The 63,180-nt window shown below is 35.4% G+C and overlaps 7 protein-coding genes and 1 pseudogene across 17 annotated transcripts; 6 read left to right on the top strand and 2 right to left on the bottom strand.

The window, feature by feature from the left end:
* The first annotated feature begins 14,063 nt into the window (after nt 1-14,063).
* Nucleotides 14,064-16,285, top strand: LOC110773126 (uncharacterized). Its single transcript, XM_021977637.2, has 2 exons — nt 14,064-15,463; nt 16,106-16,285. Exons 1-2 carry the CDS (start codon nt 14,160-14,162, stop codon nt 16,107-16,109), a joined length of 1,308 nt encoding a protein of 435 aa, XP_021833329.1. The 5' UTR covers nt 14,064-14,159; the 3' UTR covers nt 16,110-16,285.
* Nucleotides 16,286-17,135: 850 nt separating this feature from the next.
* On the top strand, nt 17,136-19,230 carry LOC148296932 (uncharacterized). Its single transcript, XM_088248674.1, has 3 exons — nt 17,136-17,156; nt 17,407-17,756; nt 18,555-19,230. Exons 1-3 carry the CDS (start codon nt 17,136-17,138, stop codon nt 19,228-19,230), a joined length of 1,047 nt encoding a protein of 348 aa, XP_088104800.1.
* Nucleotides 19,231-22,110: 2,880 nt separating this feature from the next.
* On the top strand, nt 22,111-23,395 carry LOC148296931 (uncharacterized). Its single transcript, XM_088247725.1, has one exon. The coding sequence runs from the start codon at nt 22,168-22,170 to the stop codon at nt 23,188-23,190; it is 1,023 nt and encodes a 340-aa protein (XP_088103851.1). The 5' UTR covers nt 22,111-22,167; the 3' UTR covers nt 23,191-23,395.
* A 4,155-nt stretch (nt 23,396-27,550) lies between these two features.
* LOC110773121 (uncharacterized) lies at nt 27,551-36,914 on the top strand. 6 transcript variants are annotated; one of them, XM_088249094.1, is made up of 7 exons: nt 27,587-27,935; nt 28,783-28,845; nt 30,260-30,322; nt 30,586-30,648; nt 32,142-32,208; nt 33,440-33,502; nt 34,434-36,914. In XM_088249094.1, the coding sequence occupies exon 7, from the start codon at nt 35,149-35,151 to the stop codon at nt 36,514-36,516; it is 1,368 nt and encodes a 455-aa protein (XP_088105220.1). In that variant the 5' UTR covers nt 27,587-27,935; nt 28,783-28,845; nt 30,260-30,322; nt 30,586-30,648; nt 32,142-32,208; nt 33,440-33,502; nt 34,434-35,148; the 3' UTR covers nt 36,517-36,914. The 6 variants fall into 6 exon arrangements, with proteins under 6 accessions (XP_088105223.1, XP_088105222.1, XP_088105220.1 ...); XM_088249095.1 differs by lacking the exon at nt 33,440-33,502 and adding an exon at nt 29,489-29,593 and having other exon boundaries at nt 27,589-27,935; XM_088249092.1 differs by lacking the exon at nt 33,440-33,502 and having other exon boundaries at nt 27,641-27,935.
* A 3,162-nt stretch (nt 36,915-40,076) lies between these two features.
* Nucleotides 40,077-41,967, top strand: LOC110773120 (uncharacterized). The gene is made up of 3 exons (XM_021977629.2): nt 40,077-40,524; nt 41,136-41,264; nt 41,627-41,967. Exons 1-3 carry the CDS (start codon nt 40,096-40,098, stop codon nt 41,804-41,806), a joined length of 738 nt encoding a protein of 245 aa, XP_021833321.1. The 5' UTR covers nt 40,077-40,095; the 3' UTR covers nt 41,807-41,967.
* A 405-nt stretch (nt 41,968-42,372) lies between these two features.
* LOC110773122 (TMV resistance protein N-like) lies at nt 42,373-47,012 on the bottom strand (annotated as a pseudogene).
* A 9,373-nt stretch (nt 47,013-56,385) lies between these two features.
* Nucleotides 56,386-59,511, top strand: LOC110773123 (receptor-like protein EIX2). 2 transcript variants are annotated; one of them, XM_021977632.2, is made up of 2 exons: nt 56,386-59,099; nt 59,309-59,511. In XM_021977632.2, the coding sequence occupies exon 1, from the start codon at nt 56,571-56,573 to the stop codon at nt 59,094-59,096; it is 2,526 nt and encodes an 841-aa protein (XP_021833324.1). In that variant the 5' UTR covers nt 56,386-56,570; the 3' UTR covers nt 59,097-59,099; nt 59,309-59,511. The 2 variants fall into 2 exon arrangements, with proteins under 2 accessions (XP_021833324.1, XP_021833325.1); XM_021977633.2 differs by having other exon boundaries at nt 59,305-59,511.
* On the bottom strand, nt 57,904-62,799 carry LOC110773124 (ribosomal RNA small subunit methyltransferase G). 5 transcript variants are annotated; one of them, XM_021977634.2, is made up of 10 exons: nt 62,629-62,799; nt 62,460-62,540; nt 62,087-62,343; nt 61,722-61,791; nt 61,505-61,584; nt 61,328-61,390; nt 61,162-61,238; nt 60,957-61,040; nt 60,703-60,787; nt 57,904-59,048 (listed from the first exon to the last, which is right to left on the bottom strand). In XM_021977634.2, the coding sequence occupies exons 1-9, from the start codon at nt 62,704-62,706 to the stop codon at nt 60,732-60,734; spliced, it is 846 nt and encodes a 281-aa protein (XP_021833326.2). In that variant the 5' UTR covers nt 62,707-62,799; the 3' UTR covers nt 57,904-59,048; nt 60,703-60,731. The 5 variants fall into 5 exon arrangements, with proteins under 5 accessions (XP_021833326.2, XP_088105747.1, XP_088105749.1 ...); XM_088249621.1 differs by lacking the exon at nt 57,904-59,048 and adding an exon at nt 59,906-60,583; XM_088249623.1 differs by lacking the exon at nt 57,904-59,048 and adding an exon at nt 59,906-60,345.
* Nucleotides 62,800-63,180: the final 381 nt, after the last annotated feature.

Raw genomic sequence — 63,180 nt, 5'->3', positions numbered from 1 at the left:
AAGGGAGAAAAGAAAAAGAAAAATTGAATTACTATTTATTAAGTAATATAATTCATGACGTTAATTAACATATTTAATACTAATTATTCACTAAATAAATAATAAATAAAATATAATTACTAATTTAACTAATCAAATCAGTCAAATATACTATTTCATTACTAAAACTAAAATTTTAAAAAATTAATTAACCTAAACATCCTAAGTTTATATATATATTTTTCAAAAGACCTCTCCCAACGAAATTTCGTCGGTAGAGGTTTTTTTGTCGGGAGAAACCTAATCCGACGGATATTTGACGGCATAGACCTATGCCGACGAAATTTCGTCGGGAGAAGTGTTTATGTTATTTTTTTTTAATTTTTAATTTATAAAAATATAAAATTAGTTTCATTACTTTTGTTTTTTCCCCAACTTCTTTAATTTAAATAATATCTCATAGTCTTTTATACATATATGTATATATATATATATATATAATTATATATGTACATATGTATTTTTCAATAATACATTCGTATTCTATACATGTCTACTAGTTCTTAAAACGAAAACGTACAATAGTCGTATTGTACATGTACATACGCATTTCTAATGCTTAATACCCATATTTTTTACAAAATTTTCAATAATTCACACAAAGTTCACGTGTTATGCAAATAATTCTCGTATATTATTGAATACCAATAATATATGTTATAAAAGTTATACTAAAACATTATATAGTGGCTTATTAATATCTACTTTGGATATGTTGAAACTAGCAAATTAATATCAATAAAGTACAAACTAATGAAACTTGGAGGGTCCTCTTTTCTTCTTTTAATTTGTATATTAAATAGTATAGATTGACCTTCTAGAATATTATAGCCGTGCGGCTATACTACGATTTTTTTTTTTTCAAAAATAGTACAGTGACACGTGGCGTCTAATCGCTGGAGGGTCCTCTTTTGAAAAAAATTAAAAATGAGTACAGCCGCGCGGCTATACTCTTTGTTTTTCATTTTTTTTTATAAAAAGTAGAGTCGTCTTGACACGTGGCGCCTAATGACTGGGCTCCTCTTTTTTTACATGTAAAAATAGTATAGCCGCACGGCTATACTCAGTTTTTAAAATTTTTTACAAAAACAGTATAGCCGCGCGGCTGTACTATTTTACAAGCCCTTTAAGTAGCGTAATATGTATTTCTCTTTTTTAATTACTTTGATTAGTAATTATGTTTTAGTTATTATTTACTTAGTGAATATTAAAGGGAGAAAAGAAAAAGAAAAATTGAATTACTATTTATTAAGTAATATAATTCATGACGTTAATTAACATATTTAATACTAATTATTCACTAAATAAATAATAAATAAAATATAATTACTAATTTAACTAATCAAATCAGTCAAATATACTATTTCATTACTAAAACTAAAATTTTAAAAAATTAATTAACCTAAACATCCTAAGTTTATATATATATTTTTCAAAAGACCTCTCCCAACGAAATTTCGTCGGTAGAGGTTTTTTTGTCGGGAGAAACCTAATCCGACGGATATTTGACGGCATAGACCTATGCCGACGAAATTTCGTCGGGAGAAGTGTTTATGTTATTTTTTTTTAATTTTTAATTTATAAAAATATAAAATTAGTTTCATTACTTTTGTTTTTTCCCCAACTTCTTTAATTTAAATAATATCTCATAGTCTTTTATACATATATGTATATATATATATATATAATTATATATGTACATATGTATTTTTCAATAATACATTCGTATTCTATACATGTCTACTAGTTCTTAAAACGAAAACGTACAATAGTCGTATTGTACATGTACATACGCATTTCTAATGCTTAATACCCATATTTTTTACAAAATTTTCAATAATTCACACAAAGTTCACGTGTTATGCAAATAATTCTCGTATATTATTGAATACCAATAATATATGTTATAAAAGTAATACTAAAACATTATATAGTGGCTTATTAATATCTACTTTGGATATGTTGAAACTAGCAAATTAATATCAATAAAGTACAAACTAATGAAACTTGGAGGGTCCTCTTTTCTTCTTTTAATTTGTATATTAAATAGTATAGATTGACCTTCTAGAATATTATAGCCGTGCGGCTATACTACGATTTTTTTTTTTTCAAAAATAGTACAGTGACACGTGGCGTCTAATCGCTGGAGGGTCCTCTTTTGAAAAAAATTAAAAATGCGTACAGCCGCGCGGCTATACTCTTTGTTTTTCATTTTTTTTATAAAAAGTAGAGTCGTCTTGACACGTGGCGCCTAATGACTGGGCTCCTCTTTTTTTACATGTAAAAATAGTATAGCCGCACGGCTATACTCAGTTTTTAAAATTTTTTACAAAAACAGTATAGCCGCGCGGCTGTACTATTTTACAAGCCCTTTAAGTAGCGTAATATGTATTTCTCTTTTTTAATTACTTTGATTAGTAATTATGTTTTAGTTATTATTTACTTAGTGAATATTAAAGGGAGAAAAGAAAAAGAAAAATTGAATTACTATTTATTAAGTAATATAATTCATGACGTTAATTAACATATTTAATACTAATTATTCACTAAATAAATAATAAATAAAATATAATTACTAATTTAACTAATCAAATCAGTCAAATATACTATTTCATTACTAAAACTAAAATTTTAAAAAATTAATTAACCTAAACATCCTAAGTTTATATATATATTTTTCAAAAGACCTCTCCCAACGAAATTTCGTCGGCAGAGGTTTTTTTGTCGGGAGAAACCTAATCCGACGGATATTTGCCGGCATAGACCTATGCCGACGAAATTTCGTCGGGAGAAGTGTTTATGTTATTTTTTTTTAATTTTTTATTTATAAAAATATAAAATTAGTTTCATTACTTTTGTTTTTTCCCCAACTTCTTTAATTTAAATAATATCTCATAGTCTTTTATACATATATGTATATATATATATATATATAATTATATATGTACATATGTATTTTTCAATAATACATTCGTATTCTATACATGTCTACTAGTTCTTAAAACGAAAACGTACAATAGTCGTATTGTACATGTACATACGCATTTCTAATGCTTAATACCCATATTTTTTACAAAATTTTCAATAATTCACACAAAGTTCACGTGTTATGCAAATAATTCTCGTATATTATTGAATACCAATAATATATGTTATAAAAGTTATACTAAAACATTATATAGTGGCTTATTAATATCTACTTTGGATATGTTGAAACTAGCAAATTAATATCAATAAAGTACAAACTAATGAAACTTGGAGGGTCCTCTTTTCTTCTTTTAATTTGTATATTAAATAGTATAGATTGACCTTCTAGAATATTATAGCCGTGCGGCTATACTACGATTTTTTTTTTTTCAAAAATAGTACAGTGACACGTGGCGTCTAATCGCTGGAGGGTCCTCTTTTGAAAAAAATTAAAAATGAGTACAGCCGCGCGGCTATACTCTTTGTTTTTCATTTTTTTTTATAAAAAGTAGAGTCGTCTTGACACGTGGCGCCTAATGACTGGGCTCCTCTTTTTTTACATGTAAAAATAGTATAGCCGCACGGCTATACTCAGTTTTTAAAATTTTTTACAAAAACAGTATAGCCGCGCGGCTGTACTATTTTACAAGCCCTTTAAGTAGCGTAATATGTATTTCTCTTTTTTAATTACTTTGATTAGTAATTATGTTTTAGTTATTATTTACTTAGTGAATATTAAAGGGAGAAAAGAAAAAGAAAAATTGAATTACTATTTATTAAGTAATATAATTCATGACGTTAATTAACATATTTAATACTAATTATTCACTAAATAAATAATAAATAAAATATAATTACTAATTTAACTAATCAAATCAGTCAAATATACTATTTCATTACTAAAACTAAAATTTTAAAAAATTAATTAACCTAAACATCCTAAGTTTATATATATATTTTTCAAAAGACCTCTCCCAACGAAATTTCGTCGGCAGAGGTTTTTTTGTCGGGAGAAACCTAATCCGACGGATATTTGACGGCATAGACCTATGCCGACGAAATTTCGTCGGGAGAAGTGTTTATGTTATTTTTTTTTAATTTTTTATTTATAAAAATATAAAATTAGTTTCATTACTTTTGTTTTTTCCCCAACTTCTTTAATTTAAATAATATCTCATAGTCTTTTATACATATATGTATATATATATATATATATAATTATATATGTACATATGTATTTTTCAATAATACATTCGTATTCTATACATGTCTACTAGTTCTTAAAACGAAAACGTACAATAGTCGTATTGTACATGTACATACGCATTTCTAATGCTTAATACCCATATTTTTTACAAAATTTTCAATAATTCACACAAAGTTCACGTGTTATGCAAATAATTCTCGTATATTATTGAATACCAATAATATATGTTATAAAAGTTATACTAAAACATTATATAGTGGCTTATTAATATCTACTTTGGATATGTTGAAACTAGCAAATTAATATCAATAAAGTACAAACTAATGAAACTTGGAGGGTCCTCTTTTCTTCTTTTAATTTGTATATTAAATAGTATAGATTGACCTTCTAGAATATTATAGCCGTGCGGCTATACTACGATTTTTTTTTTTTCAAAAATAGTACAGTGACACGTGGCGTCTAATCGCTGGAGGGTCCTCTTTTGAAAAAAATTAAAAATGAGTACAGCCGCGCGGCTATACTCTTTGTTTTTCATTTTTTTTTATAAAAAGTAGAGTCGTCTTGACACGTGGCGCCTAATGACTGGGCTCCTCTTTTTTTACATGTAAAAATAGTATAGCGTGCGGCTATACTCAGTTTTTAAAATTTTTTACAAAAACAGTATAGCCGCGCGGCTGTACTATTTTACAAGCCCTTTAAGTAGCGTAATATGTATTTCTCTTTTTTAATTACTTTGATTAGTAATTATGTTTTAGTTATTATTTACTTAGTGAATATTAAAGGGAGAAAAGAAAAAGAAAAATTGAATTACTATTTATTAAGTAATATAATTCATGACGTTAATTAACATATTTAATACTAATTATTCACTAAATAAATAATAAATAAAATATAATTACTAATTTAACTAATCAAATCAGTCAAATATACTATTTCATTACTAAAACTAAAATTTTAAAAAATTAATTAACCTAAACATCCTAAGTTTATATATATATTTTTCAAAAGACCTCTCCCAACGAAATTTCGTCGGTAGAGGTTTTTTTGTCGGGAGAAACCTAATCCGACGGATATTTGACGGCATAGACCTATGCCGACGAAATTTCGTCGGGAGAAGTGTTTATGTTATTTTTTTTTAATTTTTTATTTATAAAAATATAAAATTAGTTTCATTACTTTTGTTTTTTCCCCAACTTCTTTAATTTAAATAATATCTCATAGTCTTTTATACATATATGTATATATATATATATATATAATTATATATGTACATATGTATTTTTCAATAATACATTCGTATTCTATACATGTCTACTAGTTCTTAAAACGAAAACGTACAATAGTCGTATTGTACATGTACATACGCATTTCTAATGCTTAATACCCATATTTTTTACAAAATTTTCAATAATTCACACAAAGTTCACGTGTTATGCAAATAATTCTCGTATATTATTGAATACCAATAATATATGTTATAAAAGTAATACTAAAACATTATATAGTGGCTTATTAATATCTACTTTGGATATGTTGAAACTAGCAAATTAATATCAATAAAGTACAAACTAATGAAACTTGGAGGGTCCTCTTTTCTTCTTTTAATTTGTATATTAAATAGTATAGATTGACCTTCTAGAATATTATAGCCGTGCGGCTATACTACGATTTTTTTTTTTTCAAAAATAGTACAGTGACACGTGGCGTCTAATCGCTGGAGGGTCCTCTTTTGAAAAAAATTAAAAATGCGTACAGCCGCGCGGCTATACTCTTTGTTTTTCATTTTTTTTATAAAAAGTAGAGTCGTCTTGACACGTGGCGCCTAATGACTGGGCTCCTCTTTTTTTACATGTAAAAATAGTATAGCCGCACGGCTATACTCAGTTTTTAAAATTTTTAACAAAAACAGTATAGCCGCGCGGCTGTACTATTTTACAAGCCCTTTAAGTAGCGTAATATGTATTTCTCTTTTTTAATTACTTTGATTAGTAATTATGTTTTAGTTATTATTTACTTAGTGAATATTAAAGGGAGAAAAGAAAAAGAAAAATTGAATTACTATTTATTAAGTAATATAATTCATGACGTTAATTAACATATTTAATACTAATTATTCACTAAATAAATAATAAATAAAATATAATTACTAATTTAACTAATCAAATCAGTCAAATATACTATTTCATTACTAAAACTAAAATTTTAAAAAATTAATTAACCTAAACATCCTAAGTTTATATATATATTTTTCAAAAGACCTCTCCCAACGAAATTTCGTCGGCAGAGGTTTTTTTGTCGGGAGAAACCTAATCCGACGGATATTTGCCGGCATAGACCTATGCCGACGAAATTTCGTCGGGAGAAGTGCTTATGTTATTTTTTTTTAATTTTTTATTTATAAAAATATAAAATTAGTTTCATTACTTTTGTTTTTTCCCCAACTTCTTTAATTTAAATAATATCTCATAGTCTTTTATACATATATGTATATATATATATATATATATATATATATATATATATATATATAATTATATATGTACATATGTATTTTTCAATAATACATTCGTATTCTATACATGTCTACTAGTTCTTAAAAAGAAAACGTACAATAGTCGTATTGTACATGTACATACGCATTTCTAATGCTTAATACCCATATTTTTTACAAAATTTTCAATAATTCACACAAAGTTCACGTGTTATGCAAATAATTCTCGTATATTGTTGAATACCAATAATATATGTTATAAAAGTTATACTAAAACATTATATAGTGGCTTATTAATATCTACTTTGGATATGTTGAAACTAGCAAATTAATATCAATAAAGTACAAACTAATGAAACTTGGAGGGTCCTCTTTTCTTCTTTTAATTTGTATATTAAATAGTATAGATTGACCTTCTAGAATATTATAGCCGTGCGGCTATACTACGTTTTTTTTTTTTTTCAAAAATAGTACAGTGACACGTGGCGTCTAATCGCTGGAGGGTCCTCTTTTGAAAAAAATTAAAAATGCGTACAGCCGCGCGGCTATACTCTTTGTTTTTCATTTTTTTTATAAAAAGTAGGGTCGTCTTGACACGTGGCGCCTAATGACTGGGCTCCTCTTTTTTTACATGTAAAAATAGTATAGCCGCACGGCTATACTCAGTTTTTAAAATTTTTTACAAAAACAGTATAGCCGCGCGGCTGTACTATTTTACATGCCCTTTAAGTAGCGTAATATGTATTTCTCTTTTTTAATTACTTTGATTAGTAATTATGTTTTAGTTATTATTTACTTAGTGAATATTAAAGGGAGAAAAGAAAAAGAAAAATTGAATTACTATTTATTAAGTAATATAATTCATGACGTTAATTAACATATTTAATACTAATTATTCACTAAATAAATAATAAATAAAATATAATTACTAATTTAACTAATCAAATCAGTCAAATATACTATTTCATTACTAAAACTAAAATTTTAAAAAATTAATTAACCTAAACATCCTAAGTTTATATATATATTTTTCAAAAGACCTCTCCCAACGAAATTTCGTCGGCAGAGGTTTTTTTGTCGGGAGAAACCTAATCCGACGGATATTTGCCGGCATAGACCTATGCCGACGAAATTTCGTCGGGAGAAGTGTTTATGTTATTTTTTTTTAATTTTTTATTTATAAAAATATAAAATTAGTTTCATTACTTTTGTTTTTTCCCCAACTTCTTTAATTTAAATAATATCTCATAGTCTTTTATACATATATGTATATATATATATATATAATATATATATATATAATTATATATGTACATATGTATTTTTCAATAATACATTCGTATTCTATACATGTCTACTAGTTCTTAAAAAGAAAACGTACAATAGTCGTATTGTACATGTACATACGCATTTCTAATGCTTAATACCCATATTTTTTACAAAATTTTCAATAATTCACACAAAGTTCACGTGTTATGCAAATAATTCTCGTATATTATTGAATACCAATAATATATGTTATAAAAGTTATACTAAAACATTATATAGTGGCTTATTAATATCTACTTTGGATATGTTGAAACTAGCAAATTAATATCAATAAAGTACAAACTAATGAAACTTGGAGGGTCTTCTTTTCTTCTTTTAATTTGTATATTAAATAGTATAGATTGACCTTCTAGAATATTATAGCCGTGCGGCTATACTACGATTTTTTTTTTTTCAAAAATAGTACAGTGACACGTGGCGTCTAATCGCTGGAGGGTCCTCTTTTGAAAAAAATTAAAAATGAGTACAGCCGCGCGGCTATACTCTTTGTTTTTCATTTTTTTTATAAAAAGTAGAGTCGTCTTGACACGTGGCGCCTAATGACTGGGCTCCTCTTTTTTTACATGTAAAAATAGTATAGCCGCACGGCTATACTCAGTTTTTAAAATTTTTTACAAAAACAGTATAGCCGCGCGGCTGTACTATTTTACAAGCCCTTTAAGTAGCGTAATATGTATTTCTCTTTTTTAATTACTTTGATTAGTAATTATGTTTTAGTTATTATTTACTTAGTGAATATTAAAGGGAGAAAAGAAAAAGAAAAATTGAATTACTATTTATTAAGTAATATAATTCATGACGTTAATTAACATATTTAATACTAATTATTCACTAAATAAATAATAAATAAAATATAATTACTAATTTAACTAATCAAATCAGTCAAATATACTATTTCATTACTAAAACTAAAATTTTAAAAAATTAATTAACCTAAACATCCTAAGTTTATATATATATTTTTCAAAAGACCTCTCCCAACGAAATTTCGTCGGCAGAGGTTTTTTTGTCGGGAGAAACCTAATCCGACGGATATTTGCCGGCATAGACCTATGCCGACGAAATTTCGTCGGGAGAAGTGTTTATGTTATTTTTTTTTAATTTTTTATTTATAAAAATATAAAATTAGTTTCATTACTTTTGTTTTTTCCCCAACTTCTTTAATTTAAATAATATCTCATAGTCTTTTATACATATATGTATATATATATATATATATATATATATATATAATTATATATGTACATATGTATTTTTCAATAATACATTCGTATTCTATACATGTCTACTAGTTCTTAAAAAGAAAACGTACAATAGTCGTATTGTACATGTACATACGCATTTCTAATGCTTAATACCCATATTTTTTACAAAATTTTCAATAATTCACATAAAGTTCACGTGTTATGCAAATAATTCTCGTATATTATTGAATACCAATAATATATGTTATAAAAGTTATACTAAAACATTATATAGTGGCTTATTAATATCTACTTTGGATATGTTGAAACTAGCAAATTAATATCAATAAAGTACAAACTAATGAAACTTGGAGGGTCCTCTTTTCTTCTTTTAATTTGTATATTAAATAGTATAGATTGACCTTCTAGAATATTATAGCCGTGCGGCTATACTACGATTTTTTTTTTTTCAAAAATAGTACAGTGACACGTGGCGTCTAATCGCTGGAGGGTCCTCTTTTGAAAAAAATTAAAAATGAGTACAGCCGCGCGGCTATACTCTTTGTTTTTCATTTTTTTTATAAAAAGTAGAGTCGTCTTGACACGTGGCGCCTAATGACTGGGCTCCTCTTTTTTTACATGTAAAAATAGTATAGCCGCACGGCTATACTCAGTTTATAAAATTTTTTACAAAAACAGTATAGCCGCGCGGCTGTACTATTTTACAAGCCCTTTAAGTAGCGTAATATGTATTTCTCTTTTTTAATTACTTTGATTAGTAATTATGTTTTAGTTATTATTTACTTAGTGAATATTAAAGGGAGAAAAGAAAAAGAAAAATTGAATTACTATTTATTAAGTAATATAATTCATGACGTTAATTAACATATTTAATACTAATTATTCACTAAATAAATAATAAATAAAATATAATTACTAATTTAACTAATCAAATCAGTCAAATATACTATTTCATTACTAAAAATAAAATTTTAAAAAATGAATTAACCTAAACATCCTAAGTTTATATATATATATTTTTTAAAAGACCTCTCCCAACGAAATTTCGTCGGCAGAGGTTTTTTTGTCGGGAGAAACCTAATCCGACGGATATTTGCCGGCATAGTCCTATGCCGACGAAATGTCGTCGGGAGAAGTGTTTATGTTATTTTTTTTTTATAAAAATATAAAATTAGTTTCATTACTTTTGTTTTTTTCCCAACTTCTTTAATTTAATTAATATCTTATAGTCTTTTATACATATATATATATATATAAGTATATATGTATGTATGTATTTTTCAATAATACATTCGCATTCTATACATGTCTGCTAATTTTTAAAAAGCAAACATACAATAGTCGTATTGTACATGTACATACGCATTTCTAATGCTTAATACCCACATTTTTTACAAAATTTTCAATAATTCACACAAAGTTCATGTGTTATGCAAATAATTCTCGTATATTATTGAATACCAATAATATATGTTATAAAAGTTATACTAAAACATTATATAGTGGCTTATTAATATCTACTTTGGATATGTTGAAACTAGCAAATTAATATCAATAAAGTACAAACTAATGAAACTTGGAGGGTCCTCTTTTCTTCTTTTAATTTGTATATTAAATAGTATAGATTGACCTTCTAGAATATTATAGCCGTTCGGCTATACTACGATTTTTTTTTTCAAAAATAGTACAGTGACACATGGCGTCTAATCGCTGGAGGATCATCTTTTGAACAAAAATAAAAATGAGTACAGCCGCGCGGCTATACTCTTTGTTTTTAATTTCTTTTTTAAAAAGTAGAGTCGTCTTGGCATGTGGCGCCTATTGACTGGGCTCCTCTTTGTTTACACGTAAAAATAGTATAGCCGCACGGCTATACTCAGTTTTTAAATTTTTAAAAAAAATAGTTTAGCCGCGCGGCTATACTTTTTTACAAGCCCTTTAAGTAGCGTAATATGTATTTCTCTTTTTTAATTACTTTGATTAGTAATTATGTTTTAGTTATTATTTACTTAGTGAATTTTAAAGGGAGAAAAGAAAAAGAAAAATTGAATTACTATTTATTAAGTAATATAATTCATGACGTTAATTAACATATTTAATACTAATTATTCACTAAATAAATAATAAATAAAATATAATTACTAATTTAACTAATCAAATCAGTCAAATATACTATTTAATTACTAATATATATATATATTTTAAAAGACCTATCCCAACGAAATTTCGTCGGCAGAGGTTTTGTTGTCGGGAGAAACCTAATCCGACGGATATTTGCCGGCATAGATGTATGCCGATGAAATTTCGTCGGGAGAAGTGTTTATGTTATTTTTTTTTATTTTTTTTTATAAAAATATAAAATTAGTTTCATTACTTTTGTTTTTTTCCCAACTTCTTTAATTTAATTAATATCTTATAGTCTTTTATACATATATATATATATATATAAGTATATATGTATGTATGTATTTTTCAATAATACATTCGTATTCTATACATGTCTACTAATTTTTAAAAAGCAAATGTACAATAGTCGTATTGTACATGTACATACGCATTTCTAATGCTTAATACCCATATTTTTTACAAAATTTTCAATAATTCACATAAAGTTCACGTGTTATACAAATAATTCTCGTATATTATTGAATACCAATAATATATGTTATAAAAGTTATACTAAAACATTATATAGTGGCTTATTAATATCTACTTTGGATATGTTAGCAAATTAATATCAATAAAGTACAAACTAATGAAACTTTGAGAGTCCTCTTTTCTTTTTTTTAATTTATATATTGAATAGTATAGATAGACCTTCTAGAATATTATAGCCGTTCGGCTATACTACGATTTTTTTTTTCAAAAATAGTATAGTGACACGTGGCATCTAACCGCTGGAGGGTCCTTTTTTTTTTTAAAAAATTTTAAAATGAGTACCGCCGCCCGGCTATACTCTGTTTTTAATTTTTTTTAAAAAGTAGAGTCGTCTTGACACGTGGCGCCTAATGACTGGGCTCCTCCTTTTTTACATGTAAAAATAGTACAGCCGCACGGCTATACTCAGCACCCAAATACCACCTACGCAACACAATCCTCTGGGGATGGTATAGCCCAGCTCCAGTTCAAGGACGACAACAAAGACCAAAGATTGAAAAAAGTACGTATTATTTACAACAACGACAACGACAGATCAAGGGGATTTGATTGTAGACGGCAGCGGTGGCGGCACGGAAGATCTGGCAGGACGAAAGAGCTCCTTGTATATATGTGCAGTGGAGTTGAAGGGGACAGTCGTCTCGTTTCTTACGTGATCCATGCCATTAAATTGAGCGATTTGCAGTCATCATCGTGCGTCTGCCTTTGTCCAATAATCCTAACTCTTTTTAGTTCGGAGAAAAACCATTTTTGCAAACTCTAGGACACACATATCGCGTAGTCCAGATAAGGAACTTTAGGAGCACCTAGAGAAGCAGCCCCACACGAGCCATTCCAATGAGTATTAACTGCTTTTTACTACTCTTCCATTCCATCTCCATCAATTTGACTACCAGTGGAAACAGATTCCTGAGTATGCGGGCTGTTTGATGCTCCTTGGAGTTTTCTTTTCTGGCAACAACTTAAGCAACAAATCTGGCATGTGAATCTGGAAGGAAGAGAAGTTGGTTAAGGACCATGTTGCCATGAGGACATAATTATTAATGCAGTTCTTATCCCGACTTCAAATTGAATATGCATGCACTAGCTATAAGTTGTAACATGTATCAGCAATGAAATAGTGCAATTACCATAATTTTCATAAGAGAACCAGCTGAGCTGCAGACAGAAACTTGTATTCGTGTGTTTCCTTCAAGCTATCAAATTAATGCATAACGTAAGCCACTTTGAAATGACTAGTTGGAATGGAACATTGACTCATTCATTGATGCTGCAATACATCACCTGTAAAGAATGTGATATATATCACCATCATCTTTACGGCCGGGAGATTCAGTTATGCCTTCTGCACCCATGCTTGGCTGTTAAAGCATACAAGATACAAGTGAAACAACTAAAATTCTCCAAACAAGAAGTATGCGACTAGGGTTTTATGATGAAAGGGCCCAAACGACAACCACAATGCAAAATGGACCCATTCTGTCACAATTAAGAAAACTAAACCCTTTTAGGTCCCTCCCCCTTCCCCCCCTTGTCACCTGTTCGAATCCCAGGGTAAGTGTCCACCTCCCCAATGTAATGTATCTATCGCTAATTCTCCAAAAAAAAAAAAAAAAAAAAAAAAAAAATCTAAACCCTTTTAGTTTGGAGAAAAACCATTTTTGCATTGGTACTCTTTGTATGTCAGGGATATTATTCCTTTTTATTTTATTTTATATATATAGAAAATGTGTGGGCTAAATATGGAATTATCTTCCAAGTTCCAACTAACTAAAATGAAGCAATATCTAGGGGTTAGAGAATCCACAATGGGGGGTGTATATGGGGGTGTATGTCACCGGAATCGTCTCCAATGGTGAGATGTAAATGGATGTAAATATACATCACCACCATGGGGATGTAAAATAAAATGTATATTTGCATCCATTTTTACATCCCTTGCAAGCGGGACCCACCCGAGAAAAGAGAAGAAAAATGAAGAAAAGTCAACATAAAAGGCTGGGACCCACGGTTACAACCCCGAATTTACACCCCCAACTGGAGCAAAAAACATATTTACACCCCCCGGAGGTGTAAAGGGGATGTAAAAGTGGCTTTACACCCTCGAATTTACACCCTCCCACTGTGGATGCTCTTAGGATTTTATTGTCGAATAACATAGCAAAAAGGCTGCGAGAAGCGTAAAACTTGAGAAATCGAAAACCTAGCCTAGGGCTTTTGGGTGGATATCCAATCCATTAGCTAGCATAGCAGCAAGTGGTGTATGGAGGCAACCGACAGCGGCGGCGGCGGCATGGAAGATCTGACGGGACCATTAAGGTCGAATGATGAGAGGTCCTTATATATATGTTCCATGGTTTTGAATAATGTGGGTGTTTCTTACGCTATCCATTCCATCAAATTGAGTGATTTGTTTTCGTCATCATGCTCCTGCAGCTTTGATCCCGATCTTCCTACCAATCCTAAACCTAATCCTAATCCTGCTGCTATTGGTTATCCCGATCTTCCTCTTAATCCTACTACTATTGGTGGTGATGGTGATAGAAGCAAATGCCCATGCCTGTCGTCCCTCAAAGCCCCCGATGAGGAGGATTGCTGTGAATTAAACCATCCGGATGATACACCGACCAGAACCGAATGCGCGGCTTGCTCCAAGGGCAATAGTGAATTATGCCATCGGGCTTCTCTCACCGGCGAGTTTCTTCCCGCCGAAATGGGTTGCGGTGTCTTTGGATCTCAAATTGTTTTCGCCGGAGGCTTTAAATCCCACATCACAAAATTGGTCGGTCCCCATAAGTGGCGATTCGGACCAGACGCGAGTAGAGCTACATATGGATTTGAGACTCGGGATCCGAATCCCACAATTGAAATGAGTGGCAGAGAGCGTATGTTTGGGAAAATGTTTGGAAAAGGGATCTGTGATCCCCTGCTGGTGGAGGTTTCGGGGAAACTCTATGCTCTCGCCCGTCAGACGGATTTCTTTCTTGATAGTACGCCTTCATACTTCCAGGTATTCGACCCCAACTTTAAGAAATGGTCTCCGCTTCCTGCACCTCCAATTCTTGAAAAGGGACGCATCATGCGCCCCTCTTTTGCAATCATGGGTAATTTTATCCTTATGTCGACTCCCAGCATCCCTGTGGTTCATGGTTTTGACACCGAGAATGACGCAGGATGGATAGAAATTGGTACCCCTAGGTTTTTCGATGGTCGTAGTCTCCCCTTTAAAGGAAAAGCTTTGGCCGTGGCGGATAACAATGGCTATTTCTTGTTCACATTTGGAAAAACGATTATTGTCCACTTCATCGGGGCTGATCATGGTCAAGTTATCAAAGAACTGCCGCTGCCGCAAGATATGCCTGTTGAATTTCGTAAATCAGAACTTCATCACAGTTTTATCCAAGTAGAAGGTCACAAAGTCTGCTTGGTTTTGACCTTATATACGACTGAGAAGTTCCGGGGTATGGTCTTAACCTTTGAATTCTCACCGCGGGACGTCAAACATGTGCATACTCGCTATTTTAGTTGCGATATCACATGGTCCACCATGATTGGTGCCTTTGTTCTGTAAGTTGTTTTATGCCTACATAACTCTGCATTATATATGGGTAATCTATTCTACGATACAGTTATATTGTGTGTTTGTATATTCATACATGTATATATTGCAGTGCTTTAGTCATATAACAATCTGATTGTAATACGAAATATGCACATAAATAGGTACAGATAGAGGGAAGCTAGTTATATCTGTCTTCTATGTTTTTGTTTTGGGCTCAATATGGAATTATCCAAGTTCCCGCAAAATATTGAACGTGGATGAAGTACTAAGGGTCTCCTGTTTTTCCTATGTTCGTAGTTTCTTTGAGTGTTTGTTAACTGGTTGTGAGGAAATCATGCTTACTTATTTCTAGTGGTCAAGAGTTTCCTTGTTGTAGCTTGGTGTCAAATCTCTGTGGGTTACAGTAACACATACAAGAATTTGCATTATGTTAGGGTGGCACAACTTTTGCCACATATCTGTCTTATATGTTTTTGTTACGTATGCAATGCCAGCTAGTATCCTGCCATTTCAAATGCTAGGTGTGGAATTATGATTACTTATAATAATCTTACTATTGTTTTTACTGGACTCTAGTCTTCTCTTTCGGTTTGTTCATTATGGAGGGTTTGCTCAAATTTTGTTATTTATGTAATTTTTTGGGACAGGTAAATTGTCAAGAGAAGATTCATGCTACGAGGAGAGGACCTTGCAAGCTAGTTATAAGTGTTGTCTTAGCTTATTTAAGATAAGATTTTTGTCTTTGGTAATGGCAAGAAAACGTAACTTATTTAGATATGATTTTTGATTGCAATCACAACTCAAGCATGGATTGTTTTTTGTAGAAACCTTTTCAGTTTCATTCTCTATGGCCTGGCCACCACTGCAATCAAATTATTACTCTTATAAAACTTAAGCAACCAACACAGTACAATTTTTGGATGATGATTGTTTGAAAAAGCAGAAATCAAAGTTGACGTACGCAAATCAGATTCATCAGTTGCAACTACCTGCTCATCAGCAGAAGAACCACCTGTGCTTAGCTATAAGAAACATCACCATTTGAATAATCAAATTTTTTGCAATCAATTTGTCCCAGACTCTCGTCTAGGAGGTTTTCTGTCTCCAACAAGTATATTTTGCACTCACCACTGAGCAGGGATATTGATGTCTTCTTTCCCATCTGGACTCCTGGTTAGGCTTCTGTTCGCTTTCTGAATGGTAGCATGTTCTCCTACGAGTTTATTTTCTGTTTCCTTCTCACTCGGTGCCCTTAGCTTCCTCGCCTTCCTTGATTTATTAGAAACCTTACTCATGAAATGAAACAACATGGGTTTACGAACTGATCAGTCTGGTCATAAAAAAACTTATACAGAAGTATAGATGCGGGCTGTTTGACGTACGTACGCTCCTTGGAGTTTTCTGGCAATAAATTATAAGCACCAAATCTAGCATGCGAATCTGGAAGGAAGCTTGAGAAGTTGATTAAAGAGCATATATGTTGCGAGGACATAATGATTAATGCACTTCTTATCCTGAGTAGTTCAAATTGAATTAATATACATGCACTAGAAAACATATATCAGTAATGAATTGGTTAAGGAGATTCAGTTGTGTCTGCTTCTTCACCCATGCTTGGCTGTTAAAGCATACAAGATACAAGTGAAACAATTAAAATTCTCCAAACAAGAAACGACAATGGATTGGGACGAGGCATCCGTAATGGTCTTTCTCCATGCAAAGTGCACGCCTTCTTTTTTTCAGAAATCAAAGTTCACGCCTTCTTTTTTATTTTTTTGGGCTAAATATGTAATTATCTTCCAAGTCCTACTAACTTAAATGAAGCAATATCCAGGGTTTGGGGTTTTAGGGTGGAATAACATAGGGAAAAGACTGCGAGAAGCGTGAAACTTGAGAAATTGAAAACCTAGCCTAGGGCTTTTGGGTGGATATCCAATCCATTAGCTAGCATAGCAGCAAGTGGTGTGTGGAGGCAACTGACAGCGGCGGCGGCGGCATGGAAGATCTGACGGCACCATTAAGGTCGAACGATGAGAGGTCCTTATATATATGTTCCATGGTTTTGAAGAGTGAGACTGTTTCTTACGTTATCCATTCCATCAAATTGAGGGATTTGTTTTCCTCATCATGCTCCTGCCTCTTTGATCCCGATCTTCCTACTAATCCTAATCCTGCTGCTACTGGTGATCCCGATCTTCCTACTAATCCTACTGCTATTGGTGGTGATGGTGATAGAAGCAAATGCCCGTGGTGCTCCAAATCCCTCAAAGCCCCCGACGACGACAAGGAGGATTGTAGGCCCCGTTTGGTAAGCTGGACTGGACTTGGGATCCAAGTCCCAAATAATTGGGGCTTAGAAACCCAACCCCAGACGTGGGTTTCGAAGCCAAGAGCACGCCTCCAACCATCTTTCTACTTCGATCTCTTCTCTGTCTTCTCTGTTCTCTCTCTTCTTCTTCCTTCTCTCCTCCCCTCTTCTCTTCTCTTCTCTCTTCTTCTTCTCTCTTTCTTCCCCTCTTCTCTTCTTTTCTCCTCTTCTCTCTTCTCTCAGATCCTCTCTCTCTTCCCCTTTGCCAAATCTTCTTCGTTGCCATATATAGACCTCAGATCTTGAATGAAAGGCATATGGTGGAAGGAAAAATTGGTGAAGGGCAGATTCATAACTTCTTCCTCTTTATTTATATATATAATTTTGCAATTTTTTGTTCTTTGAGATATGAGGGAGGTGGCTGAAAATTCAAGATCTGATGAAGAGTAGGTAAAAACTGGTATTTGGGGAGGAAGTGAAAGCTTGAGTGCTGGCGTCTACTTCTGGGAACTTGCTGCTGCCATCAAACTCCACCTCATGCCTTTCCTCTTCTAGCTTCCACCCATTATTTTATATTTGTATTTTTTTGTTGGATTGAAGATCTATTTTGTTGTAATTAATTTGGAAATGAGAATATAAAAATAAATAAAAGGCATACTAATCTCCAACTTTGGTGTTGTACTGCACCAAACGACTTCTTCAAATCCAGTCATATCCTAACCAGTCCAGTGTAATGTAGAAGGGTTAATCCAGTCCAGTCCAATCTAGCTTACCAAACGGGGCCGTAGTGAATTAAACCATTCGGATGATACGACAATCAGAACTGAATGCGCGGCTTGCTCCAAGGGCAGTAGTGAAGTATGCTATCGGGCTTCTATCACCGGCGAGTATCTTCCTGGCTATATGCCTTGCGGTGTTTTTGGATCTCAAATTGTTTTCGCCAGAGGCGAGAAATCCTGCATTAGAATGGTCGAGTGTTGGGATTGGCGATTCGGACCAGATACGAGTAGAGCTATATATGGATTTGAGACTCGGGATCTAAATCCCACGATCAAACTGGGGGGCCGAGAGTGTATGTTTGGGAAATTGCTTGGAGAAGGGATCTTTGAACCCCAGTTGGTGGAGGTTTCCGGGAAACTATATGCTCTCTCCGGTATAAAGCCTCCACATTTCCAGGTTTTTGACCCCAACTCTAAGAAATGGTCTACCCTTCCAGCACCTTCAACTCTCGAGTCTGGTGAAAGCTATGGAATCTTCTCTTGTGCAGTTATGGACAATTTTATCCTTTTGTTTAGTGGCAGTTTTATGGTATATGGCTTTGACACTAAGAAAGAGGAAGATCCAGAATGGATAGAAGTTGGTACTCCTTTTGTCGATTGTCCTCTTCCCTTTGAAGGAAAAGCTTTGGTTTTGCCCGATGACAATAGTTGTAAGATCCCACATCGACCAACGGAGAGGGGGTGATGTGCCTTATATGTATATGCCTACCTCCATCTGGCACGAGGCCTTTTCGGAGCTCACTAGCTTCGGAGTCATGGGAATTCCGAAGTTAAGCGAGTTAGGGCTAGAGCAATCCCAGGATGGGTGACCCACTGGAAAGTTGGTCATGAGCTCCTAGAAACAAAACCGTTAGGGCAGATCGGAGGGCCCAAAGCGTACAATATCGTGATACGGCGGAGCCGATCTGGGATGTGACAATTTGGTATCAGAGCTACTTTGCCGTGTGGTGCGAGTGTGCCGACGAGGACGTCGGGCCCCTTAAGGGGGGTGGATTGTAAGATCCCACATCGACCAACGGAGAGGGGGTGATGTGCCTTATATGTACATGCTTACCTCCATCTAGCACGAGGCCTTTTGGGAGCTCACTGGCTTCGAAGTCATGGGAACTCCAAAGTTAAGCGTGTTGGCGCTAGAGCAATCCCAAGATGGGTGACCCACTGGGAAGTTGCTCGTGAGCTCCCAGAAACAAAACCATGAGGGCAGATCGGAGGGCCCAAACCGTACAATATCGTGATACGGCGGAGCCGATTCGGGATGTGACAATTTGGTATCAGAGCCACTCTGCCGTGTGGTGTGAGTGTGCCGACGAGGATGTCGGGCCCCTAAGGGGGGTGAATTGTAAGATCCCACATCAACCAACGGAGAGGGGGTGATGTGCCTTATATGTACATGCCTACCTCCATCTAGCACGAGGCCTTTTGGGAGCTCACTGGAATTGACAATTTTCCTTGAATTGCTTTAAATTGAAACCACAGGGACAAAAGTGACGAAATTTAAACCACAAGGACCTTAGTAGTAAAAGTTATAAATCATTTCCCTCCTCTTTCTTCTTAGTCTCCTCTCTCTTTGAGCTCTCACCCCACCCACTACCGGTACGGCCGATTTCCTTCTTTTTAGGTGAGACCCAAGGGTATCCACCGCCGACAGTAGTGACTAATCCCTTTCGCCGTGGGAGCTCTCCCAATGGAGGTAAACGGCTGGCCACGAAATGCGCTCCATTCCCATGGGCGGGGATCGAACACCCAACCTCATGGTTAAGGAATGAGGTGAGCTACCACCACACCACATCTCATGGTTCGATTTCCTTCTTCATCTCCCTATCTTATTACTAAAAAAAAAATGACCAAAATAACCTTATTTCCGAGGCAAAATTGTAATTTCATAATTAATTAAATTAAACATATAATTAAAATTTGGCCGGGATGCCAGTTTGGCATTGCTGCGCTGTGAAAATAATTGCTGTTAGATTTACTGTGAGAGAAATCAGCTGTGAGAGAAAGCAGTTTGGCGTTTGGTAAACTTTTTGTTAAGAGTGTTGTTGGTACTAATTCCCGCGTAATCATAAAATGATTCTCACATAATCATTAAACCTAGCGCCTCTTCGAAATTGATTCTCGCATAATTAGAAAATGAAAGCACCTCATTAGCTACTTTCCCTTATAGCTTTCTCTCACAGCAATTTTTAACAATAAATGATTTTCTCATGGTTTACCAAACGGGCTGGGCTTCTCAAATTTTTTTTAAAATCACTTATTACCCCAAATAAGCAATGCCAAACTGGCACTTACTGAAAAGGGAAAACACAATATTTCATAACAGAAACTGTATCGCATACATTTAAGTTGGTCTTGGCCCGGCTTACTTGGGAGAGGAAACATAAGAAAAAGTGATTAGGATTTAGAGGCATATATACGAGCGAATAAGAAAGTAAAACGTTTAATTACTTTTATTGGGGGGGACTGGATTTGGCTAATTGGGAGGGCACCTATTAAAACATATGTTGATTAATTGAACAGGGAAGAAGGAACAATAATGTAACTAGAGTTTCAAAAGTTCAATATTTACATGAAATAGTAAATTTTAACTATTTCCCTTTTATGTGATGCCTACAATATTTGGGATTTATTTGTGATATTTGTGTAATAACATAAATACATTTTATTTTTAAACTGGTCTTTAAGAAAAAAAAAAAAAACTTTCTAATGAGTACAAACACTAAAAAAAAAGGCATCAAGTAGATATTTTTGTATTTATAAGAAAACTAGTCTCTTTGCACGTGCAACATGTTTTTTTAATCACTCGCGCTACAAGCGACTTACAAAGTTTCTTTTTCTATTTTTGTAATTGTATTTTTGTAGAAAATAAAATAAAGAAACTATTGAGACGAACATCTAGAAAACACGGGCAATAAAAAAAAACTTTTAAGAAGACCATCTAGAAAAATACAATTGCAAAAATAGAAAAAGAAACTTTGAAAGTCGAGTGTAGCGCGTGTGATTAAAAAAAGGGAGTTTCACTAAAATACCCAAAATGGGGGCTGAAATTATAAAAATACCCAACACCCAAAACACTTTATAAACATACTCAAAACTCATCATTACACACACTCAAAACCCAGTTATAAACATACCCAAAACCCATCATTACACACATACCCAAAACCCATTTTGGGTATGTTTCTATGTTTAAATAGTGCTTGGGTATTTTTATAAATACATGTCTAGAATTGGGTATTTTTATAAATATCTATTAAAAAAATCCTCTTGCATGCGCGAAATAGAGGCTAGTATTCTTTAAAAAATATGTTGCAATGCAAGGGATATGACAGGTTTGTGATCGGGTTTTTGTCAAAGATATATTCAGGGCCGAACTCTCATATTTGTATCAATGGGCTGTCTTGCGCTGTGGCTCAAATCTCTTTTTATTTTTTTGGGTTGAATAACATAGTAAAAAGGCTGCGGGAAGCGTGAAAGTTGAGAAATCGAAAACCTAGCCTAGGGCTTTTCGGTGGATATCCATTAGCATAGCAGCAAGTGGTTTATGGAGGCAGGCGGCGGCTGCATGGCAGATCTGACGGGACCATTAAGGTCGAATGATGAGAGGTCCTTATATATATGTTCCATGGTTTTGAAGACTGAGACTGTTTCTTACGTTATTAATTCCATAAAATTGAGCGATTTGTTTTCCTCATCATGCTCCTGCCACTTCGATCCCGATCTTCCTACTAATCCTAATCCTACTCCTCTTGGTGGTGATGGTGATAGAAGCAAATGCCCGTTGGATTGTAGTGAATTAAAGCATCCGGATGATACGACAACCAGAACCGAATGCGCGGCTTGCTCCAAGGGCAATAGTGAATTACGCTATCGGGCTTCTCTAACCGGCGAGTATCTTCCCGGCTATATGGGTTGCGGTGTCTTTGGATCTCAAATTGTTTTCGGCGGAGGTGTGAAATCCCACGTCTCAACCGTGGCCGAGCGCTGCCATAGGCGATTCGGACCAGAGGCGAGTAGAGCTATATATGGATTTGAGACTCGGGATCCGAATCCCACGATCAAACTGAGGGGCCGAGAGCGTATGTTTGGTAAATTGCTTGGAGAAGGGATCCCTAAACCCCTGCTGGTGGAGGTTTCGGGGAAACTCTATGCTCTCTCCGGTGAGACGCTCTTATGTCATAAGAAGCCTCCATATTTCCAGGTTTTTGACCCCAACTCTAAGAAATGGTCTCCCCTTCCCGCACCTTCAATTCTCGAGCCTGGTGGAAGCTATGGAGACTTCTCTTGTGCAATTGTGGATAGGTTTATCCTTCTGTCGACTGGGAGCAGTCTGGTATATGGCTTTGACACTTGTGAAGAGGAACATCCAGAATGGATAGAAATTGGGGCTCCGCTTTTTCCCATTGGTCCTCTTCCTTTTGAAGGAAAAGCTTTGCACCTGTTGGATGACAATGAGTCTTTCATATTCAGTTATAAGAGGAAAACGCGTGGATATGCCATTGTTGTCTACTCTGTTGAGCCTGATCATTTGTCTGTTATTAAAAAATTGCCACTGGAGCAAGTTCTAGCGGACGCGGATAAGTTCCCTGCTGAATTTTGTGATATATATTCAACATATGACCACTGCTTTGTTCATATAGAAGTCTGAAAGTCTGCCTAATTATGAGCTTATATATTTCTCCAGACAACAAGGCACCTAAAATGTCTGAAGCTGAGAAGTTGCGCATTATGTCGTTAACCTTTGAAATCTCACCACGAACCACAACAATGGGAAGGGACGTCAAACATATTCATACTCGCTTCTTTGACTGTGATACCAGTTACACACCTCACCCATGTGACGACACCCTGCATGCAAATGTGCTTGGTGCTTTTGTTCTGTAAGTAGTTTTACGCCTACTTACTTCTCTGCATTATATATGCTTAATCTATTATATAATACAGTTATATTGTGTGTTATATAGACATACATTACACATGCATAAAAATCTGATTGTAATATGAGATCTGCACATAAATAGGTAGCTAGTTATATCTGTATTATATGATTTTGTTTTGGGCTAAATATGTAATTATCCAAGTTCCTATTAACTTTGGAATATGTTAGAGTGGTGCAACTTTGCGACAAAGATTACAATGACAAAACCATTCTTTTTGTATATTTTTTTTATAAGGTGAATAAATGAACACTACCACATCCACATATCTGTCTTATATGTTTTTGTTACATATGCAATGCTGGCTGGTATCCTGCCATTTCAAATGGCAGGTGTAGATTTATGACTACTTATTTTAATCTTACTGTTGTTTTACTGGACTCTAGTCTAATGTTTTCTTCTCTTTCGGTTTGTTCATTCCGGAGGGTTTGCTCAAATTTTGTTACTTATGTATTTTTTGGGACAGGTAATTAAATTGTCGAGTGAAGAATCATGCTATGAGGAGAAGACCTTGCAAGCTAGTTAGTGTGTTGTCTTAGGGCTCGTTTGGGAGTGCTTTTGGAGAAGCGAAAAGTGCTTCTAAATGGGTGAAAGCGCTTCTATCTCTTAAAAATGGTGTTTGGCAAAAATTGCAAAAGCGCTTTGGGTGAGATCCAAAAGCACTTGGAGTGGTTTTGGAAGAAGCACTTGGAGTGGTTTTGGAAGAAGCACTTGGAGTGGTTTTGGAAGAAGCACTTGAGAGGTGCTTCTTCTTAAAAGCGCTGCAGGACAAAAACACGGGAAGCACTAGGCTCCCTTTAATGAAACTTTTAAAATGCCGAAAATACCCATATTTAATTTTTTAAAATGCCAAAATACCCTCTTTCTCTTTTTTTTTTTTCTCTATCTTTTTCTCTACCTTAAAGAGCCATCAACGCCACCTGCTAATACAAAGTTCGTATCAATTAGTCCCTGCCCTGTCTGTACATCCATGCGAATCCGCTCCAAAGCACCATTACCTAACTGATTTGTTCCCTAATGCTTCCAAACCTGCAATTCATAGAAGACTGAGATAAAAATAAAATTATAAATTTCCTGCAAAATATAAATTACAACCTGCAATATCGGATATGGGTCATAAACAATCAAGCAGAAAGTAAAACCTGAAAAAAATTTGTTGGAATCATAATGGGCTAAATTTGAACATAACTGGAAAACTTAACTTAAAATCCTAGAATGAAGCCTTATAGTAAATCAACATACCACAGGATGGGATACTTGCGCCTTTTGGAATTCCTCATAGAAGTTACACCTTGCTTTACTGGAAGCGATGAGATTACCACATTTCCCTGTCATGAAGCAGCTTAGAAGTTTTTACTCTGGTTCGCCTACATGGGCGTAAGATGGCTGACGAACGCGAGAGAATTGCAAATCTTCTTATGTCTAGTTAATTCCTTTTTTATTTTCAAAGAATGATTAAAAATTATACTTGGTGAAGTTTATACTTTTTTAAGTCGTGTTTTTATTTTGGGATCCTGTGAATTTTTATTTCCTATGTTTAGTATAATATTTTGGGATTCTTTAAATTTTTTTAAAGTACTTTTAAAAGCGTTTTTTCTATGTTAGCCAAACACTCAACAAAATATCAAAAGTGCTTTTATGTAGTGTAAAAGCACTTTTAAATGTGACATCCAAATGACAAATTGCTTTTTTGTAGAAGCGCTTATGTCATAAGCGCTTCGGGAAGAAGCACTCCCAAACGAGCCCTTAGCTTATTTAAGATTAGATATTTGTGGTTTGGTTGACTGTGCTTTTGTAATGGCATGAAAAATTGAGAACATAACTTATTTTGATATGCTTTTTTATTGTTCAATACTCAAGATCGGGCTGTATCGTCCTATTTTTGTAATCTATTTGTTCGATTATTGGTCTCTTTTGTTCATTCAAGTTTCTTCATTTGTTATGGTTAAACGGCTCACCTCACCTCACCTCACATGGTCAAAGTTACAGTCTCAAGTTGCAGCTAAGCACAACTCTATTCTGCTATACCCTGTTATCTTTCATGTTTGACCAAAAATAAAGAGTGCTGCTAAACAAGCCCTAAAATTAACTGAGTACACCATATAATCTAAATATACCCTAATATTTTAATCAAAATATAAAATTAACTAAGTACACCCTATTTAACTACCAAAAATACCCCCGGTACATCCTAACACATCACCCTAAACCAGGTTTCTCTTTTTACATGAATGTGTGCCCTCTTTTCAGATTTTGGGTTCGCATCAAAATCTTTAATTTCGTAAGCTGTTGTGGGAGTAGTTTTGCTAGCTCCTTCAATTCAAAACTTGATTCTTGTAAATCCTTGTGATTTTCTTCAAAATATGTGGAGGGGACTCAAACATCTCTATCAAATTACTAGTGAAATGCATTATCACCAATATGAAATCCTTGAGAATAATGGATCGATGCTTCTAAGTTAGAATAAAAGTTTAAACCCTGGGATTTTAATGTCATCCACTTCAACTTTATTGTATGGATGATGTTGAGCTAAGAAGTCAGATTGGAATGAACTTTTTCATTCGAATATGGCTGCCCATCTTTTGCATCAGGAAGAATCAAGTACATGGAGAAACACCGACACATGTCTTCGCCTTGTTTGTAAGGAAGCTCTAAGCCTTTGAAGCATCAAAGACCTTTAAAATTATATGAAAACTGCTCTACATTTGATTAGGGTTGAATATGGTGAATATGGTGTACTTATTAAAATTATATTTGTTTCACAATTTCATATATCCTTTTTGGTCATTTTATATTAGAGTAAATTAGTAATTCAATAAATACTTTGATAGTAGAGTGTACTCAGTTTTAAGGTTCATTTAGCAGCACTCTAAATAAAATATACCGTTGTGTTTCATGAAGTGCACTACGTTTGCACGTTTTGGACCTCCCCTAAAACCCTCCCAGAACAACAAATATAGAGGCTTGCCGGCCATATTTTCAGTCCATGCTATAACAAATTGATCTAAGCATGCACTAAACTGAACTTCGCGTGAGAAGAATCTGATCTAGAAAATTGAAATAACAGATCTATTGTTAGATCCATATAGGCTGGCCTAACGGATCTACAAAATTGAAATAAGAATTTGATGTAGAAAACACATACCTCACCAAATGAAAAACAGAGCTTCGCATGAGAAAGAAGGAAGATGAGAGAGAGGGTGTCATTGTGGATGGAGCAAATAAGGAAGAGGAGAGAGAGCGGGTGTCATCGTCGTCGATGGAGAGAAGAGGGAAGATGAGAGAGAGGGCGTCGTCATCGATGGAGTGAATAAGGAAGAGGATAGAGAGAGAGAGGCCGAGATCTGGTTTTAAACAAAAGCGTAAATTTGTATTTTACCTTTATAATTTAGACATGCCCAACGAATCTAGGCCTCCTTTTTGGCCTAATTCAAAATAACAATTCTTTCCTAGGTATTAAAATCCAAACAAAAATGTTCAATGTCTCAAATACTAATTAGTAAAGTTAATTATGTCTAAAACCTAATTTTTCTTGATAAAGGGAGTGTCAATAAGGTCTTAATATAGCTTCATGATGAAGACAATTTTCCTTAACTTCTGTGAGGATAAAGATTGAACTAAAAAGACAATGACTATCAAACCCCAAAAACTAAAGAAAAAGAGTGAAAAGAAAAATAAAAATAAAATGAAAGAAGCCCAGCAATTGGAAGAAGAAAAGGACGTGCGCGCATAAAAAGGAAAGGAAATTTTGTGGAAATTGTCAAAAGAAATAAGGGAATGTTGGGTAATTCGCAAAAATTCATTAACAATGCTCGCTCGGTCCCAAACCGATTCTCAAGTAAGCGGAAACAAAAAGCACCTTTCCACCTTGATTCTCCAAACTGATGTCGTTGGCAGCGATTTTCACAAATAATCACTTATCATTCCTTTTACCAAACAGACGGTAAGCCCATGTCTGCTATACAGAAGAGAATTTGAAGCAGTTAATGAAATATAAATTATATATATACTAAACGGCAATCCGACTAAACACTGTTCTTAAGCACAGTGTAATAACAGAAATGCCCCTCATTTTACTGTTGCTACACGTTTTGTTTCCTCTCCATCACAGTAAATTTCCGAATATGCCCTCCACTTAAACTTTTCTGCTCTTCCCTTTTTGCCCCTTCTCCTTCAGCCATTCTTCCCCAGCGAACGTATCGTTCTCTCAGAGCAGGAGTTCATGGTTGATTTCGAACTAGCTGGTTGGGGGGCAGCGATGGAAGATTTCTGTTCCCTCTTGGAGATGCTTTGGTAGCCGTTGATTTTCGTTTGGGGAGGCGAGCTGCGAATCCAGCGGCCCTTTCGATTGATGAAATTGTCTGTTCGTTGTGATATTTTTCACGGATTCTACAAGCTTCGTCTCAGGCATCTTCTATCTCTCTTGGCTGCGAATTCTTGCATCCTTTGTCTTCGGGTATGCATCCCCTCACCTTTTTAGCGCATGTTTTGTTCTTTATTTCATCAATTAACAGAGTTCTTTTGTGATTTTAATTGTTTAGGGTGACTTTTGATTGTTTAGGTTATGAAATTGTCTGACACCTGCACATAATTGAAAATCACAGCTAAGTTTGATTTATTGGTTATACAGATCGAACCACCACTTTATTGGTTATTAGAAAGTAGACCACCACTGACACTCATATCTGTTTCCTTATCCCATGGGAATGGATCCTCTGATTTGGTTGCTTCCAAAAAATGTTTGATTGAGTTGTCAGGACAAAAAGAATGTAAATCTAGATCAACGCTTACAGAAAATTAAAGATATATATTGAAGTTTTTGGTTTACAGAATTAGAGAGGCTACGAAAACAGAAAATATTAGATAAACTGTACATTAGTATTGATCAACAATAAGTAAATATTTTGCCCCTAATTTTTTTTGAATGGCTATGCTTTAGGGGTTCACGGTTCTTTGGATGATGGTTTTGAATAGGAAAAAATGTGGGATTGATGGGTTGAAGTTTTTGGGCAAAAACAGTATGGATTTGGGCTTTCTCATTACAAGCGATGGTCTTTTTAGTTGTTTACTCTGTTGTCACTAGATATTCTGTTTTCTTATGCCTCTGTTTGTTTTTGTTTTCCAGGATTTTCCTTTTGTTTTAGTAATGGACTAACAAAGTTTAAGCATCTCATATAAAAACAGTGCGCAGAAAAACATATTTGGACAGTTTTGGGACTAGAAATCAGAAACTGCAATTTTTTAGATTTTTTCTTGCTTTTTCTCCTCCTCTATAAACCATATCTACTTTTCATGTTTTGTAGGTGGTGTTTTGCTGTTTTAGATAGAGCTGTTTGGTGGTTGTTTTTGGTTCTGTTAAGCAAGAGGTACATTTCTATGTTCAAATTTCAATTTATTGTTTCGGTTCTATGAATAAAGCATGGTAATTAGCTAATGGTATCAATTGACAATTGGTTAGGATAAATTTGAACTAATTGTTATCGTTGTACAGCTGTAAATAAAGCCAAGTAATTAGCTAGCCTTGAAAGATTTTTACGATAAAGGATCCTTTATATATATTCCCAATGTGTCTTCATTTGGTAACAAAAGGATCCTTTATATTGTTCTATTTCGCCAGCTTTTCTTTTTGTATAATATATCTATGCTCATAAAATATGAATGTAACCATCTTCAATTCGTTTTTAGTTTGTGAGTTCTAATTTTATTAAGATCCCTCTTTGAACAGGAGAAATCTGACAGTCTAACACTTTATAGAACTATTTTTCAACTTGGTTATGCTAAGCCAGATTTAAGCTTTCTAAAGACTATAATATTTGTGTTAATTGGAAAATCTAATATAGAACAACGCTTATGTCAATGCCCATCGATCTACGATTCTGCTAACATTGTATATTAATTTGATTAATTACTTGATTATGGCTGCATTGTGATATTGCCAATGTTGAAAAGGATTTATATTTGAGGGATGTTAATCAAGTTCTTAATTTCTTTTTGGAATCCCTCCGCTAGAGAACTCCCGCTAATTTTAGTAAGGATGGTTAGGAACACAACCAGCTGAGAAGAGCTCAAAGAAGCATTATGTGTTTTTTTTGGGGCAGTCTGGCAACATAACATGTATGTGTTGTTAAACTATGAACCGGAGACCATATTGCCTGTACAAATTCTTCTATTGAGATTGAAATAAAACAAAATTTAAATGGAAAAAGAGACTATTTATAGCTGACCAACCAAGTTCCTCCTAATTGGCTTAAACCACCAGTTCAAAAGCCATAAACATTTTTATCACCTGAGTTAAATACAAAGAATGATTTTTATTTTGTTATTAAAGTAACATCCAAGAGATTCAAACGATATGCACAACAAATTTGTACAAAAGATATGTGCTTTGTGATGGGATTCAAACAAGTAGTCGCAAATGTTATTACCTTCATGCCTATTTGTTCCCTATGTTATGACCTCACATGTAATATGTATGGATTAACTTTGGTGGCTTTTCTTCGAAAAAACAACTTGAATTTCGCTCTGTGATTTTTACTTTGGATTTTGATGATGGCTGATATTCTATTTTCTTATGTCTCTATTTGTTTTTGTTTTCCATGATTTTCCTTTTGTTTTAGTAGTGGACTAACAAAGTTTAAGCATCTCATATTAAAACACTGCACAGAAAAACATGTTTGGACAGTTTTGGGACTAGAAAATCAGAAACTGCAATTTTTTTCAATTTTTCCTTGCTTTTTCTCCTCTTCTCTATAAACCATATCTACTTTTGATGTTTTGTAGGTGGTGTTTTGCTGTTTTAGATAGAGCTGTTTCGCGGTTGTTTTTGGTTCTGTTAAGCAAGAGGTACATTTCTATGTTGAAATTCCAATTTATTGTTTCGGTTCTATGAATAAAGCATGGTAATTAGCTAATGGTATCAATTGACAATTGGTTACGATAAATTTGAACTGATTGTTATCGTTGTGCAGCTGTAAATAAAGCCAAGTAATTCTTATGTGGTTTGAACAGTTTTGGGACTAGAAAATCAGAAACTGCAATTTTTTTCGATTTTTCCTTGCTTTTTCTCCTCTTCTCTATAAACCATATATACTTTTGATGTTTTGTAGGTGGTGTTTTGCTGTTTTAGATAGAGCTGTTTCGTGGTTGTTTTTGGTTCTGTTAAGCAAGAGGTACATTTCTATGTTGAAATTCCAATTTATTGTTTCGGTTCTGTGAATAAAGCATGGTAATTAGCTAATGGTATCAATTGACAATTGGTTACGATAAATTTGAACTGATTGTTATCGTTGTGCAGCTGTAAATAAAGCCAAGTAATTCTTATGTGGTTTGAACCAATGACAAGCTGTTTCATATATGATCTGTGCTTAGATACATATTAATATTTTTTACTCTTTCCTTTTAGTTTACGGAAGATATGATGTATTTGGAGGGGTTGTTGATAAGAGTGATAACAACATGATACTGCTTTTGATTATATATTAATGCCTTTTCGTGTGCTAAAGTTTTTTGAAATTTTTTGTTTTTTTGAGAGAGGTTTTTTAAGATGAAAAAGGACATGGAGTCATTATAAACTGCCTTTGGTTTCATTTGATTGATGTTTTGGGTTGATTTTCAGACATATATGTTTAATACAAAATTGGAGCTTGATCTTTAGATTGTTACAAGAGACTCTGAGAAAACTCAATTATTGAATTAGAGTATGAAATTTTGATCTCTGTTTAAAGAGAAAAAAGGGAAAAACAGAAAAATGGAATTGAAAAATATAAATAAAATCTTCATTGTTTAGGGTGACTTTTGCATAGGTAACTTTTGATCGTATACTCTTTGTTTCAAATGCATTCATTTAAACAGCCCTCTTCCTGTGCTTTTACAGTGTTTTTCTTCGAACTAGAGGTGTTAGATAAATGTGCTTTTGCATCTTTTTTCTTCGAACTAGAGGTGTCAAACTAGAGGGGCCAACTTAGCACGGCACAAGCACTAATGTTAGTGGGCCGTGCTGGGTTTTTGAGAAATAATAATACGAAGCTCCAATTTCAGGGAAACTCAAATGACTCCCAACAACAGTTATGAACCATTTTCTTTAATATACGTCCTGCTCTTAGTCTGAGTGGATTCACTTCTCATCAGCTTAGGTTGATTCAATTGGTATTTTTTTTTTTTTCATTTTAATCTTTTACCATTAGATTTTTATTCGTGATAAATTAATTTTGGATATGTGGTCTAGAACATCATTCTTAGACATTCTTGGATAATTTCCTCAAACAAACCATTTCACAAACTATGTGTCCAAATAACCCAAAGTCTCAATAGTTAGCTCTCAGTCTTCCGGTTGAAAAACAACGTCAATGAAGGCATGTAGGTGCACTATTACGTGTTGAGGACATTCCATATTTTCCTTCGTCTTCCTTAGTTTCCTTATTTTTAACCACTGATTGAGCAATGGGATTCTTTGCGTTTTCAAAACCGAAAATGAGTTGTGAAATGAGTTGGTTACTTTTCAACCAATTAAGATGTGATTCTCCTCTCAAGCAATTTGAAAAAAAAACCAGTCTTCGCTTCATATCATCATATTTTCATGTTTTAATTTGTTTCATATTCAGATTTTTGGTTGTTCTGTGTTGATTTGATCTAATTTTGTTTTTTTTTTGTCTTCGTATTTTAGATAGCTGTAGTAATCCAACTTTTCTGTTGCTGTTTTTGGAAGTGCTTGATAGCTTTTCTGATTACAGGTTAGTATTTCATTCATTTTTCAAAAGACTATGCATAGTGACTGTAGTTTATTGATTATCAAATATTATGGTATTTAAAGATTCTTATTTCTGTGGTTATGTCAATATCATTGTGCATTTGCTTTGCTTAATTATAGTTTAAGTGTGATTGATAATTTAAAAGTTTATTTATGCATGTTTTATTTCCTTTCCTGTTTTCAGTCTATTGCTTGGGTTTTGAAATTTTTGTGCATGATGGACAAAAGGACTAGAAATAGCAAACGAAATTGGATCATGCAAGAAGCTCATAGTTTGACTATTTTAAATGGTACAGAAATCTCTGATGAAAATGTTTGTTATGCTGATCATGAGCATAGCCATCAAGCGAAAAAAATTTGTAGCCCACTTTGTAAAAACGATGGTCAAACTTATATGCTATCTCAAAGCCCTAGATTTAGCCAACAAAGTTTGCCGATACAGCAAGAGTGTGGTGCTAGCACTTCAGCTGGTATAGAATTTCCTGCTCAAAATGCATGTCACACAAACAATGAAAATAACCATCAACATGAAAAAAATTCTATGACCAGCCATAAAAAAAATCCTGAAGTGCAGAACAAAAGACAACAATGTGTTCAAAATATATCATACGGCAATATGAACGCAGTTGAAACAACTGCATATGAGATTGAATTCGCTCATTCTGATCAAATCAGTGGGGGCCAGGCCTTCTTTCAGAGAAACAGGCAAAGTAGGTTCTCTTTTTTACTTGAATTTTTTCTCCTAAATTTGAACTATATTGTTCTATTGTTGATAACCTCCGTTTGTGTCTTCTATTCTCTTCATTCCACATTTCTTTTCTTTATAGGAACTATTGAAGGATATGTGGATTTGGGAGACAAGAATTATAAGTGCATTTACTGTGGTGCACTTTTTTGGTCAAAAGAATCCATTAAACAAAAATCGAAAAACAATGAGCCTCTTTTCACTCTTTGTTGCCAATAAGGAAAGATTAAACTTCCAATTCCAAAACCAACACCCCTATTTTTAGAAAGCTTACTCGATCCAAATCAAGGCCAAAAAAGTGTGTTGTTCAGAGAGAACATTCGGGTGTATAATTCTATGTTTGCATTTACTTCAATGGGAGCCAAAGTTGATCAGTCAATTAACAACGGATCAAGCCCTTACATTTTTAAAATTAGTGGTCAAGTTCATCATTTAATGGGCTCTTTGCTGCCCTTTTGATGTTTTGTAGGTGATGTTTTGCTGCTTTAGATAGAGTTGTTTGGTGGTTGTTTTTGGTTCTGCTAAGCAAGAGGTGTGTTTCTATATTGAAATTCCAATTTATTGTTTTCGGTTCTGTGAATAGAGGATGGTAATTAGCTAATGGAAGCAATTGCCAATTGGTTGGGATAAATTTGAACTAATTGCTATGGTTGTACAGCTGTAAATAAAGCTAAGTGATTGTTATGTGGTTTGAACCAATGACAAACTCTTTCCTATATGATCTGTGCTTAGAGACATATTAATATTTTTGACTTTTTGCTTTCAATTTATGAAAGATATCGTGTATTTGGAGAGTTTGTTGATAGGAGTGATAACAACATTATATTGCTTTTGATTATATATTAATGCCTTTTCGTGTGTGCTGAAGCTTTTTGAAATTTTTTTTTTTAAGGGAGCTTTTTTTTAACATGAAGAAGGACATGTAGTGGTTATAAACTGCCTTTGGTTTCATTTGATTGATGTTTTGGGTTGATTTTCAGACATACATGTTTAGTGCAAAATTAGAGCTTGATCTTTAGATTGTTAGAACTTTGAGAAGACTCAATTGTTGAATTAGAGTATGAAATGTTGATATCTATTTAAAGGGAAAAAAAGGGAAAAACAGAAAAATGGAATTGAAAAATATAAAAAAATCTTGATTGTTTAGGGTGACTTTTGCATAGGTAACTTTTGATTGTTTAGACCAGTAACTTTTGATCATATATTCTTTGTTTCAAATGCATCTAGGATCATTTAAACAGCCCTTTGCCTGTGTTTTTATACTGTTTTTCTTTGCCCAAAACACATTAATTTGGGTAGTCTTGAGTCTTTCCATGCAGATTTTGCTCAGGCTAATTTTTTTGGTTTTATAAAAAGATTGTGCATGTATAAAACACCCAAGCTAATTTCTTCTCCATTTTTTCTGTTTTTCTTCCTTTTTCTTCTCTTTTTTCTAAATCATGTTTTCTTTTGATATTTTGCAGGTGGTCTTTTGTTGCTTTGGATAGAGCAGTTTGGTTGGTGTTTTTGGTTATGTTAAGCAGGAGGTGAGTTTCTAGGCTGAAATTCCAATTGATTGTTTTAAGTTTTGTGAGTAGAGCACAGGAATTAGCTAATAGTGTCAATTGACAATTGTACAAGCTATTTTGAACAATGCACAGCTCAAAACTTCTCATATTTTGATGTTTTTATAGCTGCTTGATCTATTAAAATATACCCAATATTTTAAGATATTAAACATCATATAAAACATGTTATTAATTTATCTTTTGTAACTAAAACTTGGAAAACTAACCGCGATGGCACTATTTACATTGTCATATATATATAAATAGAACGTTGCTCCCTGCCTATTTTCATCGCTTTATACACATTTCACACAATTTTAAAACCCGCTGCATCGCGCGGGCACCTTTTGCTAGTATTAATTAAGAAGTGAATACATGATTTTTTTTTTTTTTTTGGTCAGAAGAAGTGAATACATGATAGTAGTGGCCCAAATGAAACATCTTACGTGTAACTAAAAGAAAAAGAAATAAATAAAAGCAAACCCAGAGACACTTGAGAAATCGAAAAACCTAGCACTATAGCAATTAGAATGACGAACAAACGGGGCAGCGGAACAACAGCCAGATCGAGGTGAATGAAGGCGGTAGCAACAGCCAGCAAAAGGGGATTGAAGGCGGTGGCTTTGGCGGCATGGAAGATCTGGCGGGACAAGAGTACTTGTACATATGTTCAATGGAGTTGAAGCAGACAGTCGTTTCTTACGTTATCCATGCCATTAAATTGAGCGATTTGGAATCATCATCATGCTCCTGCAGCGATTTGGAATCACCATCACGATCCTGGCTCCATCGCAAACCTAAAGATTGGGATTTTACATCCATAGACCAATGCCCGAGTTGCTCCAAAGGCAGTAGTGAATTACACTATCTGGCTTCTATGGCTAGCGAGGATCTTCCCGGCTTCATGGGTTGCGGTGTTTTCCGATCCAAAATTCTTTTCGCAGGCGGCGTGAAACCCCGTATCCCTCCCCGTTCTTGGTCTCTCTCCGATTCCTGTTATGAGCGATTCGGACCAGCTCTGTATGAACAACTTCATGCGTACGAGACCAATCAAACCAATCGAACTCTTGAATTGAGAGCCCGAGATGATATGTCTAAGAATTTCTCACCAAAAGCTCAACCCGTGCGATTCGGACCACCTCTGTATAAGACCGATCAAACTACTGAAGTGAGAGTACGAGATGATATGTCTAAGAATTTCTCACCAAAAGCTCAACCCCTGCTGGTGGAATTGAAGGGGAAACTCTATGCTCTCTCCGGTTATTTTGGCGGTGGATGTCACCTAAAACCTCCATATTTCCAGGTGTTCGACCCGGAAGACAAAGACCAGGAATGGAAGGACCTTCCTCCACCAGACATTTTCGATCCTGACTCCGATCACTATGCTGGAGATGGTGTATACTTATCTTATGCAACTATGGGCACCAGAATCCTTGTCTCGACCACTCCCCATTCTCCCGGGGTGCTTAGCTTTGACGTCGCCAAAGACGACGCACAATGGAAAACACTCGCTGCTTCTGGTCCTTTGTTTTCCGGTGGTCCTTTTGGCTTTCATGGAACTGCTTTGTCCGTGGAACATTATAACGAGTCTTTCCTGTTCACCTATCATTATCTCCGATACTCGCCTAGGGAGATTGTAGTCTACCTTGTTTCTGATGATGATTCTTCGAAAACTATTACAACTCTGCAGCTGCCAGTTATGCCTCTTGAATTTAATTATGCCTACTACTCTAGGTTTGTGCACGCAAGAGGTCCAAAAGTCTACTTTATTATGACTTCATTCCCGCCCGTTCGTGATTATGAGAATACACCCGTTCGTTATTATGAGAATATGCATGTTGTTATCTTAACGTATGAACTCACACCGAAGACGGAAGTGGTCAAAAGGGAAGTCAAACTCGTGGCTACTCGATTCTTTGATTGTGATACCTTGCGGTCTCACAACCCTAAATCACATCAGGCACATGAGGCTCATGTGATTGGTTGCTTTGCGCTGTAAGTTGCTTTTCTAAATGAACCTTGTTGATGGAAGGAGGGAAAGATGTGTTTTTTCTTTTTCTTTTGCTTTTATTCGTGTTGGGAGCGTGGAAACATTGAAGAAAAACAAGAAGATAATAGGAACTTCAGTAGGGATTTGAACCCTGCCTTTTTTCATCAATCACCCCCTATTAACTTTGAGGTCAAAGAAAACACGGTTTATTGCGTCTGTTTAACCTTTCTTTGAATGAGATCAGTTACCAGGGAATCATGTATCATGTATAACCTCATGCACGATACTATAGCATGAAAAGTAAATTTAATCATCACTTGTGTGTTTTAATAAATTGTCATTCCTTTCTGTTATTATATGCTTATCTTAATGAGAAAAAAATATTATTACTATCTTTTTTCTTTGATGCTTCTAATGGAGTTTTAGATAACGGATGAGGTAATCTAATGAGAATCAATCTTTCAATTTGGCTAACTAGGCTCTTTTGTTTTGTTTGGTACTCAATGTCACTCAGAGAAACTCTTTCGAGAGATAGAGACCACAAAGACTTAATAAAATATTGCGGTATTGACATTGAGATAGACGTTGGGAAGCCAAAGAAGTTCCATGTTTAAGATATCAAACAATTGAAATATATCAATTTCTTCTTTTCAATTTTCCACTTTGTTGGCTGCGCAAATCTCACGGCCTGGAGCTCCGGGCCGATGGGATATGCGTTAACACGTGGCTTCCTTCTTTTGGGTGCTGTGCGGTTGTGCGCGGGCGTGCCAGCACGGTCTACCGTGCGTCGAGATGGTGATGTAAATGAAATGGTTAAGTGGTGCGCCTGTTTGGGTTCGACTTCTAATCAAACGATTGTGGCCGAGAGAGGAACTGATCTCGACCGTCAGGTTCACGGCCTAAGCTACAAGGCCGTTTAATGATGGTGTTGATGGTGGATTTTGGGCGTTGCTCCGGCGCGTTGCTCAGGGAGCGACGGTCGTATGATATATGGGATGAATGAAAGAGTAACAGAGATGGTGCTCCGGCGCCTTGAAAATCAAGGGTCGTATGATATATTGATGAACAGATTTTCCTTACAATCTAACACTACTCATAGGAAAGCAAGTAAAGATATTGAAAGTGCATTACAGGAAAATATAATTTGATCCGTGGGAGGCTTTGGTTTGGTGTTTGAACCCTTTGAATGTAGCTTGAACTTGGTATTTATAGGAAGAGCTCTTGGAGGAGTAATCGAGGCTGAAAATCTGCATGGTGGAGCCTGATCAGAGCAAGTGGGTAGTCCAATCGACATTTGGGATCGTGAAGCATGGTGGTGTGACCCCATGAATCCTGGTAAATCTCGGCCGCCGCCCTGATCGTGGGTTCTGCACTTCTGGCCGTGGGGACGCATTTAATGCCATTGTTTGGTGGTTGGTGATCTGACCTCAATTTGTAAGAATATTTGTAAGTATGTTTGCGCCTAACCACTCTGATTTCTGTCACCAAATCCTGACTTTAGTCACTTCCCTTCTTCCCTCGTGCATTAAATGCCCTTTTTTTGCGGCTAGTGGGTTTGCTAGTCAGAGGCGTTACTTCATTAAATGAAGCGTGGGACCCTGCTGCCATGTGATGATTTGGCTCTAATACCTTCGGTCGTGTCCCCTTCGTCCTTCGGCCTCGACCTGATGATATCGTGGTTGCAAGGCCGAGATGACTATGCCTTCGCAACTTTTCCTTTGTTTTGAGAAAGGCAAAAACGCCGCGTTTTGGATCGCGAATAGGTGTCGAGGCCGAGGGGGAAAACTCCTTTGATTAGTGTACGACCGGGATTTATTAGGTACAAACACACTTCTAGCTATATCTCGAGTTATTTTCCTCCATCCAAAGGAAGATAGGATAAGGTTCCAGATCAATTGAAGATCCACAATTATAACTTGCTCAAATAAGGAGAAGATTATAGCACATATCTTCAACTTTTCCTCTGTTTTCTTAGCAATCAAACAAGGAGAAAGTGCGAAAGATAATGTGATTACGATTGTCCAGCTTCTTTAAGCTTCACCTTTTATTTAAGACTTAGCTATAGTTAAACAACACTTTCCACAAAAAAAAAAAAGGGTAAACAAGAGAAACTGTGTAAATTACATGAGGTCGAAAAGAAATCACCTAGCCTTCTCTAGCCACCGGGGTGACATGACAAAAGGCATTGAAGCAGTTGCAGAGAACATAATTAATTTAGCCTCTGTTTTGAAGGAGACACAGTAAAAATATATATATATATATGTCAAAGAAGGCTGAAAACCACTAGTTTGTAGAGGTTCTACTAATTTCAGAAAACAAATTAACAATAAGCTCACCATGGCTTCTCTCACTTTGGTTACAAAAAAAACTGAGGAAAGGAACCAGTTTTGGATGCTAAGGAAATGTTAACAATCAAGTGTAAACGTTGAGGCAGGGGCTACAGCAATGGCTCGGGAGATTCACCAACCCCGACCGCCTGCCTTTGATCGTTTCAGCGCCCTAGTTGATGAGGCAGAGCACCAATGCCAACAATTGGTAACAACAAAATATGGTAATATCATCTCCATTTTCACCACACCAAACATGCAACTGATATGCAGGAGGACACTTGGATTGGATATGCGCTCTTATTTGTAGACATCTAGAGGAGAGATGGATTAGTTTATACAACGAGATAATAAGAAAGACACACAAGCTCATTGAGATCCATGACGAGCAATGAAGAAAAAAAAATTGGTATATCCTTGATTTTTTTTTATCTATTTGTTGATTGCGGTGTGTTCTTGTTTGGTGGGGCTTTGCTTGCTTTTGGTTTCTCTGTTGTGCTTTACTTGCTTTGTGTTTGGACTTGAGTGTTTCTGGTGTGAACTCAGCTGTGTTATATATATATATATAGTGTAGGCAACAACAAAAAAGTATTAAGAGTCATATATATATAGGTTGAAAAAAGAAGAAAACATATACCTAAGTTAATATTTTTACTCATTTCTCTCATAATCATATTGCAATATAAATACAGTATCACTCAAGCATATAACCAGTCAGTAAGTTAATTATTACTACACTAACCACTTGTTTGGAATCACTCCACAATATCATTTCACGATCCAAACCGTTCATTTTATCCATTACTGAAATACGCTTATTCAAAAAGCAAACAATCATAGACTTAACTATGAGCCCTAAACAAGCTTTGGCATATATAACAACAAAAGTACCATAAGTGACATTGTAAGTACATATAGTAAAATCTAAATGCTCAGAATTACACACGTCTCTTGAGATGTTATATTTCATAATTCTAGATGACCTTATGAAAAGTCCGTATAAGGGATTCGTGAACCTTACATTACTAATCCTAACAAATTTGTTGGCTAATATGTGTCCCAACAAATCATTAGAATTAGCAAAGTGCCTTGGCTAGGAAGGCTTGATATTGAGAAGGACCCTATGTCTTGGCATTCTTTTTTCATTTTTTACCCAAACAAAAAGAAAGAAAGGAAAAAAAAAAAAAGTGGGAAAGAGACAATTCCTTTATAAGGATAAAAGGTTGTTCATGTTCCCCCTAAAAGAAAGAAAAAAGTGTTCATGCCACTCAAATGTCAAAACCTATATATACCCAAACTACAATTTTCCCAACACTTTCCGAACCCCTTCCCAAATCTTCACTTCACACAAAGCATGCCAAACCCAAAACCACCATTTCCCTTTCTCTTCGCCATTCTCTTCTTCTTCATTCTACCCCTTATCTTTTCCCAAAATGGCGAGTATGTTCAGTTCGCCGAAGCAGGTAAGCGGAGAGTCCACATCACTGACGACCTGGACGACGTCGTAGACGACGAAGAGGACGATACTTGGAAAGAATGGGGCAAGAAATCCACACCCTCTTCCGATTTCGATCCGCCCCCTGATTTGTCCAAAATGGACATGTCCGAGATCCAGGCGGAGATGATGAAGCGGCATACCGGCCCGGCTTTCGGGTTTGTGAAGCTCCGGCTGGGCGTCAAACGGACTCGGGTAATCCGAATTTGCTCTTCCCCTTTGCGTTCTTATTGGGTTTCAGCTTGAATTGAATTGGGTTAGTTTCTATGTTGGCTCTGATATAGTAACTCGTAGTTTGGAACCTCAATATGATAGTTTTAGTGTAATCAGTGAAACGAGTATTTTGAGCATGAATTTGGATCAAACGTTCACTATTGAATTGAAAGAGTATTGAGAAGTTGATTGGAAGTTGTTTTGATCTGGAATTGGACTTGAACATTTATGTGAAAGAATTTGGTTAAAATTGGAAATTGTGGATTAATGTGTGGAAATCTACTGATAAGTACTAGTTTTGCAAATTGCAGGCTGCCCAAAATGCACTATCAAAACACTTTTTGTAGATTGGGAACCATGAATTGAGCACTTGTTATAAACTTATATCTTTATTTTTGTAGTTCTTGTTGTAATCTCTTGTTTTAGATGTTAAGTATGAGCTTAAGTTGATGTAACGGCTTTATAGGTAATAGAAGTGACTTTGTTAATATTTTATTTTCAACTTTTGATGGTTTGCTATGTAATTGATTGAGGCTTTCAATTTGGCTTCGAATGAATGGCAAATTTAGTAAGGGCTTCTTTTCCCCTCGCAGGATACGGTGGCTGAGATTGCTATGAAATGGACCAAAGTTCTGAGAACTGGAGCTCTTGGGGTAAGATTCATGGGTGTTGATCTAAACACAATCATGTTCAACATGGAACAAGGCCAAGACATGACAGAGGTATGCTTCTTTACCCCCACACTGGGTCTTTTGTCCTTCAGATCAAAGAGAATGAGGTTCCCTTGTGTCCTGCTGGAGAAATTGCTCCTTGATTGTAGATGTCTTTCATTTCTTAAGAATGTTTTTTCACAACAAATAGAAAAATCTGAAGTCTTGGGCATGGCTTACCTGTTCCATAAGAGAGGTGTTGCATGCCAATTAAACTCATGTCTTGCTTAGCATGCTTTTTTGAATTGATGAGCTTATTATTGCAGATCATGAGTTTCTTTGATTGGGTGATGACCTGATTATTGTGGATCACGAGCTTTTGCTTTCTTTTGTTCTTATACTGTTTTATCCCTTTCTTTACGTCGATTCTCCAGTTGAAGGAGTTTGTGTTGGACCAACCAGAGGCCTATGAAATAAAGATCGGCGATCAAGTTTTTCGAAGACCTGGAGATCCTCCGTTGGAGGAAGTTGTGGAGAAGCTCCAGAATGAGAAAAAGAGAGTGGAGAATGAGAGTCCAGCAGAGAGCAATACGCATTTGAAAGAGGAATTGTAGTTATACCAGTAAGTTTTCTGACATGCAATATAATGACCCCTTCTCTAACTTAGCAACATCCACTCCGAATATTCATGCATTACCATTCAAGTGGATTTTAGGCTGTTGATAAAGCCGACATAATTACTTATCGCAATTCTGTGTTTATTTATTTATTTTAATGGAACCAGTGCATAAAAACTGCTCAAGAGTAGGTAGGCCATCTATTCACCACACCTCTTGAACCACTTTGGAACTGCGTTGCCTGAAAATGTAATATCGAATGTAGAGCCCTGAGAAAAAGAATTTCAGAGACTGAAGTTTGCTACAACATATAACAGAGATGCATAGCAAAATATTAATGGCTAAATTTGAATTGAACCAAAAAAAGAGTAGATAATATGACCAGAAAATATTAATGCAAAGATATCATTCAACATTTAATGGATCAATTTACATACTTTTGGTCCTCATCAATATCAATATGTCTCTGCTTTGGCTGATCCGTTGGTTCTGAAGATGATGAGCAAAGCCATTGCTCTTCTTCTGATCCACGAGGCCTCTTCTTCCCATCACTAGTCGTTGATTCATTCATCATCGTCAACCTGTACCTGGTGGCCTAGTAGGTGAACCCCGCAGGTTTTAAAGCCTATCGGCCCTCCATCTGGGTCTGGGAAGTTAAATATAACTTGAAATCTATACGTATTAGTATTACCCTGCTGCATTGGCGTCTTTCTTCCTTTCCCTTGCGGATTCAAATCTGATAATGAAATACACTTGAGCCACATATGAGTTTCCTGTGTCTCTGTTGGATCCTCATCCCTAACCCATATCTCATTGATGAGTTTTCCATTGATAAGAATCTTGGCATGAAAATAATAAGGATCATGATAACTAACACATAGAAGTAAACTTAAGGTCGACTGCCATTTTACATTTGGAGGAATTTCAAAACAAACTTCACATCCAGCAACGCGTTCCTCATCTGAATCAAGATCTACTTCAACTACGGTTGCATCTTTACAACACCTGAACCACTTTGGAACTTCATTGCCTGGAAGTATAATTTCGACTTCATTGCCTGGAAGTATAATTTTGGATACAGAACGTGGTAGCTACATTAATAGAATAGAATACTTAGTTACAGTAATAATCATGTTAACGAAATAATTGATAGAGAGAGTGAGAGAGAGAGAGAGAGAGAGAGAGAGAGAGAGAGATTACAGAACAGAAACCTGATTCAGAAAAATATTTTCTGTAACGATGCCGCGTAGTCTAAAGCAATTGACCAAATCCAGCCACCAAACCCCCTGGGTCAATTTTGGAAAATTTTCCAATGCTGTGCAATTAGGCAGGTATAACCAAGCTACTGTTGGTGGAAGCACTTCTGGAATTTCCCGAAGCCGCTTGCAACCATGCAATCTAAGAATCAACAAGTTGACAAAGTTGCTAATGCATCCCGGAAGCGTGACAAAATTGTTTCCCGATAAATCAAGTTCTGTTAATGCGTTCCAGCAACCAAGAGGCACGAGGAAATCACTTTCTGAGAAATTGCATCCGTGGAGATAAAAAAAAACGCAGGCTGGGAAGCGCTTATGGGATGTTTGAGTTACTTAAAAGCTGCTGTAATTTGGTATTGCTGGATGAAACTTCAGACTTCACCTTATCGCGGAATGTAAGGAGTTTTCGGCACCCTTTGAAACTCAGATCAGTGAGGTGTTGCAATCCACATACACTACCTAATGACGTAACTGTAAGGTTCTCACAATGATCACCTCTCAATTCTTGAAGCCTTGTAAGATTTACAATTGATGAAGGCAGTTCCCTTATGCCACTTCCATCCATATTCAAAATCGTTAGGCATTCCATCTCGTCCTCTATTTCTGGGAAACTCTCAAGCCTTTGGCAATTACGAACACAAAGACTTTTAAGGGATTTCAATCTAAGTCTTGTTGCGAACCTCGTAAGCTTAACGCATTCTCTAAGATCCAGCTTAACAAGTTTATCAAGGAATCCAACAGAATCATGAACCTCAACCAAACTTGTACACTCACTTAGATTCAAGAACTTTATGGTTGGGATTCCAGATAAGTCAGAGATTTTTTCTAAGAATTCACACCCACTTAAATTTATAGATGTCACATTTGGGCAATTTTGTGAGACAAAAACATGACATAGGAAATAATCAAATCCCAAACTTTAAAAAAAAAAAACAAAAGCAAAAAAAAAAAACAATAATTTGTGTCGTGAAAATAACAACTTTATTCGAAATAATAATAGATGAAAATAATTTGAAGTACGTACCTTAAATATCTCTAATTGTCTAATATCACTACAAGGCATATTGAATACAACAAGATGCCTTGCATGAAAATTGGATGGGAAAAATTGTAACTGACATCTACCCCAATCAATCAACCTCAACTCGTTGGGCAGATGGTCAATGCATCTAGATAGAACTGCATTAGGGTTTATGAAAATTTCAAGATTTACCATCCTAGATAAGCTTTTTTCATTCAAGATCAAGGGTATTTCATTTGGCTTTGGACACTTCACCATGATACCTTTAATTTTTCTTGTACCCTGAGATGGAAAAGTATTAATACCAAGATATCGAGTCGTTTTTCAAACCAAAATGCAAGTACATTTTGTTAAGAAAATTATAGGTCACATAAGGTACTACTTGTCAAATTGAATATAGGAACATATATTATACTTACTGTGTTTTCTGTTAGAACTTGGAATACATCCTGGTGAAACCATAGTCTACTACGCTTGCCAGGATCATTGGAAGATTCTTCGTGAACTATATCCTTACCTAGTTGTTCTAGCAAGTCATGCATCAAAATCATATTGCTTTGAATAGTTATCATTGCCTTCTCAATGAGTACTTTGCTTACTATTTGTAGCACATAGTCCTTATCTTCACCCTTGAAGAAACATGCAATGTCTAGAAAAACTTGTTGCACGGAAGTTTTCAAGGCATCATAACTTTTTCTAAGTATTTTTTGAATACTTGTGTAAGAATCTCCTCCGTAACCATCTAATAATACAGCTTGCCAACGATGTACACCTTTATTACGAAGATGGGAACCTAAAAGCGTTAGAGCTAGTGGAAGTCCTTGAGCATAGGCTATTGCACGTTGTGTGAGTTCCAAATAATCGTTTGGAGGTTTGTTGCTTCCGAAGGCATTCAAACTGAAAAGCTCAAGAGCTTGGTCGCCACATAACTTCTGGACCTTGTATATCAACTCAATTCCATGACATTTTAGCAATCCGCTATCTTGTGTAGTTATGATGACTCTACTTCCCTCACCAAACCAACCAACTCCAGCCAAGTTGTCTAATTGCTCCAATTGATTCACATCATCAAGAATTAAGAGAATTTTTTTATGACTCAACTGTTTCTGTATAACATTCATCCCTTTATCAGCGCTGACAATTTTCAACCTTTTGGCACCTAGAATCTCATGAAGAAGAGTCTCCTGCAGTTGGATTAATCCTCCATTATGCGGCATTAAATTTTCTCTAACATCTACCAAGAAACAACTTCCTTCAAACTGGTGGGCAATTGCATTGTAAACTACTTTTGCAATTGTTGTCTTGCCTATTCCAGATGTCCCCCATATCCCAACCATGCGACGACCCTTCCCACCAACATCTAAAAGCTTTTCCACACCTTGTATACGAGACTGAATTCCAACTGGACTTGGCCACATTCCAATATGTCCGGTTCATTACTTGGATTAAGATCCCCTCAACGATATCGTTGATAAATGTAGCTTCATACCTACAAAGTTTAACAAAATTTGACGCAGTTAGTGAATCAAACTTACACTTAACCATAAACCTCACAATATTGACTAGTTTTATCAAGCGCGCTCTCTCTTTGATTGGAAACTAATAGTGTAGTATATATAGTATACAATGTTATGTATCATATATGCTAGTACGCCTTTGGTTTTGAATCTTCTCCTCCTTTACAGTTATCCAATAAAAATAAAAATAAAAAATTCTCCCTACTGTTTTCGGTTTTCATCAAAACAATTAAATATAACCAAAGAAATACTTTATCGGGAGCATGTTTGCTTACCACTTTAACTCATAGTATATCATCACTATCCTTCCCAACACTTGACATGTGTCCATGAGCATAACTATGGTTCCACAAATACAAAGCAAAGAGTTAACTAGTCAATGGGTATAGCTTAGTTGGTTGAATTCTTCCACCTACTCATGTGGGTAAAGATTCGACCCCCAAGCACCCAATGAATATTTGTGTGTAAACCCCCTCCCCCAATCACTTGTATTAAAAATAAAATAAAAATAAAGAGTTAACTATGGTCATGTCCATGGAAACGTGTCAAGAGTTGAGAATTGTGATAAAGGTACAACTTGAGTTAAAGTGGTGAGCAAAAATATTTCTACACTTTTTCTTAATGAGTAACAATTTTAACCATAAACCTCGCAATTAAATATAGAAGCCACTAAATTAATGATATTTATATATGCACTATAGTGGGTAGAAATATACTCTCCATCCTTGAAAATATGTCCGGACAAATTTGCTGCTTCTCTAAGAGCGTTCCTCCATTTTAGCACCTTCTCCATGTTATCCTTATATCTGCAGTTATGTTCAGCAAATGCATCTCTATAACTTTTTGTTTGGTTTCGTACATGGGACGGATCCACCTTGTAAAATATGGGCAAAACTATTTGTTGCTTTCGTTCTTTACACTGAAGGATCTTGACAAGTTCATCTAAGCACCACCTTGAGGATGCATAGTTTTCAGAGAATACAATGAGAGAAAACCTTGACTCTTCAATTGCTTTGAGAAAGGCTGGGGACATTTCTTCTCCTCTTGTAAGCTCACGATCAATGAAGGTGATGATGCCCTGATCGGACAAGGCCTTGTACAAATGATCTGTAAAATTGGTGCGTGTATCCTCACCTCTAAAACTTAGAAAGACCTCATGTGTCCATGAATCATGAGTGACAGAAGAAGAAGAAGAAGAAGAAGAAGAAGAAGAAAAGATTCGTCGATTGGCCATAGGAGGCAAATAAACTAAAGAGCCTCAAAGAATTGGGCTCTTATTCTCTTGCTATATGTCAGGCCTCTCATGCTCACGAAGCAGTTTCCTACTCCCTTCAACGTGAATGTGAATTGTGATTAAGTTGAAGATGTTTGTTTTGTTACTGAGACGCTACCTTTACTTCTTCTTTTTGTTATCTGTATCCCAAACCCATGGGTTTCTTCATCCACAGTGAGCTAGTGGGGAACATGTAATGAGTTTTGGGGTATTAATTCTTTAACTTTTTTTTAAAGTAAAGGAATGGAGTTACATCAAAAGAAAAAGGGTTCATTGCTGGATCTATCCCTCTTGGTTTTGCTTTTGTATCACAAGCGGAAGCTTTAGCTTTACAACATGCCTTAACTTGGGCTTCAATATCCCATGATTCCATCTTCCGAACTTGGAAGGTGATTCCAAAATTTTAGTTCAAATCCATATAAAGAAGATTTTGGTCCCTTGGTCCATTCGAACAAGTATTCAAGACATCTGGCACTTATTTCTGCCATTTGATCATATTACCGTTCAACATATCTACAAAGAAAACAATTAAGTTGAAGTTTTTTTAGCTAAGAGAGGACATTCTCATCCTCATCCTTTTATTTTTTTAAATTCCTTCCTTACGACATTAGCTAGAAGAAAAGAATATCAGAGATAATATCTGAAAGAGAGAGTGCTGGGTAATTCTGAATGTACTCTTCTCCTCGTAGGAGGCACACATACATCATGTCTTGGAGCCCAAGTAACCTTGTAGGTCAAGTAAAGTAACCTTGAAGGCCGAACTGAACCGACTATCTCCCTCTTATACCTCTTCTCTGCTTCTCATGCTCTTCTTCTCATCTATGTTGTCTACAGTAGTGAAAGAATACAGTGGTTACAGGTTTTGTTGAGAAAGAGGGGTCGCTCGCTACTTTTGGGTTTTTTCCTTCTCATGTTCCAACCCCCATGGCATCATAATTAAATGTAAAACTGCAATGTAGTTCCTTTTTCATAATTCCAAATACAGGTACATGAGTAGTTACTTTTTCATAATGCAGGTGATTAGCATCATATTGAACTAAAGTAGTGACCGACCCCTCCCAAAAAAAAAATAGTTCACTATTTATTTTTCTTTTTTTAAACATAAGTTCACTATTTTTCTTAAGAGGGAAGGGATCATATAATTAAAACAAAAACAAAAAGGAGGTCCCTAAGTTAAAAATAGTGAACTTATGTCTTTAAAAAAAAATATAGTGGACTTTATTTATTTCTTTAAATACTAAACGGGCGCGTCTCTGTGCCGTGGTGTATTGCGCAGCTCAATGCAGACATGTCTCACTTATCTACCTTATGTGAAGAAGGCCAATTCTATAGCTAATGTCTTAGCTTCCTTAGGGCATCCTTTGACTTTGGCCCCATCACAACTTCGTCGTCGTTGTATTCTGCGATCATATTCCTCTAGATCTAATCCCATTACGATTTTCTGTGAGTTCTTTTTCTGTTTTTGTTTTTTCGTAGTTGATTGTTGTTTTTTATTGCACTGGTGGGTGCTTTGGCTTTAGATTTGGACTGATGGTGACGACGACCACCGAAGGTAGAGAAGTCGAAATCTTAATGAAAACAAAGATACCTTGACCATTAGTGGGAATTAGGGATGGCAAAAATCCCCGTCGGGTACCCGCCCCTAACGGGGGAAGATTTCGCTGAAAATCGGGGGCGGCTATGGGGATCCCTAAATTTTTAAAATCCCCGGTTGGAGATGGGCTGGGGATGGTATCGTTATCCCCATCCCCGAACCCGGCCCGATTAGTGATATATATAAATTTTTTAATTAATGAATATAGAATATAGAATATATATTTCAATAAAGCAATAGGAAACAATTCATGATTTTCTTGGTTGACCAAGAAACATATGGAAATTGTTTTTTTTATGTGTTCTCCCCGTTATTAGAACCTCCTTCGATTCCATATTGTCTGATGAAGCTACGTTGTTGGTGCTATAGTTCTACTAGTTTTTTTTGTTTTTTTTATCTTTTATTTTCGTAGGTCTTTAATTTATTTTGTTGTTGTTAATTTTAGTAGTAAAATAAGAATTTTACGACAAAATATTTAGTTTTGATTGTGGAATATATGATTTCTATTAGTTTGTCAAATTGGTTATGTGATTTTAAGTAGTTAAGTTGAATTTTATGGTTTAATTGAATGTAATTGAGTTTTTTTTTTTTTTGGTGACAAAATTGAGTGTAGTATATTTTTAATAAATAAAAACCGGGGATTCGGGGCGAGTTTGGGAGACAACCCCCCGAAGGGAACGGGAACGGGGATTCCCCGAAATTTCTTATCGGGGATTGGGGCGGGGACGAGTGAGGGGATGGGGAGCGGGGACAGGGATGGTATTTCCATACCCGTCCCCGAACCGGCCGGTTGCCATCCTTAGTGGGAATTATATATCGGCATCAGAAGTCAAATGATTGGTAGGCGTATAGCCGCTCGGCTATACTCTGGTTTTAATTTGAAATTAATAGTATAGCCTATTTTTTCCTATTAAAAAAAAAAATTTGGCCGCCTCCTATACTCAGGTCTATACTATTTTTTTAACCAAAAAAAAAAGGGCAGCCTAGGGTTTCCATTTCTTAATTTTTTTTTTAAAGACTTCTTATGACAAATGGTCCCTGAGGTTTACGAAAATATCACATTTTGTCCCTAACGTTTTTTTTGTGACACTAATAGTCCTTAAGGTTACCCTCTGCACATCAAAATGGTCCCTGCCGTTAGCTTCGTTTAAATTTTCTGTTAAATTGTTAACGTGGCATATGTGTGGAGCCCACACATCCAATGGTATAGAGCCACGTGGTTTTAAATATAATATAATTTTTTAAAACTTAAAATTCATTAACATCCAATGGTATAGAGCCACGTGGTTTTATAAATAAATTAAAAGCAACTTAATTTTTTTTAGAGAGAGAGAGAGAGGAGTGGGTCTGGGGGGGAGGGAAAGAGAACACATGGAGAGGGAGAGAGAGAAATATATTAAAAAATGAGTGCTGCTAAATGAACCCTAAAATTAACTGAGTACACCAAATTACAAAAAAATATATTGAATTACTGATTTACCCTAATATAAAATGACCAAAAAGGATATGTGGAATTATGAAACAAATATAATTTTAATAAGTACACCTTATTAACCATATTCAACCCTAATCAAGAGATTACTTGATTCCCATCTTTGTGATCCGCGAGTCAGAATGGCTTGGAGTAGATGAAGCCTTCCTTCTTTCTTCTCAGAACTATTTCTTGGCAACTTGGATTACTTGGTTTCCAACCCTTTGCAATCGTCTGTGCTGTTTCTTTCTTCCTGTTCTTTGTGTTTATGCTCCAACAATCTTTTATCATCCTAATTACCCAATCAACAATAAGAAAAGAAACCGAATCAAAGTCAAAGTCAAAGTTTCTTTATGAATATGAAAATCAATCTGACTTACCTAGACCCTCTCTGAACAACCAAAAGCATGTCTTTTTATTTTTATTTTTGGAGCCATGGATAAATCTCCATGCGTTTGTCTCAGCTTCGTGCATGGGTAATTATGATGGCTTTTTGCTCATTTGGCTTCTTCCAACACAAAAAATGTTATGAGATAATTTGTATTTAATTTCCCATTTGTCCTATTGTGTTTTTAACGAAAGAGGTGGTGATTGCAAGAACTTGTAATTGCAAAAAAAGTGTCAACAATTTTAGTAGAAGCATAAATCCATATGAAAAGTCAAAGATTTATAAACACTATTAAAAAAATCAAGCTGAAAATCAACTATAAAATAATGCTACAAGTATTAGGGTGTATCAGGGGTATTTGTGGTAGTTCTATAGGGTGTACTTAGTTAATTTTACATTTTAATTAAAATATTAGGGTGTACTTAGATCATAGGGTGTACTCAGTTAATTTTAGGGTTCGTTTAGCAGCACTCTAAAAAATATATTAAAAAAAAGATTTAAGTTGCTTTTAATTTTATTTTTTTTAAGGATTTTAAGTTTTTAAAATATATTATATTATATATAAAGCCACGTGGCTCTACACCATTGGATGTGTGGACTCCACACATGTGACACATCATCACTTAAATAGAAAATTTGACGAAAACTAACGGCATGGTCCATTTTGATGTGTGGATGCTAACCTTAAGGACCATTAGTGTCACAAAAAAAAGTTAGGGACGAAAGGTGATAATTTTGCAAATCTCAGGGACCATTTGTGATAAAAAGCCTTTAAAAAATATATATATAGTACAGCCGCACGGCTATACTGGTTTTTTTTTTGGTTGTTGTTGATTTTTTAGGGAAATTTGCATAAATACCACATGAACTTTTAGGCATGTGCGTGATTACCACTTGAACCTTTAATTTTTACTATTAACCACCTAAACTCTATAGAGTGTTGCAATGTATCACCCACGTCTATTTCTGTTAAACTTTCCATTAAGTTTAAGGGCATTTATGTCAATTTTGTTTAACTAAAATATTTTAAATATTTAAAACTAAAAAAATTATTTATAAGAAAAACCTAACCTAATTAACCCATGACTTCTCCCATCCCTTTTCAACACAAATTCTTCCCCTTAGCTCCCTCATCCGCCCTCTCTGCATACACCCTAATTTTTCCAATAAATAGTATAGCCGCTCGGCTGTCCTTAGGGGTTTTTTTAAAACTTTTTTTAATAAATAGTATAGCCGGTCGGCTATATTGGGAGTTTTTTTAAAAACTTTTTTAAAACTCTTTTTTCTAACTTTTTAATAACTTTTTTTATTTCGTAGGCCTCGAGTTAGTAAGGGCTTCTTTTCCCCTCGCAGGATACGGTAGCTGAGATTGCTATGAAATGCACAATCATGTTCAACATGGAACGAGGCCAAGACACGACAGAGGCATGTTTCTTTCACCCCCACTTTCTGTCTTTTAGCCTCCAGATCAAAGAGAATGAGATTCCTTTGTGTCTTGCTGGAGAAATTGCGCAAGATACTTTTACATTCTCAATTATTTTTATAATTCTCTTACAATTTACATTCAATGTTTTCATGAAGCAAGTTTGTCTTCTAATCCCTATAAAATGGCAGGAAATTAACACCTTATAGCTTACCCGTTCTAATCCCCACAAATTGTAAAAATCCTTCATCTCTACTTCATTTCTTAATTCAAGATGTGTTGATTCGATTGAGTTGTTTCATCCAATCCAATCCTAGACACCAAACGTGACCTATCAATATATATATATATATATATATATATATATATATATATATATGTGTGTTTGCATGCTCATGCGCATAATATGGGAACAGAACAAATTTTCAATTGGGGGAGCCACCTAGCTATTCTCTGCATATTGTCGTAAAAGAGGCAACATTATCATCTCTTCAAGGAATTTTCATCTCAAATTCAGGGGTTTACACTGGAAAGGTAATTTACATTTGGAAAACGGTGGCAATTTCAAGGGTTCACATTGTAGTTCACTGGGATGGCAAAGACTCACCCATGTTTGGTGCATTATAATTATAAGGGTATACTGGTGATTTACCCCCTGAACTTGTACCTCTCTTTCAATTAGCCCCCTATCCTTGTTTTTTAGAAAATTAAGGATATGAAATTTTTTTTCTTCTGCCAATTTCCCCCTTGCCGTCTAAATCCTCAACATTTCATCCAATTTGCCGTTAAATATGAGGGCAAATTGGTCATATTTATATTAAAATAAAATAAAACAATTTAAAATTCAAAATAATAATGATAGAAATATATATATTTTTTGAAAGGCCACCTGCCACCCCTCTCTCTCTCTCTATCTCTCTCTCGACTTAACCCCTACAGATCCACCCCTCTCCAGCCCACTCTCTCATTCTTTTCCTCTCTCACTCTCCCACAAATCCTCTAATGAACCTCCATTGTTGCTTCTAACTGAGATGATAGAAAAACTGAGAAAAGCTTGAAAAGCTTATGGAGGAATTCAACTAGGGGTTGTCGTCAACTCCCAGATTTCAACCACCGCCATAAAACTCCTGAAAAACCGAGATCTATGTCCCACCTCCAATATTTCATCCTTCCCCTCCATCTTCTCTCTCAGCTAAGCTCAAGGAACAAAAAACACAACATATATTTGATATCTGATACACAAATCCCAGTTTTTTTTTTTGGCTTTCTGATTGTTTTTGCTGTAAGCAATGAGGGTTTCAACTTCCACAATTCAAAAATATTGAGGCAGAAGAGAAATAGGGTGGAGATAAAGATTTATTTGTTGTCGAGGAAAGAGGGAAAAGAGGAGAGAGAGAGAGAGGGAGGAAGGGTAGGTTTGGTTGTTGTCGAAGGAAGGAGAGAGAAGAAGGAATGGTGGCTGGGTAGTGGGGAAGACAGAGGGGGGTCTGTGGGTGGGGATAGGTTTTTTTTGTTTTTTGTTTTTTGGGTTATCTTTCTCTTTAATTTTTTCTAAAAAATAAATTTATTTTTAATGATTTAACATAAAATTGGATGAAATGTTGATGATTTAGACGGTAAGGGGGAAATTGGCGAAAAATAGAAGTTCATATCCTTTTCTAAAAAAAAGGATAGGGGGTAAATCAAAAATTAGGTACAAGTTCAGGAGGCAAATCACTAGTATACCCTAATTATAAGCATATATTAAGAAGAATTAGGAGAGGGAGGTTAACTTAAGGTAAACATAAATATTATAATTATATATTTATTTATTTGAATATAAACATATATATTTTCGAGTCGGGTTCAGGGACGGGGACGCCAATACCATCCTCGCCCTATACCCATCAGGGATTTTTTAAGTTAGGAGATCCCCGTACCCAATACCCGTTTTGCCCCTAAATCTCCCCCTATTAGGTCGGGGACCCAACGGGGATTTTTTCCATCCCTAGTTGGCAATAGTTTGTTGTTAGGCGATTCACTATTATATCCAATATAGAGGCCCAAATTATTAAAAAACTCAACATGAAATGGACTTTAGAAACACACATAAAACTCATTTACGACATAACAAAGAGATTTCGAACTTTTTATAAATTACAAAACTGACATCGATTTCTTAAAATAAGTTCAACCCCAAAACACTCAATAGAGCATTAAAGTAATTTAATAATCAAAATTAAATTTAATAAGGTCAACTATCAATTTTTGGGCTTGTTTATAAAAATTAAAAAGTGTAGGATTTACCTATATCACTAGTGCTAAGAATGAGTATATAACTAAATGTCTCGTTTTTTTGAATTTGTTTATAAAAATTAAATTGTATAATATTTATCTATAAGAGCATCCACAGTGGGGGGGTGTAAATTCGGGGGTGTAAAGCCACTTTTACATCCTATTTACACCTCCGGGGGGTGTAAATATGTTTTTTGCTCCAGTGGGGGTGTGTAAATTCGGGGGTGTAGCCGTGGGTCCCAGCCGTTTATGTTGACTTTTCTTCATTTTTCTTCTCTTTTCTCGGGTGGGTCCCGCCTGCAAGGGATGTAAAAATGGATGTAAATATACATTTTATTTTACATCCCCATGGTGGTGATGATGTATATTTACATCCATTTACATCTCACCATTGGAGATGATTCCGGTGACTCGGGGTGTATATTTAACATACACCCCCCCACTTTGAATGCTCTAACACTAGTGCTAAGAATGCGTATATATATATATATATATCTCAAAATGGAAAAGTATATGGCAGCGTTTGTATGTATCATTCCCCAGTGGCATTGATGTAAATAGGGTGCAAAATTAATGCTGACATACAAGACTCATTGCGTATGCGAACCGTTTTTTTCAATTTTTTAGACCTGCAGCTTTTTTGTTCTTTGGACCTTGAATCTGGACTGATTTGTCAATGCCCCTAATAATAGACCCCTTTAGGTTATTCAAAAAATTGAAAATTTGGTGTCAGTACTCGAATCTTGGCTTGTCGCAAGGGAGAAATTTTCCTTCTGCTGGGAGTGATTAACTGTGAATTGGCCCATGCATGTCCTTCCAAGGTGAACCCAAGATGAGACTCGGAGGACACGCATTTCCTGTCAGCACCTAGCTATTCTCTGCATATTGACGTAAAAGAGGCAACATCATCATCTCTTAAAGGAATTTTCATCTCAAATTTAGGGGTTCACACTGGAAAGGTAATTTACTTCTGACAAACGGTGGAAATTTGAGGGGTTCACACTGTAGTTCACTAGGAGGAAAGTACGTTTGGCAAAGACTCACCCATGTTTGGTGCATTAGAAAGTCTCCCTTCGTGAATCAATTGTTTTAGTAGAATTATTGTACAGGAGTTGGTAACGATTATAAATACACAATTAATGCTTGTATCTTGAGATATCAGACAAGCACATGTAATACAACAAAATAAACAATCAAGAGTCTTGATTCAAGACCAACGAAGAAATGGAAACCTCATACAAAGTTCAAATGAAATGGAAGTATCTGAAATGCTACAATATTACAACCCATTGAATGGATATAATAATGCATAAAATGCCATTCAAGTTAATGATCCAACATGTATCGAGAAAGGCAATGACATATTGAAAGTTCATATATGGCTCTATGCGCAGGAATATAATTAATGAACCTAGTTAATATTCCTAATATGAACTGTAATTGAAGCTGTTATAGCTGGGCACTTGTTAACTTTTAGAGTTCTTATGGACAACTTAATAAGCTTTCCATGTGCAAGAAAATGCAGCAAGGCATGATAAAATTTCATCATTTATGCAACCTTCTAGGGAAAGCTATGACAATACACAAATGAAGAAATTTATGTCCCATCGATGTATTGGTCATTTACTTATATCTTATTTGTTTTGTTCTTCAAGTTTCGCTTTATGTCCCCCATCTATGTATTGATTTGTTCATAAATAAATTACCCTCTTTTCATCGAGGTTATAATAAAAAGATTTAAAAGATAACACAAAATCAGTTAATGGCAACAAAGATCAGTTTAGTGAATGAATAAAAGTTAGGATTTTTATCAGTTAATGGCAACAAAGATTTTAATTTTTTTAGTAACTCGGATGGCAAAAGATGATTTAGGCTTTTTATCATAAAATGTCTCTGATATTTACTAAATTATTAGATTGCGTCCTTAAAGTTTTTTTATATCACTCGTAGTCCATAACTATCATATTAACCCCTACATGACTTCCATCAAAAATCACTTCCATACATCAAAAATCCTAGACCACTTCCATGAAAAGCCATTAAAAAAAAAAAAAAAAAAAAAAGGGGCCAATAGTCACTCTTTTGTCACTAACTAATTGGTATGGGTGACAATTGAATGCTTTTGTTTACTCATCACTATTATTTGTGACTACTCTCAAATTCAGGGGTTCACACTGGAAAGGTAATTTACTTCTTCTGACAAACGGTGGAAATTTCAGGGGTTCACACTGTAGTTCACTAGGAGGAAAGTAAGTTTCGCAAAGACTCACCCACGTGTTTTAGTAGAATTATTGTACAGGAGTTGGTAACGATTATAAATACACAATTAATGCTTGTATCTTCGTGAGAAAGTCTCCCTTCGTGAAGACGGGAGAACGTCTCCCTTCTATTAGTAGAATAATTGTAGAATTATTGTACAGGAGTTGAGGCTATAAATACAGAATTAATGCTTGTATCTTGAGATATCAGACAAGCATATATACTTCACCAGTTTTGGTTGTGCCTTTATCTTTGTCTGAATACTTGTGTTTCTTCGTCTTGATCATGACTCTAACTAACATGGTTGGAGTAAGGTGCTGCTTCAAACTCCTCTATGCAATTGTGGTGGTGATTTTACTGCACATGAACAATCCTTGCACTGGATGCCGCGAGAGGGAAAGGCAAGCACTCCTTGCACTTAAACAAGGTTTCGTGGCTGACGACGGCGATCCCCTCGATTCCTGGGGAAGAGAAGCCCAAAACAAAGATTGCTGCGAATGGGATGGAGTCCACTGCAGCAAACAAACTGGCCATGTTGTTAAGCTTGATCTTGGATTCCAAGTTTTGCAAGGTAAGATTAGTCCTAAACTCATTGAGTTGCAGCATTTGGAATATTTGGACCTTCATTACAGTAATTTCAATGGGAGCCAAATTCCAGATTTCATTGGATCTCTGAGCAATTTAAGACACCTCGATCTCTCTTATGCAAATTTTGGAGGTTTAATTCCATATCAACTTGGAAACCTTAGAAACTTGCATTATCTCGATCTTGGGTACCAAGATTCTCTTTTTGGCTCTACTTATTCTATTTATGCAAAAAATCTCTATTGGCTTTCTAATCTTTCTCGTCTAAAATACTTGGACCTAAGTTTCGTTAATCTCAGTGATGTTGTTGGTTGGCTGCAAGTAGTTAATATGCTTCCTAAACTAACAAACTTGACATTATGGGGCTGTAGTCTTCCTCCTCCAGTTATATCCTCTGTTTCTCTCTTGAATTCTTCTAAATCTCTTGTTCATGTCGATCTCTACAAAAACAATCTTAACTCATCAATCTTCCAATGGTTGCCCAACCTTGTTTATCTTGATCTCTCGGAAACTAAATTGAGTGGAAGAATACCTGAAAGTATTGGACAGATGTCCAATCTGGAGACTATCTATTTGAGTATGAATTCTTTTGAAGGAGTAATTTCAGAAACTAATTTCTCGAAACTCTCCAAATTAAGGATTTTGGATTTATCCTCTAACTCACTAGTTTTAAAATTCAGTTTTGATTGGGTTCCTCCCTTTCAATTGCATGAGATAAGATTGGGGTCTTGTAAGATGGGGCCGTATTTCCCGAAATGGCTTCGAACTCAGAAAAGTTATCACTGGCTGGATATTTCTGATGCTGGCATTTCTGATACCATTCCAACTTGGTTTTGGGATTTGCGAAATAAATTGGTGTATAAGGATTTGTCTTGCAATCAAATTAGAGGAAATTTGAGATCAGAGTTAGCATCTATTTATTTAAATGCAAGTTGGAACCAATTGGAGGGTCCAATCCCTTCAATCCTATCAAACGTATACACTCTAGATCTGTCCAATAATAAATTTTCAGGGTCAGCTTCATTTTTGTGTACAAGTACAACCGAGGAGAGTAATTTAACCTATCTTGATCTCTCAAGCAACCATCTATCCGGAGATCTTCCAGATTGCTGGAACCATTTTCACAAATTAGTCTTTCTTGATTGGAGCAACAACTCTTTATCTGGGAAAATTCCTGCCACGATGGGATACTTGTTTAGTATCGAGACACTAAACCTAAATAATAACAGATTTGTGGGAGAGTTGCCTTCACAATTGAAGAGTTGCACGGAGTTGACACTTCTTGATGTTGGGGAAAATAAATTATCAGGATTAATACCTGAATGGCTAGGGGAAAATCTGCTAAATTTGACTGTCATTATCCTTCGATCTAATCAGTTTTATAGGAGCATCCCGCCACAGTTATGCCATCTTACACAACTTCAAATTTTGGATTTGTCGATAAACAACATCTCTGGAATTATACCCAAATGTCTCAACACTTGGACTACTTTGGCTCAAAATGGACATTCAAGTCCAAGTATCGAACATTCCAATAATTTTTGGTTGGGAGAATCACTCTATGATTCTCCTTATGATGATGAAGCATCTTTAACATGGAAAGGAGTAAGGTCAAAATACAAAAGTATTCTGGGACTTGTAAAGAGTATTGATCTCTCATGCAATAAGTTGAGTGGGGAGATTCCTACTGAAATCACGTATCTTGTTGGTTTGGTTTCTTTAAACTTGTCGAGAAACCAATTAACAGGTCAAATACCTTCAAGGATTGGAATTTTGCAGGAGTTAGAATCTCTTGATTTATCAAGAAACCAGATAAATGGCAGAATTCCAACAAGTCTTTCTCGGATATATCGTATTGGTTACTTGGACTTGTCACAAAACTACTTGTCTGGAAAAATTCCAATAGGCACTCAGCTCCAAACCTTTAACTCTGCTTATGGTGGAAATCCTCAACTTTGTGGAGAACCACTCCCAAGGATATGCTCTGAGGAGGAAAAAGGTCCAGGACAACCTGTGTTGGTGAATGAAGATGAAAAAGATGGGCTCATAACACAAGGATTTTACATCAGCATGGAGCTTGGGGTTGCTGTTGGATTTTGGGGAGTTTGTGGCACTCTTTTGCTCAACAGGTCATGCAGATACATGTACTTCAATTTCTTGACCTTTCTGAATGATTGGCTGTACGTGAAGGCAGAAATCATCAGGCAAAGGATCATTAATAAATAAATGGTAATTACTTCTATCTTTCTTACATACTAGTTATGAAATTAAATTATGCAAGTTAGTTGTTCTTAACCCCGAATATACATGCAGATATTACTGAACATAAGAAATGAAAACTAAAAACTAAAATTGAAATGATTATCAAATGGGCCCTTAGTTTATGTGATTTATCTTTTTCAATTTTATGGGTTGTTTAACCTTTGTCTTTAAGGCAGGCACCTTTGAGACGACATGCTTCCCTTCAGTTGAAGATGGATGCGATGAAGGACTCCTATTTGTACTAGTTTTCAAGCATTTGAGTGATGATAAGGGTCTCACTGAAATAAAGGAACTATTTTAGTAGATTAGTTGTGCTGTTATTTGTAAGAACTTAACGGGAACTTCTCCCATGAACTATTTGGTATGATGTTCTTGTGTACCTCATGGTGTATGTTTTTTTCTTTCGCAATGTAGGAAATGTAGACAAAATTGCCTTTTACTGTATTGCTGTTATGAATAAAACAAGGGAATTTGAGTTAACAGATGTCATTATGTTTCGTCTGTGTAAGAAAGAAAATACTTGTCTTAAAACAGAAGAATAGAGAAATTGATGATACATTGGGCCCGCTCGAGTTTGCTGTATTCTACATTGGGCGTTAAAGTATCTCAGTCTCATAAACACAAGGAAATAGCAATAGAAATGAAGAAGGAAAAAACAGAGCAAAAACAGGGGAGAGGATATTGCTCGCAGCACTAGCGTTTCTATTTATACAAAAAGACATGTACATTAATTTGAACAACTTGTGCACTAATTCATCAAAAGTCATGAAATGTACAAAAAGAAAAAGAAATTACGCTTCTTTGGAATCAAGGTTTCAATGATAGAGCCAATTGCAAGAGAGCACCTATTAAGTAGGAAGTCAATTTTTATGGATTGGCTATGAGATGTGCTTTATGACAGATAAAAATTGCAGAACAACGTTCAACATGGAACGAGGCCAAGACACGACAGAGGTATGTTTCTTTCACCCCCACTTTGTGTCTTTTAGCCCCCAGATCAAAGAGAATGAGATTCCTTGGTGTCTTTCTGGAGAAATTGCTCAATGATTGTAGATGTCTTTCGTTTCTTAAGAATGCTATTCACAACAAAGAGAAAAGATTGAAGTCTTGAGTTTTATCCCTTTCTTTCCCTCTAGTCTCCAGTTGAAGGAGTTTGAGTTGAACCAACCCGAGGCCTATGAAACAAAGATTGGCGATCAAGTTTTTCGAAGACCTGGAGATCCTCCTTTGGAGGAAGTTGTTGAGAAGCTCCAGAATGAGAAAAAGAGAGTGGAGAATGACAGTCCAGCAGAGAGCAATAGGCATTTGAAAGAGGAACTGTAGCTATACTTGTAAGTTGTAAGTTTTCTGACATACAATATAATGACCATTTTTGTAACTCCATAGCAACCTCCACTCCGAATATTCATGTATTACTATTCAAGTTGATTATAGGCTGCTGATAAAGCTGACTGATATGCGAAATGACAATTGTAGACATGATTATTTATCGAGATTCTGTTCTTATCTATTTATTTTAATGGAACCAGTGCATAGAAACTGCTCAAGAGTAGGTAGGCCATCTACTTACCATTTTCGCATCTGTGTGAGATATCCCAGTTAGTCACCTGCAACTTCAATAATACTCAGCTTCTTTGTTTGAAAGGAGACAAATTCTGTTCAACAGATTACAACAGAGGAAGTACATAAAATTTCTGACTGTAAGATTCTAAGTCTCCGACAACGAAGTTTGTCGTTTGCAGTTTAAATGAATTAATACATTCACAGCTGGATAGGGAATAAGAAGAATAGTAGTACGAAAAAGAAGCTACTTCAACTTCTTACTGAAGTCAGAAAGCTCAAGGATCCGAATCCTGGGAATTGTAGCTGCCTCCTCCCTCTCCTTCTGTGTATTGTACCCCCAATCCCCTGATCCAATTCATCCCAAATTAGCAACCGCAGCGAATGAGTACCACAATGAAGCATATACAGCAATATAATAGACAAGTTAAAGAGTCTGTGTTTGATAAGGGTAAAGGGAGAATTTTACCTAGATACAAATTCCAACCATCCAATTCAGGTTCTTTGATCACATTCTTTAGGGTTGCCAGTCGATCTTCAACAAAGCTGATCAATGTTGAGCATATATTATCGAAAATTCTGAGCAGTTAGTATCTTATAAAAAAATTCAAATACGAAGCAGAAAAGTATATTACTGCAGTTTCAGCCCCTGATGTTCTGGTTTCTTTTGAAGCTGCTTCAATACTTCTACCTTGGGACTGGAAGAGGAATTCAATACATAAGGGTAAAGTTCCACATTAGGGAAAACCAACCGCAGGTATAAGTACCAAAACAATCAAACACAGATTGAAATCAAGTTAATTTCCAGTAACCCACTTCCAAGACCAAATATTCTTTCAGGCGGTATTGTAACTCCTGCAAGTTCTCGCAGTAAAGCATCAGCAAATCGGCTCTGCAATAGGTGAAAGAAGAACAGGAAATAAGAAAGTGAGAGAATGACAAAGGGCAAAAGTTTACATTTACAGAAACCACAACATTTTCAGTCTTTAATTGGATTGTGTCAGAAAGAGAAAACAAAGATAATCTCACCTGTTTTGTGGTGACAATGTATATGGTTGAGCTTGCAAATTTTAGAGCATCAGGAACACCTGGATATAATCTGCAAGCAAATTATCTCCTACTTAGATATGCATTGACCCCTCCCAGTCCCAACAAGTTTGAGAAGAGACTAGAATTATGTTAAGGGGTTTTTTTCCAATCACAAAACGTCCTTGACGTTCATGTTAACCCCGCATAAAGGATTAATAGTTTCGTGAACCACATGGACGTTTCGAGATAAAAACCCTTATGTTAAACAAGAATAAATTAAATCTGAAATCAAACAACCTTAAAATGATATTGTCTTTTGTATATGAATAAATGGGTCCTTTGCAAGAAAAGTCTGAATTGGATACCTATTTGCACCAATCCAAGTTGTTAGGTCCTCATCCATCCACTCATCCCTGACCTTTCCAAAAAGATTAATAAGAGCATCCCTCTCCTCACCCCACTCTTCCATAATCACAGGCTTCAGCTCTGACCACTTCTCCAATATCCCCTCCACTGTAATCCCTTCCGCGACCGATGACTTTCGTATAGAAGGTATTCTCGCCTCCAGCAGCAACCTCACAAGCAGCAGATTCTCATATCCAGTTTCCACCACAGGCCTCACCTGCCACACCATAATTCATTATTCCTTCTTCATTCAAACACGGGTTAACGTCCGACAGTCTAGAAACGATACATTATATACATAAAATTTGTGTAATTATTATATGGAGGACTTACTATGTGCATCTGCTCAACAACCCAATCCTCCAAAGTTGAATCCACACCGTTGAATAAACTTGGCCATCTCACTTTAGCAGCCTACACATAACCACCATTCAAACAAATTAAACAATCAATCAAGCAAATATTTTCAAGCTTGTAAAAATGCGCAAACACAAAACACAACCTTCACAGCAGAGAGGGAGCTCTCTCCACAGCTATCACACAAAACTCCATCAAAATCCAAAGCGTATAAATCCCCCATTTCCTCTCTCTCTCTCTCTCTCTCTCTCTCTCTACTCTTGACTCTCTGGTCTGAGTGGTCTGCAGTTTGTTTTATTTTCTCGACGGAGGTCTTTAAGAGCATCTCCAGCGCAGGAGAAGAACCGGGCAAAAGGCCCCCCTTGCAAGCCCAAGCAGCTCCAGCGCTGCAGCCTGCAGCCTGGTTTGGCGTGGGTCCCACCAGCCCGGGCAAGCCCAAGGGCAGGTTTTGCCTGGGCTTCAAACCGAGTTTTGTGACGTCATGCTGACGTCACGCTGATGTCAGCGACCAAAAAAATATTTTAAAAAATTCAAAAAATATCCAAAAAATTTTCAATTTTTTTTTTTAAAATACCAAAAAATTATAGATGCTTTCCCTATAAATACATAACAATTTTATTTACTTTCTAAATTGTTTATATTTTGTTGCATAATATTTTTTTCCTTTCTTGCCTTAGACTTGCCCTAGACTTAGCCC

Source organism: Prunus avium, chromosome 2, assembly GCF_965620075.1.
Source record: "Prunus avium chromosome 2, drPruAviu1.hap1.1, whole genome shotgun sequence".
Taxonomy (NCBI): Eukaryota; Viridiplantae; Streptophyta; class Magnoliopsida; order Rosales; family Rosaceae; genus Prunus; species Prunus avium.
This window is presented reverse-complemented; position numbering and strand designations above follow the sequence as displayed.

Coding starts and splice junctions, on each gene's coding strand:
- LOC110773126 (XM_021977637.2), top strand. CDS start 14,160: ATGGAGGCAACCGACAGCGGCGGCGGCGGCATGGAAGATCTGACGGGA.
- LOC148296932 (XM_088248674.1), top strand. CDS start 17,136: ATGGATTGGGACGAGGCATCC. Junction 17,157..17,406: donor TGGATTGGGACGAGGCATCC/GTAATGGTCTTT, acceptor TCCATTAGCTAG/CATAGCAGCAAGTGGTGTGT. Junction 17,757..18,554: donor GACGACAAGGAGGATTGTAG/GCCCCGTTTGGT, acceptor ACGGGGCCGTAG/TGAATTAAACCATTCGGATG.
- LOC148296931 (XM_088247725.1), top strand. CDS start 22,168: ATGGTTTTGAAGACTGAGACTGTTTCTTACGTTATTAATTCCATAAAA.
- LOC110773121 (XM_088249097.1), top strand. CDS start 35,149: ATGGAAGATCTGGCGGGACAAGAGTACTTGTACATATGTTCAATGGAG.
- LOC110773120 (XM_021977629.2), top strand. CDS start 40,096: ATGCCACTCAAATGTCAAAACCTATATATACCCAAACTACAATTTTCC. Junction 40,525..41,135: donor TGGGCGTCAAACGGACTCGG/GTAATCCGAATT, acceptor TTCCCCTCGCAG/GATACGGTGGCTGAGATTGC. Junction 41,265..41,626: donor AAGGCCAAGACATGACAGAG/GTATGCTTCTTT, acceptor TCGATTCTCCAG/TTGAAGGAGTTTGTGTTGGA.
- LOC110773123 (XM_021977632.2), top strand. CDS start 56,571: ATGACTCTAACTAACATGGTTGGAGTAAGGTGCTGCTTCAAACTCCTC.
- LOC110773124 (XM_021977634.2), bottom strand. CDS start 62,706: ATGGGGGATTTATACGCTTTGGATTTTGATGGAGTTTTGTGTGATAGC. Junction 62,541..62,628: donor GCTCCCTCTCTGCTGTGAAG/GTTGTGTTTTGT, acceptor GGTTATGTGTAG/GCTGCTAAAGTGAGATGGCC. Junction 61,239..61,327: donor CATCAGGGGCTGAAACTGCA/GTAATATACTTT, acceptor AACATTGATCAG/CTTTGTTGAAGATCGACTGG.